Consider the following 72,089-nt stretch of genomic DNA (forward strand, 5'->3'; position numbering starts at 1 on the left):
TCAAGTGATGTTTGTTTCTAATTAGGTGACTTCTTAAAAGTGTATTAACGTTTTTTATACTAAACTTTTATATCTTTTAATTGTCTCCTTTTGTGATTGTGATGATTTAGTTATCTTTAGAAGCCTTTTGTATAACTTGAGCACATAGATTAGTTTTAGTAATCTAAGGGTGTGTGTTTAGCATTCAACTTGCGTGTGTATAAATAGCAGTTCATGTACGATTTTCAGTCTTTTTATGTTGGTAGAATTCAACAAGTTTTGATATTTTTGTGAAGTAGAGAATTATTCCAAAGACTATTGATTTTGAACCAATTGTAGATCTTATGAAGAGGCTTTTCAATTTTCATGGCAATCACTTTTTTATCTGTATTTTTTCATGGAAAACGATGATTCATCTCTTTGTTCATCTGCTAATCAAATCCACTTTTAAATTTTATTTATTTATTAGTGTTTCTAAAATGATTCTTAAAAATTGCTTGAAAATTGAATTCAATCAGAAAAAGATCATTTCTTCTTTTCTTCTTGAACCTTCATTTTAGATTAACATCATTGAGTCTTCCCTTGGGATATAACAAGCTAAGTTGATAACTTCTCTCTTAGAACTTGTTTTGTAATTTCATCACTTGTGATAATAATATTATCTATATTAACCAAAGAATGTTTTACAAAGAGTTTGGTCTATTGGCTGTGCTTGTACTCAAATGATACTGTAGCCCGAGTTAACCTCCTAAAAGGAGACTGTTCCATGCTGTAGAGTTGAAAATAATGTTATTAATATTATTTCAAATAATGAGAGCATGATTGCTAACTTATTTACTTAATTTTGTCGTCAACAAAAAAACTTATTTGCCTATTTAAATAGGCTATGGTTTACCTATAAGGCCTAACTAGCAGGGGCATAATACCATTTGTACAAATAATAAAATCAATAATATCTACAAGACTCTCCTTCAAATTGGTGAATGGATATATATCATTCACATCTTAAATTGAATATCTACTAATATTTAAGAAAGGTAGACGGTAGTTATTAATATATTATTTGTTTGTTTATTTCATCTATTTTGCCCCGTTACGGTGAATAGGTATCGATTTATTGTCACAAATCAACTCAACTTCATATAAATTCACACTTTATCTTCAAACCTTCTAGTACAATATTAATCAATAACAACTCATAAAATGTGTCATAGCTCTAAATTCTACCTAAACACTCAAGCAAGACGTTGCACTTTTCTTCTTGTTTCACCAAGACACAAGGTTTCGTCACACGAAGATGCAACACACTTAAGTGGGCCTTCTATCACTCCCTGAACATCACTCATTGAACCTACATAGTCGGCGTCAATATAAGTCTCTATAGTAAAACTTTCACGTCTTTTGAATAAGAGTTATCTCTCTAGAATAACCTTAAGATATTGCAGTTTGCAGGTGGCTCACCCTTGAATTATGCATGAACTATCTCACAATATTGATTGCATATATTAAATTTGGTCTTGTATGAGCTAAGTAAATAAACTTTTTCCCTAAACTTTGATATCAAACCTTGTGAATCATAGCACTTTCACTTCATAGGTAATCCAACTATTTTGCAAGTTTACATCTAAGTTCGTTTGTTTCCTGCCAAAAGGTCAGACACATACTTTCACTAAAAAACAAAAATGATTTGTTGTGAGCAAGCCACCTCAATTCTAAATAAATATTTTAATCCTTCATGTTCTTTCATCTCAAACTTTACAAATAGTCTCTCCTTGAATAACTGTGTCTCAACCATATCATCACATGTAATAATGATATCGCTAACATAAATAAGAAGAACAATAAGTTTTCTTCCATTTAAATGTTTAAAGAAAACGTATGATCTCACTTACTCAGCTTGTAAGTTTGTTGTCTACGCTCTCTATTGATTTTGTCAATCTTCCGCCCATGCTCAAGGAGACTATTTTGGCCCATATAAGATTTCTTTACTTAGAGCATATGGTTTGTTCCACCTAGGGGTGTGCAAAATATCCGATTTTGATGTCCAAATCCATAACCAAACCTAAACCACTTTTAAATATCCGGATATAATTGAATGGTTATTAACCGGTTTAGTTATTAATGGTTTGGTTATCCATTCATATAATCCGGATATAATTAAATGGTTATTAACCGGTTAAATTATTTTGGATTCGGTTATAATCCGGTTATTATCCAAATCCAAATATTTTAATTCTCAAAATATTAATTTTTTTTTGAAAAAAAATATTTTTGGAAAAAATAATTTTTAAAACTGGATTTTTTTAAAAACCGGTTATATAATCATAACCAAATTTATAACCGGTTTTATAACCAGTTTTGGTTAAAATGTGATTATGGTTATGAATCCAAACCATTTAAATGGTTTTAAAATGGTTATGGTTTGGTTTTTGAAAATAACCAACCATGCACACCCCTAGTTCCACCAATGGCTCCAAATTCTGTAAGAATCTCAACTTATTTCTCCTTTTTTAAGACTATATGTAAGAAATTGATTTTACACCAAACAAGCATAGGTTGCAATCAGGGCGAGCAACAAGAAACATTAAGATCTGGACAGTGTTCTTGTTCACCATTGAAGCAAATGTCTCCTCATAACTAGGGTTGTATTTGGGCCGGTTTACCCGAGATCCACCCGGGAACCGGTCCAATAAAACCGGACCAATGGACCGGTCGAAATGCTACTTCGTCCGAGAATGGATAAATTTTTTGTCTGATATCCAACAATAGAACCGAACCAAGTATCGAATAGAATTGGGAATTGATAATTTACCTCTAAATCTAGTTTCGGTCTAGTTCAGACCAAGTATCCGGTAAATATTCAGAAGTATCGGTCCGGTTTCGGCCCCAAAAAAAGTCCATCATTATATCTGTCCGGTCCAGGTTTACCCGATTACTATTTCGGTCCAGTACTCGGGAGAGCAAATGCCCGGACCGGACCGAAAACAGCTCTACTCTTAACTAATACCATGAGTCTTAGGGTAATTTCTTGCCACCAGTCTAGCCTTGTATTAATCAAGAGAGACGTTTGATTTGTGCTTGACTTTATAGATCTACCTGCATCCAACGAGTTTCTTTCCTTCCAACTCTAGTCTCATATCTTTCAAGTCATACCATTTTATGATTCATAACTTCAAGCTAATTGTCTTTCAGTTGAACATATGATGAGATTCTCACACATTCAACAACTGCAATAAAATTCTCATATAAGATAGAAAAATTATTAAAAGAGACAAATTGAGAAATAAGATATTTGGGACAATACCTTTTTTCTGTTCACAATATAATAAATAACTCATTTGAATTAATATCGTAAGTATCATAAATCTCATAATCGCTAATAGAATGAGTATTTTTTTGTGCATACTTCTTGCTCAAGCAATTGAGGTTGTTTCAAGAATAAGTCTTATTTGCTTTTTCTCTAATACACTTAAAAGTAGTTCAAAAGCTTTGGTCTTTGTTGGTGTTTAGGGTGCTGATTTCTCCATAATAAAAGAGAAACTAGGAACCAAAACTGAAAGAAACTTCTGTTTCCCAAATTGTATTTGTACTTGTTGTAAAAGTGAATGAAAATTAGAGATCTTTTTTATCGTTCTTAATAAAAAAAACAGTCAAATTACTCGAGTAAAGTCATTAATAAAAGAAATAAACTATCTTGAGTCAAAAATATTAGAAATAGGAAAAGTCCACAAACATTAGAATGAATTAAATTAAATTAAATGATTAGTAACATCCTTAGTAAAACTAGAAGGAAAAGAAGTATGATGGTGCTCAGAAAACTGACAAATGTCATACTTAAATAACTCATCTTAAAAACAAAGATGGAGACATAGACCTTATCAAGAAAAAAGAGGAAAACCAAGATGCTAGAGCCGAAGTTGGATTTGTGAGGCAGAAGTGTGATACTATCAGTGGACCAAAGTGCGGAAGATAACACATTCGGACCAATTTGTTCATCAGACAGATGTCACAACCCACTATTGTTACTTAACAATTCCAATTGTTTTCTCCATTGCAAGATCCTGAAAAATAGAATGATAACAAAAAATATACGTCTTCCGGTTTATATAGGTTGGAGTTCAATGTTCTAGAAGAAGTAGTATATGAAGTTAACAGTTCAGAGTGAGACATCAAGTGATCATTGGTTCCAGAATCCAAACATTCTTAGGCACAGCATCGGAGATACTATCGAAACGAGAAAAAGCTCTTTTCGCCCATTTCCATGAGTGACACTAGAAATAATCTCAACGACATTTCCATGAGTGCATGCCTTTTTCTCTATTTTTGTGTGAACAGACAATTTAAAGAGGGCTAAAATTCGAAAGAAATTATAACCCGATAAAAGAACGAAAGGAAGTAAGAAGAGTTTCTCAAACACAACAGACTTCCGATAAAATGCAGCGTTAAAAAAAAGGTTGCTCAAACAAGTTGTTAAAAGCATGCCAGTCTTCTATAACCATAGCATGAGAATTTTTCAGTTTCGGTTCTTTGTAAAAGAAAAACTACATAATACTCAACATTCTTACTCCCTAAATTACAATCAAATAAATATCCATCCTTTATTTTAGATAATACCACATTGGTTGGTATTTTATACTCAACCAACCTTATTCCCTAGATTCACAAAAATTTAAGGCCAACCCAATCTTACTTATTTGCCACCATCAGTTCTTTAACTTGTCTAACAGCATTACTTACAGCATAAAGGCTCATCTTTTTAACCTGTAAAACAGAGAGAGGTACTCAAGGATGTAAATGAGAGATCTTTTTGAAATGTAAAGACTATAAGTAAAAGTGGGAAGCTCAACATGCATGAGAAATTAAACAGACTTGCCTCCAATTTGTCTTCCTTCGCTCTGTGGTACTTTGGGAGTAAACGAAACTCTTCTGTTAGTCGTAAACATTCTTCGACATTTTCCGGCGAAACAAAGTCGAGTGCAACCTTCATACAAGACTGTCCAATGAAAATAAGTTAGGCAACAAAAATATAATAATGTTTACACTTCCTCAAAATCTTTCAACAAGAACATCATGCAATATTAAGTTGCCAGGAAGATAATAAGGTGATGCAAATGAACCCTTTTACAGCTTATTAAGGAATAAGAAACTAGATACGATATTGGATCCCTATATTGACATATTTGGGGAACCGATCGTTTAAAACATGAGCCCTTTTAACCTTCTCCGAATCATCACACATAGGGAAAGCTCATATGCTAAAGAACAAGAGTAAGAGATCATACTATTTCCAGAGATAATTTGAATGCATATGGTATTTAGAATTTGAAAAACACGTTTGTCACCATTACCTGTCTATTTCTCACTTGATGAGGACATCCTGCTGGAATGAAAACAGCCTCGCCAAGGTGTTGCTCAAAAGTCCATGGTTCAACATCTGCACATATAAAAGGATGTTACTATTTTATGGTAGTAGCTTTTATCGAAGTTTAAATCAGGAAAATAAAGTGAGGATCTTACTAAATTCTTTTTTTAGCTGTTTCTTATGCCTCGCATTTAAGAATATAGTCTGATCATGAATGGGATGTATAACCTGAAACCAGCATATTAAAAGAGATTCAGCTCTCCACCTATTGTTAGTAACGTAGTATAGTAAGCAGTGGCTGGCAATGCTACTCACCGAATCAACGAGTTCATTGTTGATATGGCGAAATTCCTTCTCGTGCTTTTTTACGTACTCAATCAACTTTGGAACATCTTCCCGGCGGAAGATATCCCAAACAGCGCCACCAAGGACAGTCTCAGTTTCACTATCAATGTCCAAGGAATCTCTCCCATTGCCTTGTTTTGACTCTATCTTGGGATTACCAGCCTCAGCTTCATGATAAAGTTCTAAACTGTCTTCTTTATCGTATGTCTTCTTCAATTTATTTATGCTTTCTCTCTGCCAGTCCTCTATATTCACCTTGTTTGTGTGTGTCAGCACATTCACCTAAACATCCATCACAAAATTACTAAAATACTGCAAAAATAGGAGGTTGCAAATTTTCAGGAGTGGATATAATTAGAGTTGAACACTAATTGTTCGTAATCAAATTGAACAGAAACACATAAACACACAAAAACAACTCCATACTGTGTACAAAGGCCACTTTATTTAAATTAGAGAACATAAATTCTCTTAGTGGCTAACCTAAAATTAAGTAAACAACAGAGTAATAAAGTCACACATAAAATGGAAGACGTGAAGACATTCCATAACACAATACTGGATGAACAGATGTCTAAACATGATTTTATCGGGGATGATGCATGAATTGACTAAACACATTTTCTGTCTATGCCATGGTTGGCTTTGCGTGGGCTAGACAATTTTTTTTCCAGAAGCTTCTGATACTCGAGCACAACAAAAAGGTGTGATTATTCCCAAAGATTATTAATTGAACTAATCGTAGATCTTATCGAGAGACTTTTTAAATCTCATGGCACTCACTTTTTTATTTATCTTCTTCGTGTCTTATCAAGAGACTTTTCAAATCTCATGAAAGTTGTTTTTTAAGTTGTTTTTTATTCTTGATTAGTCTTTCTAAAATCCACTTTTAAGTTGTTTTTTATTCTTGATTAGTCTTTCTAAAATGATTCTTAAAAACTGCTTGAAAATAATCATATGAATATTATTTCAAAAGTAATGAGAGTATGATTGCTTGCTAGCTTATTTACTTAATTAAATAGGCTATGGACTATGGTATACCTATAAGGCCTTAATTAACAAGGGGGCATAATACCATTTGTACAAGTAACGAAATAAATATTTACAAATCACATCTTACAAGTAAATTGTTTGTCAACTAATATCTAAAAGAAATGTAGAATGCAGTTATTAATCCATTATTTTTATTTTTTTGGGATCAAAAGAAATTTTATTACCAAAAAAGCGTTGAAGTACAAAGCCGATCAACAAGATCCAGGCTACAAAGAGACAAGTAAAAAACCTACATGACAAAGAGGGACAGACAATTAATATCTATTACAAAATTTGTTCAACTTTCTACTACTACTCGATTCATAAGTATAATATCAATCACTTCCATGTTGTGGAAAGAATTAGCACTCTTGTTCTGAAAGATGGTCTTGTTTCGAGTTGTCTAAATAGCATAAGTAATCTCAGCTATAACATGTTTAATGAGACTACTTTTAGCGCTTTTTCCACTAGTCACCTGGATAATCCAATTCAACTCCGAATCCCACCCCAGCAGGGTGTGAGACTGAGAGATGTCCATCCAGTTAAGTATATATGTCCACAATTTCTTAGTAAAAGTACAATTAAAGAAGAGGTGGTTACCACTTTCTTGGAGCCCGCAGAACACACAATTACCCTCAGTAACAACACCAAACCGATGTAGCCGATCTTTGGTGGACAGTCTACCCAGGCTAGATAGCCAAAGGATGAACTCAGCTCGAGGTCTAGCCAAATTTCCATAGAAGAGCTTCCTCCAGAGAACTTTAGGCTTTATCCCACACAATATAAGATATATCCCTCTCGTAACTTATTTACCTGAATTTTGAAATTCTTTCCACTCTTCAGAATGTATGTATGAGGGTATCACGATGTTTGAACATTGCATTGAGAATCCAAGAGCAATGGATAATGGGGGAGAAGCTAGCAAGATTAGAGCCTTTTAAGTAGTATGCGTGGATCCTGGTAATCCACTACCCATCCTTCTTTTCACAAACATTCCACAAGAACTTACCAATTGATGCTTTATTCCTATGTTGTTAATATCGGAATGCGGCGCGGCGCGGTCAACCTCAAAATGGGAGCGGCGCGGAAATCGGGAGCGAAGCGGCCGCTATTTTAATGATGCGGTTACTAAAAATAAATATTTTAATAGCACTTATATATTATATTTTATATATATATATATATATATATATATATATATATATATTTATTACTATTGTTTTGTTTAAAAAAACCTTATTACTATATTTTTATATATTATAAATATTTATTACTATATTTTTATAATGATAGGTGTATACAGCTATTACATTGGAAATAGTGAAATAGTTTTTTCTTTTTCTGACTTTTCAACCCACTTTTTATTTTACTTTTCAACCCACTCTCTACATTTTTTATTAATTAAATAGTTACTATACTCACTTCATCTCTCTCCACTACTTCATCTTCTTTCGGTGAATCACCTCACTTCATCTTTGTTCACTACTTCATCTCTTTCATCTCTTCTTCTTTCCGAGAATCTTCTCCACTACTTCATCTTCTTCTCCACGACTTCATCTCTCCTCCATTTCTTCTTGCGACTTCATCTCTCTTCCATTTTCTAACATTTGAAAATATGGTTTTGTGGATCTGGCCCGAGCTGAACTGAGACTACAGAAAAAGCGGCGCTTTGGGCCGCATCCGACCCGCTCCGCAACCCGCGATCGCGGCCGCTTTGGACCGCTTTGGGCCGCTTCACCCTAACGCGCTGAACCGGTAAGACAGGAAGCGGTAGTCTCGTTTTTTCCGCTTCGCGCCGCGATAGCGGCCGCATCAGCCGCGATTCACAACATAGCTTTATTCCATTCCAAGAGAGAGATCAGGTCTAAACCACCCGTCGCAATAGGATCATTAACCTGATCCCAGGCCACAGGAGCTTTTTGGGTAATACTATCTTTACCAAACCAATGAAACTTTTGCAAATACTGTTAATGTGAAAAATAATCTTTTTAGGAAAAGGAAAAATTTGCATCCAGTAATTAGCAATGGAGAAAATAACATTCTTCAACAGTTGAACTCTGCCAGCATAAGAAAAGAGTCTCGTACTCCAATGTCTTAACCGAGTCAGCATTTTCTCAATTAATGGTTGACATTGAGAGATAGTTGATTTACTACTAGCCAGAGGCACAGCAAGGTACTTGAACGACATTGTCTCGATAGTAAAACCAGTCTCCTATTGAATAAGGTTAGTAGTATTATCATCCACACCCCCAAAATATATTTTACTTTTGGGAATGCTAATCTTCAAACCTGTAGAAGCTGAGAACTCTCTAACTTTATTCATAATCAGCTTAATCGAATCAATGACTCCTCTCACAAATAGAAAAATATCATCAGCAAAACAAAGGTTAATGATTTTCAATTTTTAATACTTCGGATGAAAATTAAAATTGGGGTTTTGATTCAAACCTTGCAGAATCCGATGAAAGTATTCCATGATAAGCACAAACAAGAGGGGGGATATAGGGTCTCCCTGTCTAAGGCCTCACTTAGCCTTCAAGATTTTTTAAGGAACTCCATTAATGGAAAATCCATTATTTGTTTGATTTTCTTATGCATTTTGCCCCGATTAGGGTAAACAGAATTACGAACAATACTGACGATGGATTTATTGTCACAAATCAACTCAATTTCATAGGGACTCACTTTATCTTCAAACCTTTTAGCACAATATTAATCTTCGACAGCTCATTAATTGTTTTTTTTTTCTTGTTTTTTCCAAGACACAAGATTTCCCCCCACAAACGAAGATGCAATACACTTAAGTGGGCCTCTTATCACTTATTAAACCTACATAGTTGGTGTCAATATAACTCCTCATAGTGAAACTTCCGCATCTTTTGAATAGGAGTCGTCTCTCTAGAATACCTTGAGATATTGCAGTTTACATGTGGCTCACTCTTGGATTATGCATGAACTGTCTCACAATGTTGATTGCATATGTTAAGTCTGGCCTTATATGAGCGAAGTAAATAAAAAATTTCACTAACCTTTGATATTGAACCTTGTGAATCTTAGCACTTTCACTTCATAGCTAATCCAAAGATTTTGTCCGATGGAAACACTTGCAGGTTTACATCTTATTTTGTTTGTTTCCTGACAAGAGATCGGGCCCATACTTTCACTAAAATATAAAAATGTCTTGTTGTGAGCAAGTCACCTCAATTATGACGAAATAGTTTAGTCCCCCGAGCTCTTTCATCTCAAATTATGCAGATAGTCTCTCCTTGAATAATTGTCTCTCAACCATATCATCACTTTTAACAATGATATCATCAACATAAACAAGAAGAACAATAAGTTTTCTTCAGTATAAATGTTTGAAGAAAATGTATGATCTCACTTGCTCAGCTTGTAAGCTTGTTGTTTACTTTGTCAATCTTATGACCATGCTCGGGGAGACTATTCTACCCCATATAAGATTTCTTCATTTTGCACATTTGGTTAGTTCTACCCAGATTCAGGGAGAATCTCCATATACACCTCCTTTTTTAAGTCTATATGTAAAAAATTATTTTTTACATCAAACAAGCATATACGGAATCAGGGCAAGCAATAAGAAGCATTAAGATCTAAATAATGCTCATGTTCACCATTGAAGCAAATGTCTCCTCATAATTAATACCATGTGTCTTAAGGTATCTTTTTGCCACCAGTCTAACCTTGTATTAATCAAGAAAGGTGTATGATTTGTGCTTGATTTAATAGATCCACCTGCATCCAACGGATTTCTTTCCTTCCAACTCAAGTCCTCATTTCTTTCAAGTGTTACCATTTTCTCATCCATAACTTCAACCAAATTGTCTTTTAGTTGAACATATGATGAGATTCTCACACGTTCAATAACTACAATAAAACTTTGATGCTGCATAGGGAAATTATTAGAGGAGCAAATTAAGAAATAAAATATTTGGAAAAATACCTTCATTCTCTTCTTAAAATGATAAGTAAATCATCTGGATCAATATCGTAAGTATCATAAATCTAAGAATCACTAATAGAATGATTACTTCCAGTACTTACTTCTGGCTCAAGCGATTGAGGTTGTTTCAAGAATAGGTCGGATTTACTTTTTCTCTAATACACTCAAAGTAGTTCACTAGCTTTGGTCTTTGTTGGTGTTGATTCCTCCGTAATAAAAGAGAAACTAGGAACCGAAACAAAAAGGAACTTGGGTTTCCCAAATTGTATTTGTACTTTGTTGTAAAAATGAAAGAACATTTGAGATACTTCTAATTTATCCTTAATAGAAAAAGTCAAACTACTCGAGTAAAGTCATTAATAAAAGAAACAAACTATCTTGCATCAAAAATATTAGAAATAAGAAAAGTCCCCAAACATTAGAATGAATTAAATTATATGGTTAATAAGACTATGTTTGGATTGACGGACTAGAACAGAGCGGAACATAATGAAACATGATGGAATTGAGTGGAGCGAAGCAGAATGGAACAAAGATTTCATGCCATTATTTGGGTATTTTTTATAATTTGACGGAACAAAACAGCACAAGTTAGTTTATTCCATTGCATACACCCCTAAATTGGCTGGAATGAAATTTAAAGGATTGGATAGAATAGGATGGAATGGAATGGATTTCATCATGTTCCATTCAGCTCCATCTATCATTTACAAATCCAAACAATGGAATATGATTATATACCACACAATTCCATTTCATTCCATTCCATCAATCCTATTGGAAAAAACCCAAGTCCCACAATGGTTAAAGATAGAGTCCACAAAAGGTTTATATAGAGTGACACCCCTCACCTTACAAGTCGGTTTTGTAAGAATGAGTTAGGTTAAACTCTAATTCTATCATGGTACCACAGGCCTATTGATTCTGGTCGCCCACCGTTTATATATGCACCAAGCCCAATAGTGTTAGACGCAAGGGGATATATTGGAAAAAACAAGTCTCACATTTCAATAATTGGGGCAATTCACCGTTTATATCCACGCATCAAGCCCAATAGTGGGTGTGAGGGAGTGTATTGGAAAAACTCAAGTCTCACATTGGTTAAAGATAGAGCCAACAAAGGGTTTATATAGAGTGACACCCCTCACTTTACAAACCAGTTTTGTAAGGATAAGTTACGCCAAACTCTAATCCTATCAAATCCAAACATACTCTTAGTAAAACTAGAAGGAAAACAAGTATGGTGATGCATAGAAAACAGACAAATGTCACTTAAAAGACTCGTTATAAAAACAAAGATGAAAACAAACCTCATCAAGAAAAAAGAGGAAAACCACACACTAGGGCTAAAGCTAGATTGGTGAGATAGAAGTGTGATACTATCACTAGACCGAAGTGCGGAAGATAACACATTCAAACCAATTCAAACAGAAGATAGATAGCACAACCCTCATTGTTCCTTAACAATTCCAATCGTTGGCAAGAACCTGAAAAAGTAGAATGAGAATAAAAAATATTACCACACAATTATGGTCCTTGGTAAGCTCACGAATAGGGATAAAACTATGAAAGTGTGTGGGAACATGTTGACGTCTTCTGGTTTATAACAAGGCTAGAGTTCCATGTTCTAGAAGAAGTATATGAAATAAACAGTTCGGAATGAGTCATCATGTGATCATTGGTTCCACTATCCAAACATTCTTAGGCATAGTATCAGAGACACTTCGGAATGAGTCATCATGTGATCATTGGTTCCATAATCCAAACATTCTTAGGCATAGTATCAGAGACACTGGGATCGAGAGCAAAAGCTTTTATCACCCATTTCCATATGAGTTGCGCTGGAAATAACCTCAACAACATTTGACATTACAAAGGAAGAAAAAAATAGCCAACAAAAATTGTTGTCAAACACCTTTAATGTGCATGTCATATTCTCTCCATCTGTGGCGTCATGTGCACTGCAGCACTGCGATCTCCATATACACTACCTCCAAATATCCATGGAATAAAGCATCTTTGACACCAAGTTGGTGCATTCCTGATGCATCACTCTGAATTTGCATCCTTACTCTTTTTTTGGCATGCAGTTGTAGCTCATTTGGGCTCTGATTTTTTTTTCCAATTTAGTTCATATGATTGATTTTTATGTTGTTTTGAGCATATTTGCGGGGCACCTTGGTTTTCAAAAATGGTGGAAATCATAAGATGATATTATGGATAAAATTTGGAATCAACCCAAATAAACCTGATAAGTTTAGTCTCTAAAAAATCATATCTTTAACAGCCCAGTACTTCAACATTAATATAAGAAATAGTCAATTTGGACACATTTATTATCATAGTGCTAATTCCGATCCCGAAAGGCATTCTTGATGGCATCAAAATGCCTTTACTTGATTTCTTGCAATTTTATTTGTCTTTGTTGGTATTACTTTATTTTTTTGTTGGTATAACCTTCTCTTTGTTGAACCTATTTCTCTCCGTTTAATTAAGTTATAACTAAAGGCCACATACCAGCAACTAGAGTTGTCAGAGATTGGTAAGCACTCCTAACAATAGGTTTCTACATGCAAAAAATATAAAAGGATCTTCAAGAGAAGAAATTACCGCGTCAGACACATCGCAGTGCAGTTTTGTAACAGAATCTCCTCTGCCAAGCTCTTCAGAAAATCCATAAGCAATGTACGTTTTGGGTCCCAAATCTGGTTTCAATGAGCCATCAGGAAGTTTACTGGCAAAATTTAAAAGACCCGATTTTGGATCAGTGTATTCCATATACGGTAGTGCAGCAAGGAATTCAGCACCATGCCTCGGCAAGCGCTCTTCAAAAGAGGTCGATGAAGGCCAATCTTTTAATTTCAACATTTCAGGCCACTTATTTTTATGCATTCGACCCTTTAGGTAGCCTTGGAAAAACTGGTGTATATTTATTTCAACCTGTGAAGCAGAGTCATGTACATAAAAAGAAGTATAACTGAGTAGATAGATTACTTTCAAATAATTTACTTGTATAACTTACCCCGCACCAATCCAAGCAATCAACAGCCTTGACACTTTGTGTTTCCTCTTTGAACTTCACTTTGGAACCTGTTTCTCTGAGGGCCCTCCACATTACCATTGGTTCCCAACTAAGACCAGATGTTTTGGCCAGAACATTTCTCACAACCACAGGTTCTCCCCTCATCCAGTGCCTCTGGAAGTGCTCAATCTCATCATCAGAAATGTCAAGGGCATTTGGACTATATAAGAAGTTATCTTTATTGTCATCCCGGAATGCTGCTCTCCTGACTTCAGGATTGATTTTTCCTTCTAACAAATTTAGCTGGCATAAAGAACACTTTTCAGTAATATCTACATCCAGAGGCGCATAATTTCTAGTGAGATCTTCAGCATTATTTAGCAGCTTTGCCACCCAATTAGCTTTGTAAATGCGTCTCAGTTCAAGCAAAGCAGAACTACAACCTCCACGCTGCTTTGGAGGACATGGAATGTTACCATCACTATTAGCTTTCCATTCTGGGAAGGGAGAGAGCATGTCAGACTGAGAAGGTAACCTAGTAGGTGCAAGTTCGCTTTCCCAGTCATATCTTCTACGATGTGTTTTACTCTGATTTTTTGTTGAACCATGATTGTTAAAAGTCTTTTCAAAATTTTCATGAGATGTTCCAGCCTCCATGCCTCCGGGTTGGTTACCCTCTCTGAGCTCTTGACAACACATGAGACAGAGATCATAAGAGCAACTGGTGTTGGGGCAGCTACGGTAAAATCCATGTATGGATGTACTGCAATTGTCACTGCCATTTATAACAGAGGCATTCAGTTTAGGACCAAATAGAATATCAAAAGATAAAAGCAATCAAGGCCAAGGTGACAAAGCCTTGTTGTGAAATATATATGAGAAGGACCACATTCTTATCGAAGTCCCAGACAAACCAAAGGCAAAGAAGATGGAACAAAATAGTAACAGAAATTATAATGACTGCATTCTAATTTATTATGATAGTATGCTCCGTAAGCGTACCAGTACAAGCGCTCACTTTCACTTAGCTTTGATCTTGTTATGTCAATTTCTTGCAGTTGCTTACCTAACATCATACAATCAGATATAATTAAAAAAACAAAAAAAAACAAAACAAAAATAATTTTCTACGCGCATGTTTGTCATCATGTTACATTGTTACCCCTTATTTTGGTTTCAGTCTCTAGTTCCAAGCTCTGCTCCTTGTGGACATGCCTCAGAACGGGCAGGGCTTTAGAGAGTAAGTACAGCAGTCGCTGTAATTTGACACTGGCATCTACTTTTCGGTCCTGTGAAACAAGGACGAGAATTAAATCAAATTAACAGTTAGCATATAAATTATATTATGTTGTGAAAAATTCTTAATTTTGAAAACAGAAAGGATGTCATCTACCATTTGCGCAGGAAACTCCCGCAAGCAAGCTTTGCAGTTGCAATTGCCCCAACAAAATGGACACGCATTCTCAAATTCCTCATGGGTTTTTCCTGGATACCTGATTAATCTCAATCACAGTGAGCAATCAGCATCGTGAAAATAAGAAAGGCCAAAAGTTAATTGATGTGTATGGAGTGTTATCAGACATGGTGGATATTCATGGCAGTTCTTGGGCTCGCCACAATGGCAAATACCAGTTGATATTGCAGGTTTTTCCGCTATAATGGCACTGCAAAGCAGCCGGTATGGCGGGGTTTTGACTCTCCGCCGTGGACCACAGTCGACGACACTGTGTACACTATGAGAAACCAACTAGCTTCTTCACGACAACATCATCAAAAAAAAAAATGACCTTTCTTACAGAAATTAAATCTTACCAGTTCTTAATGCATTCAAAACAATAGCGTTTCCTGTTGCAAGTAGAGCAAAAGACAACGCCAGTCTTATCATTCCGTTGGCACTGATGGCACATCAAACTTCCACCCTCCTTGGTTTTGGTGGATAAACCCTGAGAGACCAACATTACAGTAAAATTCAAAACTAAGAGAACCTTCACCATCAAACAATATTACAAACTTTATTAATATTTTGATTTTGATTCTATATGACCTACCTTAATTTAGTAACCAACTATATGAGGCGTAATACAGATATTTTTCTGGTATAATGTTTAAAAGATAGGGTTCATAGCACTTCTAGCATTATACAATATGAGACTTTTGAAAAGATTTATAAACCTATCTTCTAACATATAAAAATCTCAATCATCTACATGTTTATATGGTGTGATAATTCTCTACTTACCCGTTGTTTGGTATCTTTATCTTTAACTCCATTGATGGGTTTATTGACCTTATACACATCAATTAGTTTTTTCCCATAATCACCTTCATTCTCCTGCAAATTGAATTGAATTATAACACAATCAGAACATAATAGGTATAATTAAATTAAATCTTCAAAAAATAAAAAATCTAACTTGATCGATCGGTTTCTTCTTCTTTATCGTGGAGTTTCCATTGAGCACCGACTCCGATCCGTTGTTCAGATCGGCGATCTTCCTCCTCCTGCTATAACATCTGAGTTGTTTCGCCTCTTGGATTCCGTTCTGGATTTGTTTCTCTCCGGCGACACCGCCTCGGTTGCCCGGTCGGTCACCGGGAAAAGAGTCCATCTACGATCTACTACCGGAAATCGGTGGAGAGAGAATTATAGGAACGTAATGAGTTATTTAAAATTTGTATATTGGTTGACTTGTGAATTGTGATGTAATTGAAAAGTGTTTTGTGTTTTGGAGTAGAGAAGAGAGAGAGTATTAGGATACGGTGTGGGAATTGTGCAATCGTTATCTATGATGAGTCCCCACCACCGTTGTCTTTCTATCAGAGTTTGGAATCTAGGTTTTCAAAACGTGATCTGCGTGTTATACCTACCCACTTTAACTTCACCATTTATTTTTCTTTTCAAAATAACCAAACCTTTTTTAGTTTTTATAAAACTAGTAGTAGAATAAGAGCATAGAGTTATGTTATTTTCTTAAATTTAAGGAAATTTCTTAACCAACTTTTTCCTTTCTTACGCACCATCGAATTGATCATTTTGTCCTCGTGCTTTCGAGATGTATTTTCGGAAGTATCTTTATTTTGTTTAACGTTGTTCTGTTTCGTAGATGTACCTACGGAAGTCTTCCATAAATGCTTCTACGGAATCAACTCAGACCCAAAAAACCAGAGCATAAGTATTTTTAACCATAAAAGACATTGAATTGATTCATTGATTAATTGATATTACAACAAAATTTCAAACAAAAAATTAAGAAAACTAATATATCTAAGAAATTACAACGGTTAAAACAATGTCATCTAATCCATGCATCATTTGAATGTAATCCATGTCGAATTTCACTTCAACCCACCAACGTTCCGTTTTTCGGTCTCAAACGAGGTCCTTGTTCTAAGCCTTTGGATCCTTTTGATTTCTTCTTCGGGTTTGTACTCCCCCTCTAAAAAAGACATGATAGTCCTCTTGAGTTGGTTGAAGGAATAGATATTCCAAAACTTCACCGGCACGGGGGGTTTGACGGGAGAGAAAATGACATGCTTATCCCTTATGTGGTATTCCGGTTCAGGATCGAGACGCTTCATTGATGTTCAGTGACATCCATCTGGCCTAATGCGAGACATTTTTGTGTTTGTGTTTAGGGTTTGTGCTTGTGTGTAATGCAAACCTAGAAAACCCCAAATTTATAGAAGCCTTTGGAGAATATGGACCACACAATGTCTGTCACAAAAAGTTCCGTAGATATATCCACAGAAGGGTCATAGGTTTCTATGTTTCGTAGATGCATCTATGGTAGAGACCCATAATTTTCAACATAACACCCTTCCGTAGATGCATCTACGGTAAACACCTATAATTTTCATTGTAATACCCTTCCGTAGATGGATATACAGAAGTTTCCCTGCTATTTTTTTAGCAGAACAGAAAGCAGTAGGCAGCAGATTTGGGAGGAAATTTAGGAAACTAGACACAAACACACATAGGAACAAAACGTAAACAATTTGAAACACATAGACACAAACACAAAAAAGGATTATATTGCAATGTTATAGAGTGCATATATTACACTTTGAAACTAGATAAATACAACAAAAGAACTGTCGCTGGCTAAATCTATTGGTGGTTCCAATTTTGACTTTTCCGCATTCGATATTTTATCAACAATATTATGAATTTGGAAAATTTGCATGAAAGCATATATAGAAGAACAAGGAGAAGAAATATAGAATATTGTTGAAAATGGTCCATTTTTCCTACAATGGTTATCAACAATATATGACAAGCAAAGGTGAAAAGCTCTTGGAATGATGATAGTAAGAAGAAAGTTCTATATGACAAAAAGGCTAAGAATATTTTTCAATCAACCCTAGGTATGAATGAATTATTTCATACATCTCATTCTAAAATAACAAAAGATATTTGGGATACTCTAAAAGTAACACATATAGGTAATAAGATAAAAATTAAACACTTTATCACAAGAATATGAAGTTTTAGAATGCAACCCCATGAATCAATTATTGATTTGCAAAAGAGATTCGCTCACTTAAAAAATAACTTGACGACTCTTGGAAAAACCTTTACTAATGATGGATTCATCTTAAGGTCCTTTGATCTTTAACAAATGCAAGACAACTGAAGGTGACAGCAATATTGAAAAAGAAAAGTCTCTTCAAAATGTCTTCGGACACATTGTTCAATAAATTACAAGAACATGAAATAAAACTTGAAAGATTGAAGGAGCATGAAGATCAAGAAAAGAATTCTAAAAATATTTCCTTAAAAGCTAGAGTCGGGGACCATGATAGAAATCAAGAGGATTAATCTCAATCCACTAGTGATGAAGATGATGCTCTAGTTAAAAAATTTGAAAAATTCTCAAAGAAGGAAAGGACAAAAGAAATTAGTCAGGAAGAAGCATTAAGGAGGAATGGTACTTACTTTGAATGTGGAAAAAGATGACATATCAAAAGTGAATGCCCTACACCTCTAAAGAAGAATAAATCCAACAACAAGAAGGACAGAAGGTCAAAGAAATCATATGTGGCATGGGATAACAATGAGATAATTTCATCTTTAAAAATCAAAGGAAGATTCAAATATTGCATTAATGGCATCACACCATTTTAATGATGAAGAAAATGAGTTTATTGATTAAATTAATGATATACCTTCATACAATGAATTACAAAATGTTTTTCATGAACTACATGAGGAATGTTTGAAACTTTCTCGAAATTGTTCAAATCAAAAGAAATTAATTTTTATCTCTAGAAAGTGAGGCTAATGACATGAAAATGGAATTAGACCGAGTCAAAAATTCAGCATGCACTAAATGTCAATCTCTTAAATCTAATATCGTTGAACTAAACAAAGTGATCAAGAAACATGTAAATGGTCAAATTGGTTTGAAAAATGTGCTAAGTAAACAAATATATTCTAATGATAAATATGGACTTGGGTACTCCAAATTTGATAAACCTAGTACAAGTCATACTATCTTTGCTAAGGCGACTTGCAATACGTTCAACAATGTGGAACCAAAGAAAGTACATGGTGCAATTCATCCTAAAAGGTCTTATGGTAGATATAATTGATATGTGATGATTGCAACATTTCTTTATGTTTTATTGCGTATTTTTACCATTTTGTTTCTCTTTTATGTGTTTTTACATAATTTTCAGGTCTTCAGCTAATAAGGAAGTGTCGGGCAATATTTGAATAGAAAAAGAAGGAAAATCGTGTGTTTGCAAGTCATACCATTTCAAAAGACCCATGACCAACACGGCCTGCCGTGTTAGTTTACACGGGTTGTGTCGGTGGTTGAAGGCGCCCCTATAGTAATTTCCTGAGGAGAACACGGTCTGGTCGTGTTGCCTGACACGACTGTGTTTCCTAACACAACATGCTTGTGTCAGGCCCAACTTCTACTGCAAACTTTGGCATTCACTAACGTTTTCCAACTTCTGAACTTCTAAAGTTGCCTTTTTGAAGTTCTTAAAGCTCCCTACAATTATTATCACAAATTTAAGGTGATTTTTGTGAACTTTGGATGCTTAAACCCGACTAAATTCAATAATCAGTGGTCCATTATTGTATTAACATGAATTTAAGGTGACTTTTGTGACCTTTGGAAGCTTAAAACCGACTAAATTCAACGCTTAGTGGTCCATTACTGTATTAACACAAATTTAAGAGAGATTAAATGAAATTTTTGTATAAGTTGAGAGAGAGGAGAGAGAGACAGATATATATATATATATATATATATATATATATATATATATAGAGAGAGAGAGAGAGAGAGAGATGGTGGAGACATTAAAGAGATACCTAAGGGTGACTGTTGAAGCAGGCATAGCGGCAAGCAACAAAAGATTTGGAAATATTACTCCGGGATTTATCGTGTCCACAGAGATGGAGAGATGTCATTCAATAGTTTATATAGTTTCGATTTTGGGTTTGAATGAACGAAAAGTAAAAAAAGATATGGACAGGAAAAAATAAACACATTCTTAGAAGAGAAATAACTTATCAGGTATGCAAATATACTCACCCATCTCAAACTTAAACTTATCGACCATTTATACTCAACCTACGATACTCGTACATGTTATCACGTATCTCTCACATAAGTGTCCATCTCTGGAGCACATACGAGATCAACTCACAACTAAGGTTATATCTAACACAAAGTCACGAGAACATCCATATTCTCGCATCGGCGATCTCTCGAGTGCCGCTCAAACACGAAAGCATTAAGTACAGATACAAACAGTGAATGTTAGCTCTAAATTTATCTCTAAAGTTCAGAAACTAACAGATAATCATCCTAGATAAATATTCAAGCAGTTTATCTCTAAAGCAACCTAAATCCCCAGCACAGAGCAAAAATCCAGGATAACAATCAACACAGATTTGTAAAACAAGTTTTTTATAACACCATGGGTGATAAATATACATAAGATTCGAGTAAATATACAAACAAAACCCAACACAAGAAATAAACAAAGAAAAGAAGAGATAAACCAAACATCTAGCGGGTTGTCATCTCCGATTGATGAGAAATCCACCTTCGATCATCCAAGTGCATGTCTCAGTGTTGTTTTCTAAGCTAATCCTACTCTAAGAATGAAATTGATGGAGTTGGGACCAAAAACATTCCCAAAACCATAACCTAAATTGTGTCAAATGAAAGAATATAAAAGCAATTATGCGCAGGTCCGCTAAGCGGGCTAGGCTCGATAAGCGGACTGCACTTATTACACAAAATATCTACAACAGTAAAGGTGATCTCGCTTAGCGAGATGGCTCCGCTAAGCGGACTCAAAAAGTTGATTCGCCTCTGTTTTGCTCCGCTTCAAGCTGGGTTATTGAAATTTGATAGCATAAGCGCACTGGTGCTCCGCTTAGTGGACTTTCTGCATTATTTTGCCTTATTTATCTCCAAAAATGCGCAATCGAAGTCGTGCCTTCGACTTATTCCTCGAGGCTCCAATATGCATAAATACCTATAAAACAAAGGAAAAACTATAAAACGGTACACAAAACGAATCAAAACTCAATTATGCTAATATTTACATAAAAGTCAAGATTTTATTACAAAAATTATACGAATAGAATTGATAAGTGCCACGATTATATACTCAAAATATCGACATTTTGGCACTTATCAGTGACACTTAGGAGACTATTGGCTTTCCAACTTATTTTAGTTTCAATTTTTCTTCTAACCTTTTATTTGTAAATTCTCTGCTACTTTTGTTGTAATTTCTAGATTTCAATTAAGTTTATTTCTATTATTTCATTTTATTACATTTATTTATTTATTTATTTATTTATTATGCATGCTATGTTTTCACCTTGTTTAGTGGTTCTTGATTTCACCATGAGTGAGTAGTTTTCTAAGGACAAAGGGTTGTGAGATTCTATCTCATGACAATCCCTAAATTGATTTATCCAAACATGAACTATGAGAATTATGAGTATTTTTATTTTAGAACCTTAAATCTTAAATATATTTGTGTCGGTGGCAAAAGAAAAGGCAATCCATATACGGTCATAGTTCGAAATGATATAAATTGATATCGGACCGCGAATTGCTAGACAAATGAATTCGAGGCGCCCTTGATAAGGTGACTTGATCTTAATTGAGAAACAACCAAGTTACAACGTCACGTGATAAAGAGTTTTGCTTCTGGTTGAACCGTTTAGTTATGCTAGAAACACGTCTCGATATGCACGCCACGAAAGTGGGTGTTGTATATATTTATCTACTTTTCTATAAATTAATTAGATATTCAAGTGTTCGAATTTGGATAATTAACATGTCAAGTCTTGATAGATGACCACAACCTTGTGTCATGTTTTTTTATTTTTCCGTTAATTTTATTCTGATTTGCACTGAACCAAAAAAATTGTGACCGTTTTAGCTAAACACCATTAGGATAAAATTTAGTACACAGACACATCTCTCCTGTGGGTTCAATATTATATACTACTTGGCATTGTCGTGCACTTGCGACTGTGGCAACTTCAAGTTTTTGGCCCCGTTTCTAGGGAGATAGCTTTGGTATTTAAATTTTATTCTAGCATTGTATAGACTAATGCATTTATTGACTACAATTAGAATTTTCATACATTCAACAGGATTATAGATTTTGCTAATACTTAAATCCTTAGTTAAATTGTGGTTTAGATAATTTTTAGTTTAATATTGCGATTTCAATTTCAATAGTCCTTCGAGTTATGATGCTCATAAGTTGGTAATTTAACTTGACTTAGGTTGTTACAACTCGGCTTTGTTGCTGACATTGTAGGTAATGCATTCATGCGGCTTAAGACAAGAAAGGTGCAAAAGTGCCATATCTGCAACATTCTTGCTTCTGGACGTGACTTGAATTTTGAAGTGGTTAATTGATTTTAAATATTGTTTCTATCATTCCTGTACAGGTAACTTTGAGCAAATTGGTTGTCTTATAAGATTTTGCATGTAGAGATGCTTAAACCAGTTGTTTGATTTATGCTTCTTATAATTCTGCAGGTGTATACGGCTGAATGATCCGTCCTTTACTGCATCACCTTAATGTAAATTGTGATATATTGCAGTATAAGTCTGTTCCAATTATGAATATTTCTGGTTTAAATATATTGCAGCCACTTAGTCTGTTTGTTCATATTCGTAAGAGTAGAACCAAACAAAGCTTTGGCGCCTATATTTTTGAAGCAAAGATCCATTTTAGATTTTTAGACTAATAGTTCCTCAAAATTATCAATTTGGATCATAGTAGTTCTTACTAAAAATATAATATCCTTATCAATTAAGGGCCCGTTTGTAAAATATATATATAGACACACACGCTTGTAAAATATATATATAGACACACACGCTTGTAAAATAACTATATTTTTTCTAAATTATTTTGTAAAATATTTTAAAATAAATAAATAAATAAAAAATAATATTTTTCAATAATTGAAAAAAACTCATTGATATTATTGAGTAAATAATTTCAAATTTTATATATATATATATATATATATATATATATATATATATATATATATATATATATATATATATATATATACTATTATTGTAAATAATTTCAATTTTGTTTTAAAAAAGATCATGAATTCTCATATAAATAAATAAAATTAAGGGCCCGTTTGTAAAATATATATATAGACACACACACGCTTGTAAAATATATATATAGACACACACACGCTTGTAAAATAACTATATTTTTTCTAAATTATTTTGTAAAATATTTTAAAATAAATTAATTAATTAAAAATAATATTTTTCAATAATAGAAAAAAACTCATTGATATTATTGAGTAAATAATTTCAAATTATATATATATATATATATATATATATATATATATATATATATATATACACTATTATTGTAAATAATTTCAATTTTGTTTTAAAAAAGATCATGAATTCTCATATAAATAAATAAGTGTGTGTGTGTAAAAACATATTAATTTGATAAAAAAATAAAATTAGAATTCATATTTTTTAAATTTTAATAAATTTTTTTTTGTAAATATTTAAATTTTTTATTTTATTAAATCAATTATTAATATTTTTAATTTAATATCAAATTAATTTTTATTTATATTTTGTCATATTTAATTTTTATTTTAAATTACATTTTATAGGGGTAAATTAGCAAATCATTTTCTTATCATATCCTGCGTGCGTGCGTGTGCGCGTGTCTTTTATCCTGCGCACCAAACGGGTTCTAAGGGTTTTGCCATATACTATGAATAATTCTTTAACCGCATGTACTTGTTTTGAGCACATGAATAATTCTTTACTCTTTTTTTTTTTTTTAAATTTTATTTACACAACTCTTAAACTTGTACTATGAATCCATCTTTATGGAACGAGATTCAATCACTTTCTTGATTGATTCACAAGTTTTCATTCATCACTCCACTCGAGCGATTCAACTATACCTTAGTTGCAAGATAATTTTGCCGCACAAAGATTTGATAAGAGGAGATAATTTGAGAGAGAAATAGAGAAAGAAAAATTAGTGTTTGGGAGAAGAGAAGATGATTTTTTTGCAATTTATTAATTTGTTTTATTTAGGAAAATTAAATATAATATAAAAAACCAAAAATATATTTTTGGGACAGTGTATTGGAAAAAGTGTATTGGAAATTGAAATGGATCATTCATTTTGGTACAGTATTTTTTTTCAAATGGGTCACTCATTATGGAACGGAGGTCGGAGGGTATAAACCAATTATGCCATAATCAAGTTAAATTGAAATAACTAAAAGTTTGATCAATGAGCATAACATGGTTCCATGGTCTAGCGGTTAGGACATTGGACTCTGAATCCAGTAACCCGAGTTCAAGTCTCGGTGGAACCTTTCTTTGTTTTATTTTTATTTTTAACAGTAGTAGCAGAATCAGAACAAAACCTTTTAATTTTAATATGATTTCTAAAATAAATACATTTTTAAAACTTTTCCACCTTTCTTTGTTTTTTATTTTTAATAATAGTAACAGAATCAGAATAAAATCTTTTAATTTTAATATGATTTCTGGAATAAATACATTTTTTAAACTTATCCCTTCATGACAAGGAAACGTTAAAGTTTAAGGTTGTTATAACAGTTTGTCATTACATGTTTTCTAGTATAATTTTTTTCTGAATCAAATGATATATTAATTCAAAAAAGCTATTTATACAAGGCGATCTCTCCCTATCCAGCCTCAAAGACCAAACAAATGACAAAGACAGAAAGGAGAAACTAAACCATAAGCATGGCTATATGCTTTCTAACTTTCATATTCTCCCAAATTCTATAACACAATGGCATCTAGTATGTCTTTCACTATATTGTTGCTGTGAATCTCTTTTCCAAAAATCTTGGCATTTATATACTTTCAAGTGTGGTAAATTGTTTCCGTAGCCGCACACTTCAACAAAATACTTCTCCAACCTCTACCTTTACAACTCTTTATCAGCCATTCAAGCTCTTTCAGCCAGTTTGAGGGCTGGTGCATCACCCGGATCCACTTGAGAATTTGATACCAAATATCTCTAGTACCTGGACATTCAAAGAAAAGGTGATGAGTGGTCTCAACAGTATTACAGAAAACACAAAGAGGGCTATCAATCAAGTGAAATCTATGTAATCTCTCCTTCGTCGCTAATCTATCATGGCATGCTAACCGTAGAGTGAACTGGGCACGAGGCCTTGCAAGGTTATTCCACATCAATTTGCACCACGACACAATAGGCTCAACATTCTTAATGGCAAGATATGCATCCTCCGACTTGAATTTGTCAACTTGCAGACCACCTATCACCTGATTATACTCCTCTCTTTGCTTGAGGATTCTTTTCATAATCCATGAGAAACTTGGCCTACTATCCATATTCATCACCTTATCATTCTTAACATAGTATGCATGGATCCATTTAATCCAAAGGTTGTTAGTTTTTCTATGGATGTTCCATAGCATCTTCATCAATTGGATCCTGTTCCAGACAGATAAATCGATCAAGTTCATACCACCATTCTTCTTGGGATTGCACACTTTATGCTAAGCAACATGAGATTTTCTACTGATTGTGCTACTCCCAGACCAAATAAAGCTTCTACAGATAGCATCAATCCTTTGAATGACAACCTTGGGCAGGGGAAGGCACTGCATCCAGAAGTTCACCGTGGCAAAAATCACACTCTGGACCAGTTGGAGTCTGCCAGCATATGTGATGAGCTTGGCACTCCAATGAGTAACTCTATGCACAATTCTCTTAATCAAGGGCAGGTAGTGTTTGATAGCTAGATTTTTTATCAATTATAGGGATGCCAAGGTATCTAAAGGGAATAATACCCTCCTTGAAGCCAGTCTGCTGCAGGATCTCAGCTTTGACCTTCTCCTCAACTTCCCCAAAATAAATGGAGCATTTATGGACATTCACCCTCAAGCCTGTGGAATTGGAAAACTTGCTGAAACACTCAAGCATGAGCTCCACTGATTTACTGTCACCACGGGTAAACATAAGGAGGTCATTAGCAAAACTGAGACTAGTAATCTTCAATCTCTCACACTTGGAATGGAAGTTAAAATCAGGAACTGCCTCTAGAGTATTCAAATATCTTGTTAAGTACTCCATCATCAACACAAAGAGAAGGGGAGAGATGTGGTCCCCTTGTCTAATCCCTCTTTTTGCCTCCATTGTGGGAGTGCACACACCATTAACATTGAACTTGTATGTTACATTCCTAACCACAGTCATAATCCAGTCAATAAATTTATTAGGAAAGCTGAATTCCTTCATAATGTTCTCTAATGCATCCCATTCCACCATATCATATGCCTTCTGCATATCAAGTTGTAACATACATTTAAGAGTGTTTCCCTTCCTTCCATAATTTCTCATAAGCTCAAAAGCAAGAAGGACATGATCATGAAGGTGGTGCCCAGGAATGAAAGCTGTTTGATTTTTGTTGACAATGCTCCCAATCACTTTACCAAGTCTGCTAGTTAGAACTTTTGAGATCACCTTGTAGATAGTACGGCATCAAGAGATAGGTTTGTAGTCCTTAAGAGTTCTTGCTCCTTCAATCTTTGGGATGAGAGTCACAAGGGTACAATTTAGATCTCTGTAGATTCTGCTGTAGAGGAAGAATTCCTTGACAGCATCACACCCATCCTTGTTGACTATAGGCCAGGCAAATTTAAAGAACTTAGCACCATAACCATCTATGCCAGGGTTTTAGTATAATTTTTATTTTTTAAAAGTATTTTGGTTTTTTGTTCGTTTATGATTTTGTAGATTTTAGTAAATATTTTGAAGAAATGTGGAAAAGATCGATCCTTGCCAAAATCATCTTTAAAAGATAAACTTTATGGTATTTCACTATGAAAGTTATGATGACAAAGGAATGAGGTAACTTGCATACAAAATTTAGAAGAAACACAAAGGACTTGCGAGATTAAGCAAAAGTGTATTTGTGTAAGACATGCAACGCGACACAATATTAAACATTAAAATAATAATTCAACATTGTAAATATGGTGGCGTGCCAAGCAAGAAAAGCAACATGTTTTTATGATAACGTGTCTGATATGTCACCAACATCGCAAAACTACGGTTCATCGCTAAGGCAGTGCCACACGATTTTGAAAAAGTAAATGACAATGACATTTATAAATTTGGTTTCTCATTTGATATACTCACTTTAATTAATAATAGTATTAACTAAATAAAACTCATAAAAGTGTATTAATTTAGAGATAAATAACTGTCATTTTTGTAGTTGAGTTAAGAAATATTTACTAGACAAATTTTTTAATTTAGAGATATATTTTGTAATTTTTTTTGATTTGTTGATAATATTTATTTTTCATTTTTATTTCAGTTTTTGAATTTTCTTTATTATTTATTAATTTTTTAAAAATTATTTTAAGATAAATCAGTAATTATAAGAAAAAGAAAGTGTAATGTACGTAAAGAAAGTGTAAATTCTTTTTGTAGTTAATACTAGTATCAGAATCATAACAAAACCTTTTCATTTCTTGAATAACTACATTTTTTTGCTTTCCCTCCAAAATAAATTCTTCTTTGATTCTTCCATCAACAATGGACGCTGAAACTTCACGTAAACCTTTGATTCCATCAACAATGAACGCTAAAACTCGACGTAAAATTGAGGAAATGGTGATGGATTTACTCACAAAAGCCGAACTTGAAAAAGCCACTGAGTTCACCATCCGACTCGCCGCTTCCGAACGACTCGGTATCGACCTTTCCGACTCACACAGCAGAAAATTCGTCAGAAACATCGTCGACTCTTACCTTATCTCCATCGCCAAAAACAAGAAACTACCGCAAGTTTCCACCGAAGCAGTCAATGAACCGCCGGTGGCGGGAGTGACACGCAAGAACGACGACTCTGAACTCGTTATTTGTGAGGTGAATCAATCACTCTTCCCCTATCGTTATTAACCTAATTCAATGCAGTTATTATTAGTATTTGTGAGCTGAATGTTTATTGATTGCAATGTTTAGGGTTTAATTCTTTAAGTCACTGATGTTGCTTTCTTGATTTGTAGCTATCATCCAAGAGGAAGGTGACTGTGGGAGATTACGAAGGGAGGACCATGGTGTCAATTAGGGAGTACTATGTCAAAGATGGAAAACAGCTTCCCACTACTAAAGGTCATTCAATATTGTTATTCATTTATAAGCTTAACTTTCTAATCAAATTTTCTTTCTTTCTTTCTTTGTTGATGACTTGATTAAAATTCCGAAACTAAACACGTTCTTTTTCCTTGTTTGTTGATTTCAGGGATGAGTTTATCTTCTCAACAATGGTCAACCTTCAAGAATAGTGTTCCTGCCATAGAGGAAGCTATCACAGAGCTGGAAGGAAGGTTAAGGAGAAGGTCAGTATTCAATGTTGACTGCTGAGCTACGAAAAATACAAGAATCGTGATATGCAGAATAACTGCCTGATATTATCTATTTTAGTACTCTTTTGAATATTTACTACTCACTTTTTTGCTTACAAGAATAGTATGTTGCTAATCATTTGATTCTACACGTATTCATACACTGCATGTACTCAAAACAATGCAGATCAGGGCATAGTGGCTGGAAAAATGTTCCTGTTCAGCCTGTCCCTATTGAGCCTGCCTCTATTGAGCCTGTGCCCATTGAGATTGTCCCTATCGAGATCGTCCGTTTTGATGGGAAGAATTACCAAGTTTGGGCTGAACAGGTAGAATTACTCTTGAAACAGTTGAAGATTGATTATGTGCTCACTGAACCATGCCCAAATGCTACATTAGGGGAAAATGATGCTAGTGCTGGAGAAATATCTAAAGCCAAAGGGATGGGTAAACGATGATTTAATGTGTCGTCGCAACATCTTGGGCCATTTATCTGATAGTCTATTCAAGAAGTATGCAATTAGAAAAATGAGTACTAAGGAGTTATGGGAAGAGTTGAGATATGTTTATCTGATCGAGGAATATGGAACCAAGAGATCTCAGGTGAAAAAGTATATTGAATTTCAAATGGTTGATGAAAAAGCAGTTGCTGATCAAATTCAAGAACTTAATTGCATTAGAGCCGCTATTGCTGCTGCTGGAATGCATATAGATGAGAACTTTCATGTCAGTGTCATCATTGCAAAGCTTCCATTATCATGGAAAGACTTTTGTATCAAGTTAATGCGCGAGGAGCATCTACCTTTGAGGATGTTAATGGAATGTGTAACAAAAGAGGAAGAGTCTCGCAATGGAGTCAAACAAGTCGGTGAACCTCCTTCTGATAATGTACTATTGCACCATGCCAATAAAGGAGGAATCAAGGGGGCTGACATTAAGTCACCACCAGGTTTTCCTAGGAAGTTTCAACCTAATGTCAAGAACATAACCTGTAATAGTTGTGGTCAAAAAGGGCATGTTTCTAAAAACTGTTGTAAATTGCCAAGGAAATGATGAATGCCACCCAACCAGTTTCCAATATCTGAATACTCCCCTTTTCATCCCGCATCTTTATTTATTTCTCTAGTCTAAATCCTCTGTAACATTTACAGGGTAGTTAATGCACATATTACAGTTACTAATAATTAACAAACAACCTATAACATACTTAAACAATATGTGTTTCTGTAAGTACAAGTCAAGCGACAAGAATATTTGATATGCTAATACATGAGTTTAACCAAAGGAATTAGATTCATAAATGTTGCTAACTTATCATCTAGTATGACACGATAAAACCAAATTAGGGAAGTCTTCTCCACAATGGGCATGTACAGATAAAAGTCAAAATACTGCAGAAATTCCCAACTGTCACGCCCAAGGGAATTAACTTTCTTTCTTTCGGAAAAGGTTCTGTTTGCAGCTTTAAAAGTTCTATCCAATCCACTGCACAAAATTTACCGCAAACTGCACTATTCTCACATATTGAAATTTCAGACAAATATCAATCCATAGTAGAACGGATGATATCAAACTCTGTGAGGGATCACAGCCATTGTAAATCGGTTCAAGAGGTAAAAAAGGCGTCCGACAATTCTCTGACTTCAAATGTAACCTCAGCCACACTTCTTACCCTTCCTTTTGTTTCCCACCAGTCATCAGGAGGCCTAGTATCTGGATATCATAAACAAGCATCAAACTTAGGCCAAAGGGTACTCTTATCAACTTTAGCTTTTGCAGCAGAACATGAATCAGATATTAAGATGAAATGCTTGTATGATCAGGAAAATAAGTAAAACAATCACAGCTAAGAGTTTGAGAAGAGTTTGCAGCAGAACATGAATCAGATATTAAGATGAAAGGCACTTCCCAGCTTATTGGATGATAGATCATAATGGGGGTTGTTTAGTTTGATTGCAGGTATAATAGCACTTACTATTAATGTACCAAACGAACAAAAAGGGGCGTAACACTAAATGGATTTTTTTTTTTAATCTTTTCTTTCGTTTCTTATTTTTACTTGTTATTTATTTATTTATCATTATTCATTATTTAGAAATTAGGGCTTAATCTATTTGGGTCTTTGGATTCATCCCCTCTTAGTGCACCTACTCCTCACTATTAGCACCCATTTAGATTTTAATTAAACTTTAGTTTATGTAATTTGTTTTGTTTAGGAAAATCAAATATTATATATAAAACCAAAAATATATTTTATTGCATGTAATTATCAAAAGATATATAAAAAAAGGTTTTATTTAGTTTATTTTGGTTATTAAAAATATAAAATATAAAAATATGTCTTTATCACTTTTAAGTGAAAATTAATTGACTTGCACATATTTTTAAGTCTCCCAATTAATGTGACTTCTTCGCACCTATAAATAAACGTACCATCTTAAACTTACTCATTCGTGTATATAACTAGTAAATAATTCTAGTACGTAGGTTGCAACTAATTAAATTAAAAAAAAATCAAAAATAAATTTCTTTTCATTAAAATTAAAATTCATCCGATCTCATCAAACATCATACCACATACCCTTTCTTTCAAATCTAAACTTTCCACTCGTATTTTCCTAACAATACAATATTAAACACTCTAAAATTTGTAATCCTTGACCCTTTTTCAATCGGCTTACATATTTTCTCTCATTTCACCCAACTAATTTTGTTTGTTTCTTCCTAATATTTCAATGGTACAAATTTGTAATGCTCTCTTTGATGTAAATACACACAAAAGACAGTCATCTCTCCTATCCGTTAAGAGATAAGTAACTAATATTTTTTTGGTTGAGTTAACAAATATATACTATTTCTTTCACATTCATGTATATCAAACAATAACAAAAAAATCAGTTGCTAGTTATTTTCCTCCAACAATTATTTCTAAGATTCAAACAAAACATTTGTGTAGTTATTATAAACCAATTCTGCCATAATCAAGTTTAAGTGAAATAAATAAAAGTTTGATCATTGAGTATAACATGGTTCCATGGTCTAGTGGTTAGGACATTGGACTCTGAATCCAGTAACCCGAGTTCAAGTCTCGGTGGAACCTAAATTACTTTTAATAGTAGTAGCAGAATCAAAACAAAACCTTTTGATATTTTATTTTTTAAAAGTATTTTGGTTTTTTATTTTCTTTTAAGATTTTGTAGATTTCAGTAAATACTTCGAAGAAATGTGAAAAAGATGGATCCTTACCAAAATCATCTTTAAAAGATAAACTTTATGGTAATTTACTATTAAAGTTATGGTGATGAAGGAATGAGATAACTTGCATACAAGAATTAGAAGAAACACAAAGGACTTGCAAGATTGTGCAAAAGTGTGTTATGCAAGACATGCAACGCGACACAATATTGAATATTAAAATGATAATTCAACATTATAAATATGGTGGCGCGCCAAGCAAGAAAAGAAACATGTTTTTATGATAATGTGTCTGACATGTCTCCCACATCGCAACATTACGTTGCATCGTTAAGGCAGTGTCACATGATTTTGAAAAAAAAACATTTTTTCTATGAATTGTCAAACACGTTTAGTTGTTAGAGTTTTTATTTTCATTAGATAAGACACACATTTAAAAGCAATGGAGAAGGGGAAAGGCAAAGAGTCATAAAGATTGCATCTATCATCGTTTGTAAGGTGTAATTCCTCCACTGTTATTGAATTTTTCATGATTCCCTTAAAGATGAGTGACTTGTTCCCTTAAATGAATTTGCTCATAATAGTGTGAACAATGTGATCCGTTTAGATATCCTCTTTGTAATGATAAATTTCTTATAGATATGTAATAATATTCTAGGTTTATGTGTTTTTCCATTAAGAAATTTAGAGGAATGAATTTAGGTAGTGTTTGAGAATTTACCATAGGTAACACGATTGAAATTAAATATTATTGGGGGGTTATTTATAATCACTAAACATATGATATATAGAGTCATGTCATAGATATTTTACAGTCAACCAAACTTTTATCGGGTGCGAATTTATCCAAAATATTGTGAAAATATAATCAAACAAACATGACAAGACAAAATATTGGTGTTAAGTACAATATAAAATACATTGTGTACCATAATGAGGTGCTATAATGAGACGTATATAAGGACCTTTTTGGTGTGATAAGTGAATGAGTGTTCCAAGTCCAACTACAAAGATTACATATTTATACAACTTCTCTAAACCATCATAAAAAGTTGGGTAGTACAACTTCAACCAATTACAAGATATCATTTAATTTTAACATATTTAGTTATTAAATAATACAATTATTTATTGTTTCTAATATATTTTACACTGAATATAATTTTATCCAACTTTTTGAGTGGGGTAAATAATAATTCACCTATTTACAAATATGGTTTCTCATCTGATATGCTCACCTCTAATTAATAATAATACTAACTAAATAAAACTCATAAAAATGTATTAATTTAGAGTTAAAAAAACTGCCATTTATTTGTAGTTGAGTTAACCAAATTGAGTTAACCAAAATTTACTAGGCCAAAATTTTAATTTAGAGAATTATTTTGTAAACTTTTATTTTTTTTATTTGTTGACACTATTTATTGTATAACTTTATTTTTTATTTTATTTATCATTTATGAGTTTTTTTTTTTTAAATTGTTTTAAGATAAATCAATAATTATAAGAAAAAGAAAGTGACTAGTACTACTAGTATTTATTAGTTAGTGCCAGTATCAGAATCATAACAAAACCTCTTCATTTCTTGAATAACTACATTTTTTTTCTTTCCCTCCAAAATAATTTTTCTTTGATTCTTCCATCAACAATGGACGCTGAAACTTCACGTAAACCTTCGATTCCATCAACAATGGACGCTGAAACTCAACGCAAAGTTGAGGAAATGGTGATGGATTTACTCACAAAAGCCGAATTTGAACAAGCCACTGAGTTCACCATCCGACTTGCCGCTTCCCAACGACTCGGTATCGACCTTTCCGACTCATACAGCAAACAATTCGTCAGAAACGTCATCGCCACCAACAAGAAACCGCCGCAAGTTTCCACCGAGGCAGTCAAAGAACCGCCGCAAGAGTTGAACGACGACTCTGATAAACTCATTTGTGAGGTGAATCATTATTAACCTAACTTAAGCTTTGATTTTATTGACTGCAATGTTTAGGGTTTGATTCTTTAAATTTCTAGTCACTGATGTTGCTTTCTTGATTTGTAGCTATCAAGCAACAAGAAGGTGACTGTGGGAGATTACAAAGGGAGGACCTTGGTGTCAATTAGGGAGTACTTTCTGAAAGATGGAAAACAGCTTCCCACTCCTAAAGGTTATTCATTGGTGTCAATTAGGGAGTACTTTCTTTCTTTCTTTCTTTGTTGATGACTTGATTAAATTTCCAAAACTAAACACCTTCTTTTTCTTTGTTTGTTGATTTCAGGGATGAGTTTATCTTCTCAACAATGGTTAACCTTCAAGAATAGTGTTCCTGCCATAGAGGAAGCTATCAAAGAGCAGGAAGGAAGGTTAAGGAGAAGGTCAGTATTCAATGTTGACTGCTGAGCTACGAGAAATACAAGAATCGTGAATTTTTCTGAATTCAGATATGCAGAATAACTGTCTGATATTATCTATTTTAGTACTCTTTTGAATATTTACTACTCACTTTTTTGCTTTGCTTACAAGAATAGTATGTTGCTAATCATTTAATTCTACTCAAAACAATGCAGATCAGGACATAGTGGCTGGAAAAATGTTCCTGTTCAGCCTGTCCCTATTGAGCCTGTGCCCATTGAGATTGTCCCTATTGAGATCGTCCGTTTTGATGGGAAGAATTACCAAGTTTGGGCTGAACAGGTAGAATTACTCTTGAAACAGTTGAAGATTGATTATGTGCTCACTGAACCATGCCCAAATGCTACATTAGGGGAAAATGATGCTAGTGCTGGAGAAATATCTAAAGCCAAAGCTGCTGAAAAGGGATGGGTAAATGATGATTTAGTGTGTCGTCGCAACATCTTGAGCCATTTATCTGATAGTCTATTCAACAAGTATGCAATTAGAAAAATGAGTGCTAAGGAGTTATGGGAAGAGTTGAGATATGTTTATCTGATCGGGGAATATGGAACCAAGATATCTCAGGTGAAAAAGTATATTGAGTTTCAAATGGTTGATGAAAAAGCAGTTGCTGATCAAATTCAAGAACTTAATTGCATTAGAGCTGCTATTGCTGCTGCTGGAATGCATATAGATGAGAACTTTCATGTCAGTGTCATCATTTCAAAGCTTCCACTATCATGGAAAGATTTTTGTATCAAGTTAATGCGCGAGGAGCATCTACCTTTGAGGATGTTAATGGAATGTGTAACAAAAGAGGAAGAATCTCTCAATGGAGTCAAACAAGTTGGTGCACCTCCTTCTGATAATGTACTATCGCACCATGCCAATAAAGAAGGAATCAAGGGGGCTGACATTAAGCCACCACCAGGTTTTCCTAGGAAGTTTCAACCTAATGTCAAGAACATAACCTGTAATAGTTGTGGTCAAAAAGGGCATGTTTCTAAAAACTGTTGTAAATTGCCAAGGAAATGATGAATGCCACCCAACCAGTTTCCAATATCTGAATACTCCCCTTTTCATTCAGCATCTTTATTTATTTCTCTAGTCTAAATCCTCTATAACAGTTACAGGGTAGTCAATGCACATAACAATTACTAATAATTAACAAACAACCTATAACATATTAAACAATCTGTTTCTCTGTAAGTACAACTCTAGTGACAAGAATATTTGATATGCTAATACATGAGTTTAACCATGCAATTAAGCACTTCTCAACATCCACTTGGTAAAAAAAAAAATGCAATTAAGCACTTCTCAACATCCACTTGGTAAAAAAACAAGGAAAAAAACGCTAGAAGGAGGGGTTGAACCTCCGACCTTGTGGTTAACAGCCACACGCTCTAACCAACTGAGCTATTCCAGCTTGGTTTCTTAATTTGATTATCTTTTATATGTTTTGAAAATAATGGATGAAAGATGATGTTCTTGAATAACCTTAAAGTTGAATCAATGGAACAAGAAGTCCAGAACATTTTGCTAGAAGAATTGAATTAAAACTTCTCTTTATTGTTCATTACACCCCATGAGCCCAAGTCTTAATCACACCCTGGCGAAATTTAAAAAATATTCATAGAATTTAGATTTTAAAATTTGGACGCACCAAATACACAATAAGTTCTCTTTGAAACACACTAAAATAAATGTTAATAAATATGGATTTTAGAATTCAGATTAATAACTTACAAAGTTTGAACTCTGGACACACCTCAACATACCACGGCTATACTCAATCTCAAAACCACGCAAAAACACATGAGATTAAAATTTTGATGCTTAAGTATTCATGTCAGACATTTTCCTCTCCGTTCCCTTTTTCATTTACAAAACAAAGCTCGTGAACTTACTCCTATTCTAGCATTTTTCAAGTTTTTTCACAACTTCTACTCCATTGTATTCAAACTTAGCACATCTCTCAAGTTTTATTCCACTATATTCAATCCAAGATCATCCATCTCCCATATTTGGTAAGTTTCTCATTTTCTTACTTTTTTTTTAATTTTTTGATGCATATGTTACTTAAATAGGATATAATTAAGATGATGCCAAATGTTAATAACTCTCAAATGCTTTTAGGGGTTACTCTAGAGACGCATCTACGAAATCACCGATAAACAATTAGAAAGATGCATATATTCCTTTTTTTTTGTTGACAAATTTAGAGTAGATAGTTCACTTGTGAAACACAATGTTCTCGAAGGATAATTCAGAGATGTATACCTGTAAATTTTTATGGGAAATTTTATAGATGCATCTCTAAATAATTTTTTTTGACAAATGTAGGATGAATGACTCACTTATAAAACGTTGTGTGCATTTTAAATGCATATGAGGACAAATTTGGATTTTCATTTTATTCACCTGCACACCCCATGGAATGGATGAAGTAAATTTCTTTTAGGGAGATGAATCAAAACTAGAGATGCATGAATATGCCTTTGTTAATGTTTTTTTTCATTTGGACCTTGTAGCTCATAAAACTGCTCTCCTGCTTGCTAGGGGAATGTAGTTTTCTATCTTTTGGGTGTTCTTCGCTAAAAAATATCCAAGTTTTTTATTTCGATAAGAACAAGCTAAACAAAATATCCAAGTTTCTTTTGAGCTAAATAGATGAACTATAGCTACATGTCTTGGAAATATTATTTTACATCTTTATGATTTCTTATGGACATGTCTCTCATGAGCCATGCCTACAAAATAAACTACTAACACACATAATTTGATGTAAAAAACATCCAAAATGAACTACTAACACATAACTTAATAGTTAATACCATGTCTTTGTAACCAAATCTCTGCTAACAACATTTTAGTCTTGGCTTGTGGAGTTGCTCTTTCTAAAGTCCAGCAGCTGCTGCTCTCTTTGTATATCAGCAGCAAGTTTAGAGCTTTCCCATTTCAGCTTCCTCACCATTTCTTCAGCTGCAGTATAATCTGGAGGCACATCAGATTCTCCGCCTATTAAAGGGAACTTTACTTCTACATCATTTCTGCAGCCAGAGAAGTTTTATTAATGACAAGTCGAAAAAGAAACATAAGTTAACTCTCTGATCAAGACTGCCTTTGAGGGTGCAAAGTGGACAACAACACAAGGCACGGTTAAATTGTGGCTAAATAGAGTCTCGTAATAGATTTGTTATGGTCAAACCATGACTAAATAGAACCTCCAGTTGTTTTGTCACAGTTGAACTGTAACTAATCAACATAGGGTTTCCAAAAAACTTAAGACAACTTTGTCTCTGATTATAGTAACAAAAAGAGAAACAATGAAAAAGATAAGATTAATTTGATACTGACCTGCTACCACAAGCAAAGATACCAGATTTCCTGATCATTCCACCATCTAATGACAAAGCTCCATCAGTAATGCATGGAAGAGCAAGCATCATTTCATTCCGGGTTTTATATACTTGTAAGCGAGAAAAAAGGCTATAAAACAGCGTCTCTCTAAGACCGTGCCCAGTTGCAGTAATATACGACAATCTATTTGATTCCAGATGAATCATGTTCACTGCATAATCAAGAAACCCAGGAGGGCACTCCCCATTTGGCAATTTCGGCTTCGGAATAGCCAACTTCTTTTGTGGATCTTCGTCAACAAAACCTCCAACAAATGGTCTGAAATAAAACAAGTATACAGATAGTGATATACATCAAGACTGTGCACAGGGCTGCATAAATTAGTCGCATATAAGGTTTCGGTGAATATTTCTTTCTACATGAATCAATTGTGTGAAAAACATGCATACGAACGCGAGCATAACATAAGTTTAACTTTCTGGGAAAAACATGCATACGAACAAGCGCATAAGTATAACTCACCTTAAATCTTCAAGACATATGACAACAAATCGGCCATTTATTATTTTTCCAGTTGAAGATCCAATTCCATGCAAACCACCGTTACAGTTTATTGTGCCTTCTGGATCATACTTCTCCAGTGCTTTAACACCTTCATTAGTACTGCAGACAATTGCAAGCATTGTCTCCAAACCCACATACTCAGAAAGGATCCTGTTTTAGACAAATTTGCAATTTTTCAGAAAAAGTAATCATAAAAAGTAGCTTATTTTTACATTACTTTGTTAGCAAAGAAATAAACTAGAAAAAAAAACTGGAGTGTGAGACAAGCTTAAAGAATCACACTATCCATAATGTGTTTAGAAGCTTCACTAATTATGCTACATGAACGGTTTGCATGTATTTTAATCTATGTAGTCTATCGCGGATAGCGGATAACCCCCAAAACACTATAGCATATACAGGGCAGTAGTATTACTGCTACATCGAAGTTTAGGGAAACTATTCAAGAAATCTATACCATAGTCAGGGCTATCTTACGTTTCAAAGGCCCTATGTAGGTTAATCACGGTTTAAGTGTGACAAATCAAATAGAGGCCTTATTGTGTCGCCCTATTGTGTCATAGTTTAAGCGTGACAAATACCTTATGAGACCCTTTTTGGTCACAGATTAAACGTGTCAAATTTTGGACCCTATGCAGTAGACCGTCTTGCACACCCTCAAAGACGGCCCTACATAGTGCTATATGCTTACACATGCACAAAAATTGAAGAATACAATACACGAAACTAAACACATTCATAACTAATAATTAGTTTGTAGCGCAGCTAAGGGACCGGTGCACTCGTATTGACCATATCAGATATTTCCCGGTACAAGAAAAAGAATGATATTTACCTGCTGAGATCATCATTCTCAACCCTGGCAAGGGTAGCCACAACACCAAGAGCATCCTTTACAAAAGCCAAATTTGATGTCTGACTATTAGCTTTTATCCAAGAAAATATACTCGCAGCAGTGTTCTCTTTCTTCAATATCTGTTCAACTGTTTCTTCTTCAGTGCGAAATGCACCATTCCCATTATCTGATGTAACCACATTACCAGAATGATACCTTCCAAGACTCACTAAAACAAAGCAAACTTCATCAGCCAAGAAAATCCTTCCAGATAAAAATAATTCATAAAAAAATTCATACACAAATCCATATATAAGTGTGCTAAATTAGGGTTTATCACTTCACCTTAAATTCTAATCATACTCTGATAAATCCACAGAGAACAAACAAAACAAGCGCAACGATGAATCAATTTGAGAGCAAACCTTGTAAGTCAAGAACAGAGTCAGATAAGTGATTCGATTGGGAATTAAGGAACTCAATATTTTCTTCATGCTGTTTGATCTGATTTGTGAAGTTCTCAACATTAGCATCATTTAGATTCAACTGAAAAAACAACAAGTTCCAAGGTTAATAAAAAGGACAAAATCAATGACGTGGAACAAAAGTACAGATACGTATGTTACAATAACTTAGTTCCATCGTAAATTGAAAGCATGAACAAAGTAACACCATGCAATCAGTTATTCAAGGTTCTGAAAAAAAGTACAAACCCTTACAATAGCTTCAAAAAATTTAAACCTAGAATGAGTTACAGAAATTGGTGCGTGCATAACCCTTTATTTGCGGAAAATAAAAAGGCGACAGTTAAATGTTGTGAAGAGAGGGAAGTAGGAACCTGGATGTTGATGTTGGTGTCAGAGTCGGAGGTGGGTTGACACATGAATGTGAAACTTGTTGTCAAGTGAAGCAGAAAGAGAGAGAAAGAGGTGATTTAGTATCAAACTTGTTTGTGTCTGCTTTGAAACGCAAAAGATTTGGCAGATTCGGAATCTCTTATACTGCTAAAAAATCTCTTGGATTCGCTCATTCACGCAAAATAAACGTCTCTTTACCGTTTTAAGCTTTTAAATTATTTAATTTCACTCAAATGTATAAAACTGGAAACTCAAATTATTTATTTTTAAAATATTGATACGATAGGATATGATAAATTAATAGTTTTTTAATAGAGGATCGTGTAATGTTAAATAACAAAAAATAATGATATAATACTAAATAATAAATGATATAATAATAAAATAGTAACTAAATTTTATTATATTTATATTTTGAGACAATTTTAAATGTACAAAAGAATTTATAATTTGAGATAGAGGTAATGTAATTTATTTTATTTAAAATAAAAATATTTATATTAATTAAACAATAAAAATTTACAAACCTCTATACTTTATGATAAAATAATATTAAACATTAATATATTATTCCTATAAATTTTATAATTATCTTTTTCATTGGATTTTATATTTCCTTATTTATCTATTTTTTTTAACAATTGAATAAATTTTACAATTTATGTTACTCTTTTCTTTATTAAAATAAAAAATATGACATATATATATATATATATATATATATATATATATATATATATATATATATATATATATATATATATATATATATATATATATATATTCTTAGGTATTAATGATAAGTAATTAAGTACGTATACCTTTTGTGTATATTAGTTTATAATTTGAATTTATTTTAAAATAAAATAATTATAAAATGTGATGTGTCAATGAATAATAGCATTTGATTGGACAAGAGTATTAGTATCCAATTAAGTTTAAGGGCACGAGAGTGTTTACCTATATTTAATTTAAGAGTGAAAACCCATTTTGGTCCTTCACAAATATTACACAAATTAAATTAGTCCTTCACAATAAAATAGACTCAATTGAATCCCTTATAAAATTTAACAGGATTATATAAGTCCTTCTGTTAATATTTTTTTCAAACCGATTTTTTCCTAGTTTTAAACCGTGACTGGACTGTCACGTTGAATTTTATTTATTTTTCATTTTTTAAATACTAAATTGATTTTTATTTTTAAACTCATTTTTAAACAATTATAAATTAATAATATAAAAAAGCAAAAATTGTTTCTTATAAGGAGTTGAACTCAGACCCATGTGGTTAATCTTAAACAATTCTAAATTTAAAATATAAAATATAAAATTTGTATCAATATGGTCTCGAACCTAAGTCTCTTCAGATTAAATGACAGTCAATTTAATAAAATAGAAATTAATTTGTCTATTTGTAAATGATAGTCACTTTACTAACAATAGAAATTGATTTGTCTAGTTGCTATTGATAGTCATTTTACTAACCTTAGAAATTGATTTGTCTAGTTGTAAATGATAATCACTTTATTTACAATAGAAATTGATTTATCTAGTTGTAAATGATAGTCACTTTACTGACAATAGAAATTGATTTGTCTTGTTGTAAATAATAGTCACTTTACTAACAATAGAAATTGATTTTTCTAGTTGTAAATGATAGTCACTTTATTAACGATAAAAATTGATTTGTCTAGTTGTAAAGTGAAAATCATTTAACTTGAAGGGACTTGAATTTGAGACCTCGTAGGTAAAAATGTAAGTATAGAATTTTCTAATATTAGAAGAAATCATGAAAATTACTTGTTTAAAAAATACTTTATAAGAAATAATTTTGGCTTTTTTGATAATTCATTGATAACTGTTTAAAAATGAAATTAAAAATAAAAAATAAAAAAATCCAATGTGTCAGTTCAGTTACGGTTTAAAAGTATGAAAAGAACCGATTTAGAAGTAGGAAAAAACCGATTTGAGAAAAATATTAGCAAAAGGATTAATATGATTCGGTTAAATTTTGTAAGGGATTAAGTTGGGTCAATTTTTTTTGTGAGAGACTAATTTGACTCATGTAATATTTGTGACCAAAATGGGTCTTCACTCATTTTATTATATTCATAATTAGATTTTAAAATTTTGTTGTAATAATTGTTCTTTTAATTAATTATAATTTCTTCTACATTTTAATGAATCTTGTTATTACATTTGAATTGGTTTATTTTTATAGGTAAAATAGAAAGCAAGATGTCGCGAAATTTGTTGAGTACATTTTAATTTATTTGATTTTGTGTTTGATTTCAAAGGTTATTACAAGTGTTAGTTTAGGTTTGTTCAGCCCGAGAGTCTGTTGAAGTCGCTTTGTAAGAAAGACTTGATTGTAAGCAACTTATTAAGCATGTTGTATGATATCTTAGTGCGCGTGTTACACGAATTGGGTTCTAATTCACTTTAGGTTTTATTCAAGATTTGTTCAATTTTAATTCTTTCAAAAGTCAGGTGAAGTTGTGTTTATCAAGAAACAGTTTAATTCAAATAGTTTGGAAAAATATTTTATTAAATCATATATTTATTTGGAGAAGATTTTAATTGAATATGACTTAAACAAAAAATTTGGATTTACACTTATTAAAAGATTTGGAGTTGATTTTTTTTCAAAAGGAGATTTGTTTCCTTTTCTATATAATCAAATATTTGATTGATTAGTGTTTTGTTTAAAGGAAATGAGATTTAATTTGATTTAATCAAGAGATTTATTTTAAATTCTTTATTTGAGAAGTTAGAATTATGAGTTAAGTAAAGATTTTATTTGATTCGATAAAGATTCAAAATTATTTTACGTGGAAAGGTGGAAAGATGTCAAGTCAAATGTTCCACAATTTGTGAGACATCTTGTCTCAAATTGGTTGCTTTAGGAGCAAGATAAATTGAAGTATATCTTGTAACACCCTATAATTTCATAAATTAATTTAATTGGAATTTAAATTAATTATTTTGAATTAATTAATTAAATTGGATTATTAGAAGATTGTGAAAGAATGTTAATGGGCCAAGTGTCGTGCTTAGTAAAAAGGGGGTGCTATATGTTGGTCTCTATTTTTCATAAAACAAGGAATTTTGAGAAATAGAATCAAAAGAGCAATTGGGAGAAGCTGAACACGTAAAGAGCAGAAGAGAAGAAGAGGAAGAGAGCTTTCAAGAACTCCGATCAAATGTAAGGGAGGACTCTTTCGGTTAATCTTTCTTATGTGTTCAAGGGTAGTAAGATTGATTAGGTTACCGTTTGATTCGATTGATATATATTGGGTTTCGGGGATTGTTAGGTTTTGAGTAAATTCATAACTTTTGTGTGATTTTGATGAAATTGGAGTATGATGAATATGTATGTTGTTAATTGATGTTAAAACATGTTAGAAGTATGTTAAAATGTGTAATTGAGTACTGTTCTGAGGTAGTAATCGTTTTGGTGTGATTGGATTCGTATTGGTACGATTTGGAGACATTTAGAATGGGCTGAGTTGCTGTCAAACTCGTTTTCTGCTACAGAGGGGGTGTAATCGGTTACGGTAACCGATTACACTGAGTGTTATTTTCAAAAATCTGTATTTTTCGAGCTCGTAATCGGTTACGGTAACCGGTTACGCTGTACGTGAATTTCTAAAAATTGTGTTTTGGGACTGGTAACCCGTTACGGTAACCGGTTACGCTGTAGCTTTTTGGAAAAATATTTTATTTTCTAAAATTCATATCCTTTGATCTGTGTGTTCGATTTATGTGCCGTTTTGGGCATTGCGAAGCTAGTTAAGTGCCTTATGTGATAATCTGGTGGGATAGGAAGTAGTCCAATTTTATTTTAAATCTCGATTTAATTAAGTGGATGAAATGTAATATTGTATGCATATATTCTTGAATGTGACAATGTGTTGATGCGGTGATGGAATTGTTGTGATTATTATCATGATTGGACGATATGTTTGATATAAATGTGTGTGATATGATTTGAATAATTCTAAGACATGTGCATACTTTATCGGTGATGATAATGGTGAATTTTGTTGAGACGATGTGGTGCATCGAATCAGTGATGTTATAAGTATGTTATATGTGTGCATTCATTGATAAATCATTTTGGTGATGTATCCCAGTGATGTTTGGATCAATGGTGGGCATAATTCTCATTGTGTGGAATTTGTGCCAGTAGGGCTGTATCTCAGTGATGTTTAGATCATTCAGATGGGTTAATCCCATGTTGTTTGGTACCACATGCATAGAGTCAGTACATATATATGCATATTGATATAACATGATTGAATGACTTTCAGTGTTATATTTAGTGATATATCTGTTGGTATGGTTGTTGAATGATTGTATGAAATATGAATATATTACAATTGGGTGAATGATATGCCTATGATGTTTTATTGCTTATGAATGCATAATATTTATTAATTATGAATTAGACTCACCCTTACATGTTGATAATTTTCCGATTGAGGAGTAGTGGCTTTATTGCTTTGGTGAGGATAGCTCTTAGAGTCTATCCATTTATTTTGGGTCGTGTCGGTCATGCTCTGGTCTTGTAACACTGGGAACGATAATTTTAGAGTTTAATCATTATACTCTATTTATAGGTTTTTGGATTGTGCTTCCATTGGTTTGTTTTGGTGATGTTACACTATTCCGATGTGATAAACATGAGATTGTTATTTGATGAATCGTTCTTAATAAAACATGATAGATGAATTATACTTGGTTTTAATTTTTTAATTGTGTCACCCTTGTTTTTATGTTTTACTCTGAATATTTTAATGATTGTCGCAGGGTTTTAGAAGGGTGTTACATATCTCGTCCTTTTAAGATTTGTTTCCTTTTTCTGTCATATCAGAGATATAAGTGTGTATGAATTTAGAAAAGATCAGTTTTTATCAAGATTGCATTTGGTGTGCTTACTTGTTCAAGATCAATCAAGGATCTCAATCATCGTAATTAATATTTGATTGATTAAGTGCATTGTTTGAAAGATTTGATCTTAATCTAATGTCGCAAAACTGAATGGATGATTCGAATCCTGCATCCTCACCTGTCGAATCGAACTTGAAGTTGGAGAAGAATGGAGAGGAGGACAAAGTCCATCTAACTTTGCTCAAGCAAATTGTCGGATCTCTGAGATATGTATGCAATAATCGATCCGATATAGGTTTCGTAGTCAGATTAGTGAGAAGATACATTAGTGAACCAAGAGTGTCACACATGAAGGCTTCAAGAAGAACTCTAAGATACTTAAAAGGATCAATAGACCATGAAATTCTATTTCGACGGGACTCTGAAGGAAAAGAAGCAACAATTGCTTGTTTTTTAAATGTTGATTGGTGCGGGGATAAGGAAGATCGAAGAAGTACAACTGGCTATTTCTTTCAAGTATTTGTTGTCCAAATCTCATGGTGCTCTAAAAAGCAATATATGGTGGCATTATCATCATGTGAAGCTGAATATATAACATAATCCTATGTTGCATGCCAAGGAATTTGGATCAGGTCAGTACTTGAAGAAATGGAGGTCGAAGTAAATAAACCTCTTGTGTTGCAAAAAGACAACAAGTCAGCCATAAATATGGCAAAAAATCCAGTTCTGCATGGAAGGACTAAGCATATTGAAGCTAGATTTCACTTCTTGAGGGAAAAGGTAAATCAAGGTGAACTTGAAGTTAGACATTGCTCAAGTAAAGCACAGTAGACCGACAATTTTACTAAAAGATTGAAGATTGACAGATTCTTAAATTTGAGAAAGAAATTAGGAATATTTCAGATTGACTATTTTTATAGTATGTTCGACAACTTAGATTATACGAGGTATGTTAAGACATTATTGAAATTGATAACTCACTTGATGCCCCAAATTAGGGTTTTGACCTAATTCCAATGGAGGGTTGACTTTTAATCAGGACATAGCTCAAAAACTCAAACCATGATTCAAAGGCATCCAAATCAACATTATAATCCATTCACATCATTCATTTGAAGAGGAGAGCTTGATTCACGTGGAATCCACAAAACTGCAGTTCATTTGGAAAAGTCAACTATGTGGGTCAACCTTTGACTTTTGCGAAAATGGTCAATCATGAACTTTTGAGGATTAAAATCATCAACATATGATTATTGAAGACATTTGAGCAAGAGAAATCAAGAAAATTCATCAAGAATAAAAAAGTCAACAAAAGTCAAAATTAGGGGTTTTAAGTGATTTTGACCTCATTTTGGAAACTCCAAATTTCACCTACAAACTTAAAAATATCCCAACATGAAAGTTGTAGATCTTGATCAAATAAACAACTTTGTCACTTATCTCATTTCAACAAAAAATGATTATTTTGGGAGATATGGAATTAAGAAGATTATGTTCAAAAAATTTATAATTTTTTAAAGTGTTTTCACTTGAATTTTTCCTAACTTTGTGGCCATTTTTCTCCATGATCCCAAAATAGTTTGAGAAAACTTTTAACAAGTGGATTGAAGTATATAGCAAGGACTTTCCAAAGAGACCATTAGCATGAAATTCTATTGCGTGAGCTATGAGATATGATTTTGTGAAGAAGGCTCCATAACACTTGAAAAACTCCATGAACATGAAGAAGTTATGAACCAAAACCACTTCAAATGCAAAGATTCCTTTCTTGCAACCCATGTAACTTGTTCTAAGCACCATAATTAGAAGATTTCACTTGCATTTGAGCTATAATCCAAATGCTTAAGCCATTAACCATTGAATCATTCCATTAATGGCATAAAGATCACACTTCCATTTTGAAAAAGAAGCTTTAATCCTAACCACTCTTCTCTTGAGCCACTACAATGTTTATTCTGCAGCAAAAGCAAGTTAAACTCAGTAAGCAAACCTCCAATGTTCAGAACAAAGTCACACAAGCATGCTTGAAGCCTTGTACCTTCCATTGAAACCATAACTTTCACATAACTTCATGGATAAGCAATGTGGTACAACTCTCACATGGGAGCTCCAAATTCTGAGATTCCTTCATCCACAAATCCTAATTCATGCCTATAAATAGAGGGCCTCACTCCCTTTATCAAACACAAAAAATCCCAAAGTCATCCTATCACTCTAAAGTTTATTTTTGTGTCATTTTGCATTTTGATAGCAATTTTAAGTTAGAGAAGTTCTGAGTGCAAACCAACCTTTCTAACACCTTCCATACACCATTTGTGAGCTGTTGATCACCTCCATACACTTTCCAAACACCTCAAACTCAGAATCACCCTCAAACCTCCATTAAAGCTTCATGAAGAGCCTTAACCTTCCAAACTTCTTTCCATAAGCTCACTAGCCAAATTTATCATTCAAACATCTTCTATACATCATATAGAAGCTGTTCAGATCATTAACTAACATCTAGAATAGTTGGAATCGTTTGTTGCACTTTAAAATTTTCACTTTGAAGGTACCATCGGGTTTGGAGCTGCAGAGGCTCTCAAAGTATTCTAAGCATTCAAACACCATCCCTGGAGGTCACTGAAGCTTTACAGATCACTACAACACTTCTGTAACACCTACAAGCAAGGTCACGACCTCCATTTTCAGAGGTAAAAAGCTTGAACTTGAGCTTACTCATTTAGGTATCATTCTGAACAAAAATTTCTATCAATATACTCAGCAAGATGTAGGGAGTAAAAACCCTAATGTTTTAGGGATCAATTGTCCATATTAAGCATTTAATTTGATTTTGAAAAATTAGGGTTCTTAGTTATTTTCCAGAAATTCGTGAGTTTCAGTTTGAATTAACTTTTGATAGTTACATGGCTGGATTCGTGTTTCAACGTTGAGCATTTTGCACTTTTGTTTTGTTAAATTTGATTGAGATTTGAACAAGTTTGAAAATCCAGCCATTGAAGTTGTTGTTCTTGCTTCACGAAGAAGATGAAGTTGCTGGGTAGTTTAAATTTGAATTTTGGCGCGCGCTTTATAATATATTGTTTGGTTTGCGTTTTTAAACGAACTACATCGTATGGTACAATTGGCAAGCACGTATGTGTTAAGGCTTTAGTGTGTTAGGGCGTGGGTTCGAGCCACCCCTTTTACACTTTTGATCATTTTATTTTCATTTTACCATTCCTCATTTGTTTTGATATATTATCAATTGCATGGGCCTTATGATCAATTGCAAGAAGCTGGCCCAGTGGCTAAGCTTTTGGCTTGCAATCTTGAGGGTCTGAGTTCAAACCTCACCAAGGCCAAAACATTTCTTTTTTAATACTAGTTTATTTCAATTTTAACCAAACTTTAAAAAATCATTAAAAATAGGAAAATCAATCTTTTTGACTTGTTCTTTTTTGTGTGGTTTATTTATATTGCCTATTTTCATATTATGTTTAAAAAAAATCAAAAAAATTTATTATTTTATCATTTAAAAATTAAATAAAAAACATGTCTTTTATGTGTTAAAAAATCAACAAAAATCATTTTCTTTTGAATGTTTTCCTAAAACCAATCTCGTATATTTTTGTAAATATATTTTTAGGGTTAGGATAACATGTCCTTGACTTTAATATGTACCCTTAGACCAATTCTCTTTTAGAATTTGGTATTTAATCATTAAAAATAAATTAGGTTTAGGTGTTGATTTCAAAACCCTAATTTCAAAACCCTAATCCAAAAAAATATGTTGATCTTTGTTTATCCATGTTAAGTGAACTTGTTTATCTTGATCATTGTCTTTTGTACTTGTACATATACTTGTTGATTTCCATCCTTGTGTTTTTGTACTTGTATCCATTATGTTATCTTTGTATATATCTTGTTTATCTAACCATATGCATGAGATTCATATCCATCATTAATTATTCATACATGAAATTAATCCAAAGGTATAATATCCTTACTCATTATCATTGATGATTATCATACTTACTTGTTTGAATTTTGTGACACATATTATCACACACAACTTGAGGTGTCCATTTATTGATTGCTTAAGTTGTTTGTTGAAAATCCAAAGGAATGAGAATGATATTGACTAAAATTGTCAAGGTACTCAAACTCTTTTACAAATCTCTTTTATCTTGTGTTAAAGTATTGTTAAAGCTTTTCACTTGTTTTTTTAAATGGTTATGTATTTTTAAAGCTTAACCAACCCTTTGTTTTAAAACCTTGGTACCAAGAGGAGAATTATTTCCGGTGAAACTACTCTTAGTCCATTGAACTTGTATTGTTAAAGCTTGGTCCCTTTTTGTTTAGAAATTGATTTTGTATTGTTAAAGTTTAACCACCCATTTGTATTAGAACTTTGGTACTAAGAGAATAATTATTCCCGGTGAAACTACTCTTAGTCCATTGATTTTGTATTGTTAAAGCTAGGTCCTTTTTCATTTAAAACTTGTTAAGTATTGTTAAAGCTTAACCCACTTTAAAAAATTTGTTGAGTATTGTTAAAGCTCAACACCCAAAAAGATTTTGGCCACTTTGACCCCCCTTTTCATTTTCCTTTTAAGAGGAACTACAAAAGCTTTGACTTTCCTTTTCTTAAAAGGGGTATGTAGGCCTAAGATGCGATGTCTTATCGATCTCACTTTCAAAAATTTCTTTTCCCATCCTCACTCTCTATTTAAACATATTCACATATGCTTTTTCAAAACAAATGTACACAAAAACAATGATATTTTCAAAGAGGTTCCTATGGGATACCATATATATAAGTGGTGCTTAAAACATTCCCCTTGTATAATAAACCATCCGTACCAAAATCTCTGATAAGTTTATTAGTTTTGATTTAAAAAACTTCTGTGGGTTTTATTTGCTCTTTCTCTCATTCCTTTTGGAAACAATAAAGCGCGGTGTCGACTCTGTTTTAAACAAATGAGCTAAAATTTTCCCATGACTTTAGTCTCACCAATTTCACCGCTACAAATATAAAATATAATCTAATATAATAATATCTCACCAATAAATTTTTGAATAATTTAATTTATGCACAAATTTAAATACTAATATTTTTAAATTATTTTTAATATTCAGAGTACAAATTTTTTTTTTGTTGGTAACAAGGAGGGCCTAAGCCCGAAAGGAAACAAAACTAAGCAACCAAGTTCCTATAAGAGAACATATTCTCTTGATCTTTCACTAAATTTTAAGTGATCAAATTTTCATAGGGCAAGTAGCTCTTTTTGCCATTATTCATGCGACACATTATTCCATATGTCCGATTGATTGAATAAGCTTGAGTAGTTGAGTTAGCATCCACTAAATCACAATATCTTTCTTTATGAGTTCTGTGGATTCTATAAAATAAAACTTCTACAGTGTTATCGGGACACAAGATTTCTCCCAATATCTCTCATTTTCTTATTTCAATAAGCATAAGCTAAACAAATATAAGTTTCTTTTGGGCTAAATAGATGAATTATAGCTACATGCTTTCGCAATACTAATTTACATCTTTATAATATTTTATGGGCATGTCTCTCATGAGCCATGCCTATAAAATAAACTACTAACACACCTAATTTGATGTAAAAACATCCAAAATGAACCACTAATACATATCTTAATAGTTAATACCAAGGTTGTTAAAATTGAGTTTTTACCTTAACTTGTTTTACTTAGGTAAAATCGAAACGTAAAATTGAAACATAAAATTATAGAGTTTACCTCATATTAAAATTATATTAAATTTATATATACGACATATATATACTATAATATTCTAAATGCATTAATTATTTAAAACTTTAACTTAATTATAAAACAAAAATATATTATATCATCATAATAAAGTGTAAAATTCACAAAATGTATCAAACTACATAAATTGTCCACCAAATCATAAAATATAACATTCAAAAGTTTATAAAAAACAATAGTTTCATAAAATTTTCAAGTTAAAAAAAAATATTTTCATCTTCTTCTTCAACTTAATCAAAAGTTCAATCCTTCTACAACATCATCTTCATTAATTAGAACATTCATATTTGACTTGATTAAATCCATCTCCAAATGTTAAATTTTTTTAGTATTATAACCAAGATATGAATGTGAATAAAACTAAAAATCCATAGAGAAAATTTATGGGCCAAAATATAACATGTGATTTTTAACTTTGACAAAAAAAAAAGTAAACTCAGGTCAAAGAGTAAAATCCAACGATTTTACATGATTTTACACGATTTCACCGATTTTAGAAAGATTTAAATCACGTAAAATCGTTCAAGAATACGATTTTACATAAAAAGGTTTTTACCTGCGATTTAACACGAAATGCTGACCTAAAAACGTGAAATCTATAGAGTTTAGGTTTTAAATCGAGATTTTAACAACCTTGGTTAATACCATTGTAACCAAATTTCTACTAGCAACATTTTAGTCTTGACTTGTGAAGTTGTTATTTCAAAAGTCTAGTAACTTATGTTCTCTTTGTATTCAACATCAAGTTCAGATAGAGGTTTACAATTTCAGCATCCTCACCATATCTTCAACTTCAGTATAATTTGGAGTTACATCAGACTCTCCTCCTATTAGAGGAAACTTTACTTCTACATCATTTCTGCAATCACAGAAGTTTTATTGATTACAAATAAACATAATTTAATTTTCTAATGAATACCGTCTTTGAAGGTGTGTAAAATGAGCTACAACACAAGATCTCAATTTTTTTACATTAAATTATGACTAAATATGGTCTCATAATAGATTTTTCACGGTTAAATCATAACTAAATAAAATCTCTAGATGTTTTGTCATGGTTGAACTGTAGCTAATCATAATCAAAACAGGATCTTCAAAAACTATCTCTATCTCTAATTATAGTATGAGAGTGAGAAATAATAATAAAAAATAAGATTAATTTGAAACTGACCTGCTACCACAAGCAAAGATACCACATTTCCTGATCATTCCACCATCTAATGACAATGCGCCATCAGTAATGCATGGAAGAGCAAGCAACATTTCTTTCCGGGTGTTATATATTTGTAAACGAGAAAAAAGGCTATAAAACAACGTCTCTCTAAGACCGTGCCCAGTTGCAGTAAGAAAAGATAATCTATTTGAATCCAAATGCATCATGTTCACTGCAAAATCTAGAAACCCAGGAGGGCATTCCCCATTTGGCAATTTTGGCATTGGAATAGCCAACTTCTTTTGTGGATCTTCGTCAACAAAACCTCCAGCAAATGGTCTGAAATAAAACAAGTATACTTATAAAGCTGAGTTTTCCACGTCTTATAAAGATTGTGATATACAACAATATCGTACACAGAGTTGCATGAATTAGTCCTAAATATGGTCTCGGTGAATATCTCTTTCTACATGAATCAATTGTGTGAAAAACATGAATACGAACGAGCGTATAAATATAACTTACCTTAAATTTTCAAGACATATGACAGCATATCGGCCATTTATTATTTTTCTAGCTGAAGATTCAAATCCATGCAAACCACGATTATAGTTTATTGTCCCTTCTGGGTCATACTTCTCTATTGCTTTAACTCCTTCATTAGTATTACAGACAGTTGCAAGCATCATCTCCAAACCCACATACTCAGAAAGAATCCTATTTTACACAAAATTGTATTTTTTCAAAAAACTAAGTAATTATAAAAAGTATCTTATTTATACATTACTTTTGCTAGCTGCATTTGGATGCTACTTGAAACTGTCATGCAAAGTGTGTAGCGCTGCTAAGGAACCGATGCACTCGTATTGACCACAACAGATATTTTCTGGTGAAAGAAAAAGAATGATATTTACCTGCTAAGATCATCATTCTCAACCTTTGCAAGGGTGGCCACAACACCAAGAGCATCCTTTACAGAAGTATAGATGTGTTACAATGACTTAGTTCCATTGGAAATTGAAATCATGAACAAAGTAATAACATGCAATAATAATAAATGAAAATAGTTGTGAAGTGAAGAAGAAGACAGAACAGAGGTAACTACAAACCTGAATGTTGCTATCGGAATCAGTATTGGATTGAGACATTGTTACGAAGTGAAGCAGGAAGAGTTGTGAAGTGAAGTGTCGGTATCGATGTATTAAACTTGTCTTTGCTTTCAAACTGAATAAATTTTCTTTTCTTATACTACAAATCTTTTTTGGAAAATTAACGTCTCTTATCCGTTTTAATGTTTTAAATTAATATATAAATGTTCATTTTAACGAAATTTTATAAAAATGGTATTTGTTTAAAAGTTATTACTCCATTCTAAATCAATTCTAAATCAATTATATAGTATGATATGTTAATAATTTCAAAACGTTCAATGAATATGACTAATTTTATATAAAAAATTATAAATATAATTGTAGGTAATGACAATATAAAGAAAATATCAAATAATTGAAAAAAAGACATAACATAAAATAAAAATTAATTATATAAATTTACATTTTAACGATAAAATTTTCAAAAATGGTATTTGATTAAAAGACATTAAAAGGTTATTCTTTATATATTCTCCGGTAAATCAATTATATAATATTTTAATAATTTCAAAACGTTCAATGAATATAGCTAATTTTGTATAAAAAATTATAAAGTTAGTTTTGGTAATAAAAATATAAGGAAAGTTTTAAATAATTGAAAAATGATAGAATAATAAATAAAAATTAATTATGTAAATTTTCATTTTAAAGATAAATTTTATGAAAATGGTATTTATTTAAAAGTTATTAAAAAGGTTATTCTTTATATTTCCTACATTCTAAACAATTATATATTATTTTAATAATTTCAAAATGTTCAAAGAATATGACTAATTTTGTGTAAAGATTTATAAATATTTTTTTTGGTAATAAAAATCTAAGGAAAAATTGAAATGATAAAATATTAAATAAAAATTAATTATGTGAAGGAAATCATGAAAGTTAGAGATTAGGTGAAGGACACTTAGACCATCTCCAACGGTAAACAATTACTATTTCATACGCCAGCCGTAACAAAGTTTGGAAATTAAAGTTCGCCACGCATGCGCATCGTAAGACTGCAAAGCAACGATACTGTTGATTAAAATAATAATATAATTTAAAAGCTGTTGTTCGACGACTCATGGGATGAATTTTTCTCATCATGAACCCGAAACGCCAAATGGGTTTATGTCTGAACGCCAAGTTCCACAATTTTCAACTCAAGTTGGTATTGAAAATATTACAATTGAAAAAGAACAAAGACGTTATGTTAAAAAAAAACCTCGAGAGGTGTTCACAAGGGAGGGAGATACACTTCTTATGCAATCATGGCTCAATAGTTCAAAGGATCCAATTGTGGGAGTTGATCAAAAAGTCGATAGCTTTTGGTTAAGAATCACCGATAATTATAACCAAAATCGTGGGCAGTCACGAGAAAAGCTACAAGGCCAATTAAAATCTCGATGGCATCGAATAAATGGCCTTGTTCAAAAATTTATTGGGTGTTACAAATAAGTTGTTCATGAAAATAAAAAGTGGGGCATCAGAGAAATATATCTTAATCAATGCACATGCTTTTTTTGAACAAGATGGAGGTGCACCATTCAATCTTGAGTATGCATGACGGCTTTTAAAAGATGAACCTAAATGGATGGTAGCATCCACCGAAAATTCTTCAAAGAGAACAAAGAATTCTGCTAGCGGTGCATACACGGTATCACCAGACTCAAAGACACCTTCAAGTTATGAGTTTAATTCATCATCTCCAATGGAGCGTCCAATGGGACAAAAGGAGGCAAAACGAAAAGGTAAGGCAAAGGAAAATGCAAATGCAACATAACCTCCTAGTAGGGGTGCTCGCGGTGCGGTTTTGACGAAAAAAATCATCCGAACCGCAAGAGAAAAAATAGTGCGGTTTGGTTTGGTTCGGTTGACTTTTAAAAAAAATCCGAACCAAACCAAACCAAACTAATGCGGTTTGGTTCGGTTCGGTTGGTTCGGTTTTTTACAAATATTTTATTGAGCCATACATACACATATATATGACAACATAATTTTATATTTAGACATTCATACACTAACAAATAACAACAAAACTCGTCATATTTTGACAACAATTTTCCATGTAATATGTAAAAATTAAATTAGACAAAAGTGGAATATTAAACATAAAATAATAACATAAAACAATATAAAATTATTATAATGAAACAAAAAAATAGAAGAGACGAAAGATTAGTGAAGGTGAAAAAGAAAAAGAAAAAGTGTTGAGAGATTAGAGAAGAAAATGTGCGATTAAAATGAAACTGAAATACAGAACATTTACATAAAAATGAGAAGGTGAAAAAGAAAGAATATAGGAGAGTAAATATTATAGAAGAAGAGGGAAGATGTATGTGGCAAAGAAGGTAAAATAATGTTATTAGAGATTTGAGAAGATCGAGACTGAAATTATATGTGTAAGGATGAGAAAATTGTTCGTATTCATAAGGCTAATGTATAATAGGTTTAATTTTGGGTTGGATGTGAGTTAAGTAAAATTTAGGTTGTAACATAATGCGGTTTGATTCGGTTTACAAAATACAAACCGCAAACCGAACCGAACCGTGCGGTTTTGTTAAAAAATGACCCAAACTAATCCGAACAAAATGCGGTTTTTTGCGGTTTCGGTTTGGTTTGGTTTGGTTTGCGGTTTTCTATTGGGTTGGTTTAGTTTTGAGCACCCCTACCTCCTAGTGTTATTTCTGATACAAAGAATAAAAGAATGGAAGTAATGGAAAACATAATAATTTTTTCGTTTAATTGATTATAATTTTCTTCTACATTTTAATGAATTCATTTATAATACTTTTAACTTGTTATATTTTTTATTTAAAATTTATAAAAAAAATGGTTGTCTTTGTTAATTTTTCAATTATTCCCTTAAAGTGTTGTAGATTAATGATGATTTAGTATAGGAGTTCCTCGGGTTTATTGTCGTTTTATTTGGAGTTGATTCCTTAGTGATCGTCTTGTCTTGTTTATGTGGTTTTTTGAATTAATCAAAATATTATATTGATTAAAAAAATTAATTGTTAATATAATATCAACTTAATTGTTTGATCTCTGATTTTCACTTGTTCACAAAATTGATTGTTCCATTTTTTTTTATAGTTTTAACTTCATCAATTTTTCAATGTTGTTAATTTATTTTAAATGATAAGACTTACCACCGGATGATATAGATTTCTTTAAAATTATATTGTTTCAATTTTATAAATTATTTATTTTTATTCAAGGTATCACCTAATGATATAGATTCCTTTCCTCATAAGGTAAATTTATGTCTATGATTCGAATTATATATTGCGATGTTAGTGTTTATCAACTAACCATAGGAATATATGTTACAAGTATTATCAAGATGAAGAAGAGAAAACTTGAAACTTCTCCTAAGAAATTCAAAATTTTCATTGAAACTTCTCTTAAAAAATAAGTTGAAGATAATCCCCCTTCTTCAGACTCAACTTTAAGGGATAGTGATACTAGTTCTCATGCCACGATCCTCTTTGTAATAAGGATCAAGAGATGTAAAAGGAGCAGGAAGCAGGATATGAAAGATGAGGTTTCTTCAAAGGAATCTACTTATTTTTAAACAACCTTTCCATTCCCTCAAACATGATATATGGTTCTTCAAGCCTTGGGGTGGACGTTGTTGCCTTCTAATGAAACACGTACAACATGCTTTTAATTCAAAAGACTATTTTATATTAGGTTTTTTTTGTGTGTGTGTGAGTGAAGTCTACAAATCCATTAAAGTAAAGACTAAGAGTTTCTTTCAAGATATTCAAGAGATAGATTTCAAATGAGACTTGTCGTGAAACTCTTTCATATGTCATGTCCTTTGAAATGCTAATGACTTTCATTTTTTATTATTATCTCATGCATTATTGGAATAGGTATTTCAAAGATTGTCTATTTATAGACAAGGTTCAATTATTCGTTATATATCCTTAATAAAATATAAAATTCTTTTTCAATGATAAACAACCCTTACCAAATGAGGGATCACTTTCCATTCTTATGAGTTTTAATACTAATTGACAGGAGTTTTCCAACACCATCTCCATTTATCCCTTCTCCATTTTATCTATTATCAAAGTTTTGAAAATATAAATGTAATAACGTGACATTTGATAAATCCATTTAATTTTTATATACTACAAATAACTCAAAAAATATAGTAATTGAGAGGATTTTGACTCGAGTTTTCCATACTTGGCCCTTTGTTTTTCTTGTTTAGTAGCTTGCATCAAAATGTATATATATTATATAACTATTATTTATTTTTCAAATTGATTTTATATGACAATTATTCAACCATATTTCATATACTCATTTTAATTTTTAAAATTAATTTATTATTTAAACTGAAATATATTACTAAAAATATATTTAATATAATATTTTAATATATATATTTTAAAACATAAAATATTGTATTTTAATATAGAATGTAAATATATTGTCTTAATATTAAACGTAAATATAATATTTTAGTATATAATTTCAGTTTATTAAATAATATAATATTTTAATAAACTATTATTTAATAAAATATTGAACGTAAATATATTTTTAATAAACTGAAATATTAAAATATTTAATATATATAATATTTGAATATTATAATATATAAATATTAAATATAATAAAATGAAAGCAAATAAAATATATTTAATAAGTTGAAAGTAAATAAAGTAAATATTTAAATATTTGATTTTTTAATAATAATATGAACGTAAATAAAACTAATATTAATAAACTGAAAAATAAATTAAACATAAATGTATTTTTTAATAATGTTTGTTTAATAATTGTTTAATAAACGTAAATATTATGTTTGATTAATAATTATGAAGATTTTTTTATTAACCAGGTTTTAATAAAAATACCAAATAAACCAACATTTCAAAAAAAATATTCAAATAACCATGTTTGGATATTTTTTGCACGTAGACGCCATGTGGGATGGCGCCTCCTATTCTTTTAGATTTTTTTTCACCTACCTGCGAATTTATCTGCAGATTTGGTGTTACCTGCGGATTTACCTGCTAATTTATCTACGGATTTATCTGCAGACCAAACATTAAATACTTCCGCAGGTAACACCAAATCCGCAGGTAGCACGAAATTTTAAAAAAAAGGAGGCGCCATCTCACATGGTGCATACGTGGAAAAAATACTCAAACATGGTTAGTTGGATAATTTTTTTAAAATGTTGGTTTATTTAGTCTTTTCTTTTTAAAACTTGGTTATTAAATTTTATTTTCCAATAATTGTTTAATTTTTAATTTCAATTTAATTATAATATACTATGTAAAATAATTTTTTAAATTTTAGAATATATACTATCTAATATTAACGTATTCATTTTGAAATAAATAGGCAAAATACTCTTTTTGGTCCCGTAACTATACCCCAAGGTCCATTCCGGTCCCTTATTTTTAAAAAGTGTCAAAGTGGTCCTTTAATTGTTTAAAAAGGACCACGTTAGTCCTTTCCATCCAATTTTTACTAACGGCGTCAACTTTTCCATGTTGGCATCTGATGTGGCGCTGAGTCATAGGCGTCAATTATTATTATTATTATTATTATTATTATTATTATTATTATTATTATTATTATTATTATTATTATTATTTCTATACAACCAATCATAGATCTGAGGAAAATTCAAAAGAAGAAAATAACTATTCATGACAGAATTTTCTGATTCACTCTAATAATCTTTTCCTTTTATTTCAGTAGAACCATACTCCATTTTCCAGAAAATATCCATAAACCTTCATAGCTTCAGCATCAATAAAGCTCTGCAGACATAAAATCTTTTCAACCTTTAACTTTTATTGCAATATTTCTGCATTGCATCAATAACCCTTCATCTACTCACACAACACAAATCTGCAGAAATTGCAATGAACATCAACACTTGCAACGATTGTTCCAGATCTACGAAAACAGAACTACAAAAAGATTCTCCCTTTTGTTGATATCGATTGTTCCGGATCTATGAAAACATAATAAACTCCAAAAAAAACTCCAACTACATTCAACACTAAGTAAAACAAAATCTTTAGTCATAAGAGAAGAAACAACAAAATCAACAAAATGTATCATAGAACAAACAACAATAGAAAAACAATATCAACCAAAATCTACTTGATCTTCTTCTTTGGCCTCAATTGATTGTTGTGTCCACACTTCTTCTTGCGGCAGTTAACAACCCTAATATGTAGACGGGCATAGCATTTGCGGCAAATGGTTTGGTCTTTGTTATACTTCCTAGCCAAAGTCATCAAAGAAGGTTCAATGATTCACCACAAAACCTGAGAACAAGATGAAGAAAGATTAGATTTTATTGGGGCTTCTTCAATTTTGCGGCTTCTTCAATTCTCTCTAAACGAAATATTGGAAACAAGCCATTTAATTAGGTTTTATTTGTTTAATTAGGATTTTAACTATGGGAGTTAGTTTTATTTATCTTAATTGGGGGATGTTAATTATGGGAGTTATTATAATTTTAATTTTAATTATTATTATTATAATTATAATTATTTTTATTATTATTATTATTATTATTATTATTTATTACTATTATTATGATTATTATTATTGTTTATTATTATTATTATTACAATTATTATTATTTATTATTATAATTATTATTATTATTGTTATTATTATTAATTATTATTATTATTATTTATTATTATTATTATTATTAACTACTATTATTATTTTTTAAAGGTGGGACAATAATGATGAAGACAAGCCACGCGTACAACATCCCACCACGTCAGATTCCACCCAAGCACGTCAGATGCCACATAAGAAAAAGTTGACGCCGTTAGCAAAAATTGGACGGAAAGGACTAACGTGGTCCTTTTTGAACAATTAAAGGACCACTTTGACACTTTTTAAAGATAAGGGACCAGAATGGACCTTGGGGTATAGTTACGGGACCAAAAAGGATATTTTGCCAAATAAATAGTACACATGTAACATAATACTCATGTAATAAATAATAAATAGTACTCATGTATAATAATTCTCATGTATCTTATTTTTTTTATTTTTTTATTTTTGACCAAAGCAAACTTAACTTCTTTCATTCAATAAAATTGTTGCAATACAATGAGGTAAATAATTAATAAAACTACGTCGAGACCAAGAATTGGCCGCCTTTGTTAAACAATGGGCAACCATATTCGCTTGACGCTTAACAAACTCTACCTCGAAGTTTGGAGAATCGAGTAACAATTGCTTAATAGAACGAATAATAAAACTAAAATCCGAGCCTTCAATCATGTTGGAATGGATTGCTTGCACAACTTGTTGTGAGTCACTCTCGAACACAATTCGATCAAGATGAAGAGCTAAGGCTCCTTGGATGGCTTCTTTCAACGCCAAAGCCTCCGCTTCAAGAATGGAGAAAGAACCAACATCCCAAGCCACACCCGCATTAACAAAATTTCCAAAACTATCCCGGATACACCAACCTCTATTAGTAGTTCCTTGATTGCGGTTAAAACCCGCGTCGACATTGCACTTGAACCAACCAGAAGAAGGCGGAATCCAATGATGATTGATAGGGGGCAGCCTCGTTAACTTGAGAATTTTGAGCCAAAAACCATTCTTGCCACTTATGAAAGGCTAACCACCCAAGCCTAGGCTCCTCCTCCTTCTCATTGTTCCAAACGAAGTCATTCCTATTCTTCCATAACATCTCAAGCATACACGCAAACCGCCCGGCCACCTTCCTATCCTTCTTACTACACACATACAAAATAAGGGATTTAATATCATTATGTCGGCGAAGGAGAGGAGCAACAAAATCAAACAAACCTGCAGCCATCCAACAAGAGTTAGTTTCCGAACACCCGAAAAATATATGCCAATCATCCACCTCCGTTAAGCCACAAAAGTGACAATTTGTAGGACAAGGAACTTGGCGATGACTTAGACGGGCCCGGGAAGGCAAACAACCCTTACAAATCCGCCAAAGAAGATGTTTTACTCGAGGGGGAGCGAGAATAGACCATAAAACATTCCAATCTTCCACACCATTCTCTAGGTTATAAGACTTCTTACTATTCTTCCAAACACGGTAACCTGAACGAACGCTATATTGACCATTAGTTTCTTCCTTCCACACCAATCTATCTTCAATAACATCCTCCACCAACGAAACATGAATTATATCTTCCGCTCCTACACAATCAAACAAATCACGGATCAACCTCATATTCCATTGTTTAGTGTTAGGTAACAACAAATCTTTAACAATCATATTATAGGCACCTTGTTGTTGCGGCCCTTTCATACAACCTTCGCCTCTTCCCCGAATCCAAGGTTCATTCATCACTTTTATCTTGCTACCATCGCCTATGGTCCACCTACAGCCAACCGTTAGAACCTCTTTGGCTTTCCAAATGCTCCTCCATACATAACTAGGATTATAACCAAGGTTAGCTTCAAAGAAAGAAGTTCGAGGGAAATACCTTGCTTTAAATATTCTGGACACCAAGGCTTGATGTTGATTCATGATGAACCATCCTTGCTTTGCAACCATAGCCATATTAAAGGCTCGAAAATCTCTGAAACCAAGACCCCCCTCCGACTTAGGGCAAGCTAACCTGTCCCAAGCCAACCAACGAATACCCTTACCATTAGACCCTCCACACCACCAGAAGGCATTCACCATCTTCTCAATATCATTAATCACGGCTTCAGGTAAGATAAAGATACTCATCACATATGCCGGAATTGCTTGAAGGACCGACTTAATCATAACTTCTTTCCCAGCTTTAGACAAAGACCGACCTTTCCAAGAATTTATCCTTTGCCATATACGATCTTTTATGCACGCGAAAGTAGCCTTTTTACTCCTCCCAATCATGGAAGGCAAACCTAAGTACTTTCCGGTCCCTAATGCATGATGAACTCCCATGATCTTTGCTAGATCCTCTTGGGCTGGAAAACTCAGATTTCGACTAAAGAAAACCTCGGATTTATTTAAATTGATCTCCTGACCAGATGCTTTAGCATAAGTATCCAGAATCTCCATAAGATGTGAGACTTCCTCCACATTAGCCCTGCAAAACAAAAAACAATCGTCAGCAAAAAGCAGATGCGACACGCTAGGTGCCCCTCTACAGACTTGGATACCGTGGATATCCCCATTAGCCACATACCCCTTGATAAGGGCCGATAGTCCTTCAAATATGAGAATGAAAAGATAAGGCGACAGTGGGTCGCCTTGTCTAAGTCCTCTTCCTGGTACAATAGGTCCAACATTGTCCGAATTTACAAGCACAAAATAGTTGACCGAAGTAACACACATCATAATCCAATGAGTCCACCTCTCAGAAAAACCCATCTTTAACAACATAGCTCTCAGAAATCCCCAATCCACCCTATCATAAGCTTTACTAATGTCAATCTTGAGAGCTAAATGCGCTCTCCTCCCTTTCGTCTTTCTCTTAAGAGTATGGATGATCTCAGTAGCTATCATAGCGTTATGCAAAATTGATCGACCCTCGACAAAAGCAGATTGTTCCTCCGAAATACACTTATTAAGTAACGGCTTCTGTCTGTTAGCCAAAGCTTTAGCCACTACCTTATAAATGACGTTATGTATCTTATTTATTCAACATATTTAGTCATTTTTTTTATGATCCACCCTATTTCAAAATGATAAATTTGATACATTTTGAGAAGTAATATATACCACCACTAATATATACACGACCTTTCAATTGAGTTGGGTGAATTTGCCATATCAAGCCATATCAAGTCTAGAGCTCATCCTCGAAATGAATAAGATTTTATGATACATGTTGTATAGTAGCATGTATTTTCAAACTCTTTACACCCTTGGAAAATTTGAAGCAATATTTAGTCAAAGTAGGCCACAAAATTGTCATTTAAAAACATATGTCATTTTATTTATTTTGCTTGTGTGCTCAACTTATCCCTTCATATATTTTAGCTAAGGCTATATAAGCCTCATTTTCATCCAAGTACCTGGTTAAAGTTTTTTTGAAATAAAAAAACTTTATAGAAACGCTGGAATTTTGAAAATTGCAATAGATGAAACAATCTATGAGCTACGGAGTTATAGAAACGCTGTCATCTTTGGAAACAGCACTGACAATCGGATTCAAGCTAAGAACATCATTGATGTTATAGTTTATAGAGGATGGGCGCACCATAAGTATAGGAAAAGCATAGCCATGCTATTGATGTAATAGTAGTGTTAGCGGGACTTCGGTCGCTTAGTTTGTAATTGACAATTTAAAATAAATATATATAATCTTTTATTTCAAAAAAAGTACCTGGTTAAAGTTCCATAAACAATTTTTTATAGAGTTCATCACCAACTATTGTGTAATATTATGTTTTATATTCAAACATCTAATAATGCTTTATATTCAAACTTTTTATCAAATTTCAATTTAGGGTTTCTTAAATACGATCCACAGTACTTTTGACATAAAAAAATGAACTACTAATACATGAGACAAGCCTACAAAATAAATTACTAATAGACATAATTTGATGTCAAAGACATCTAAAATGAACTACTAATACATATCTTAATAGTTTATACCATGTATTAGTAACCACATTTCTACTATGGCTTGTGGAGTTGTTATTTTAAAGTGCAGCAACCGCTTCTCTCTTTGTATATCAGCAGCAAGTTTAGAGGTTTCCCATTGCAGCTTCCTCATCATATCTTCAGCTTCCTCATCATATCTTCAGCTTCAGTATAATTTGGAGGTGCATCAAATTCTCCTCCTATTAGAGGAAACTTTACTTCTACATCATTTCTGTAGTCAGAGAAATTTCATTGATTACAACTTTACAAGTCGAAAAAGAAACATAAGTTAGCTCTCTAATCAAGACCGTTTTTGAGGGTATGCAAAGTGGACTACAACAAAGAGTTTCAAATATTTCACGATTAAATTGTGGCTAAATAGGGTCTCATAATAGATTTTCATGGTTTAATCATAACTAAATAATGCCTCTAGATGTTTGGTCATGGTTGAACTGTAGTGAATCATAATTAATACAGAGCCTCCAAAAACTTAAGATGACTCAGTCTTTGTCTCTAATTATAGCAAGAGAAGGAGAAACATTATAAAAAGATAAGATTAATTTGAAACTGACCTGCTACCACAAGCAAAGATACCACATTTCCTGATCATTCCACCATCTAATGACAATGCTCCATCTGTAATGCATGGAAGAGCAAGCAACATTTCTTTCCGAGTTTCATATATTTGTAGGCTAGAAAAGAGGCTATAAAACAGCGTCTCTCTAAGACCGTGCCCAGTTGCAGTAAGAAAAGACAATCTATTTGAATCCAAATGGACCATGTTCACGGCAAAATCAAGAAACCCAGGAGGGCATTCCCCATTTGGCAATTTCGGCTTCGGAATAGCCAACTTCTTTTGTGGATCTTCGTCAACAAAACCTCCTACAAATGGTCTGAAAAAAAAAAGTATACTTATAAACCAAGTTTTTCACGCTTATAAAGATATATAGTGATATATAGCAAGACCGTACACATGGCTGTTGAATTAGTCCTAAGTATGGTCTCGATGAATGTCGAATCAATTGGGTGAAAAACATGCATACGAACGAGTGCATAAATATAACTTACGTTAAATCTTCAAAACATATGACAACAAATCGGCCATTTATTGTTTTTCCTGTTGAAGATTCAATTCCATGCAAACCACGATTACAGTTTATTGTACCATCTGGATCATACTTCTCTAGTGCTTTAACTCCTTCATTTGTACTGCAAACAATTGCAAGCATCATCTTCATGATAAAATTATTTAACAGTATAGCCTCAATAATAGATATAATTATACGACATATTATAATAAGAATATTGCAATAAACATGTACCTGTCATGGTTGAATCCATTTGAACGAACACATAAACGATAAACTGAGAATACTACTGCCCTCTATCTGATAGTACGACGGCTTGATATCTGACCTAATGGGATAGCCAGATTATATAACCACCAGATGAGGGAAGGGACCTCTCAGTAGGCTAACCAAAAGAATGGCCCAACCCATCACGGGTCATTCAACAATTAAGCCCAATATATTATTCATTTTGTCTAATAAAATAATAATTGATATTATAATTATATTTTATTTAATAATTAATTAAAGTAAATCCATAAAATTTAACATTCTCCCACTTGGATGACTTTAATTAATTACTAAAATATAATAATTATCATAAACAAATATATCAATTATTTATCATCAAAACAGTGTGAGAAAACACAATTCAACAATACAGAAATTGTATCCGATAGGGAAAACAAATCATGCATGTCAAATACTCACATCCAACATAACAATAATGAATATGGATTAACATAATATAATTAAGTTTGTAATCCAATAATGGTCCAAGCATCTGAAATGCTATAAGAGATATGATTATTAAATTGACGTCATCTTATACATATCTCATTACAATAATTTAAATATAACAATTAGACTCCCACTAATCCAAAATATCAAATGACTTAACTACACCCATGTTGGTTGCATGCCTTTGAAAAACTCCAACAGTTAAGCCTTTAGTCAGTGGATCTGCCAGCATGTTCTCTGTGGCAAGATGCTCAATCCGAGTCTGAAATTCAAGAATTTTCTCTCTGACAAATAGATACTTAATATCAAAATGCTTTGAGCGAGAAGAACTCTTAGTGTTCTGAGAGAAATGTACAGCAGCAGAATTGTCACAATATATCACAAGTGGCCTAGATATGCTTTCAACAACTTTGAAGCGAGAGATTAAGTTCTTCAGCCACATAGCTTGACAAGTAGCTTCATAGCAAGCTACATATTCTGCCTCCATGGTTGAGGTAGCTGTAAGAGTCTGTTTAACACTCTTCCACGAAATAGCTCCTCCTGCCATCATAAAAATCCAGCCGGAAGTAGACTTTCGGTCGTCAGGGCAACCCGCAAAATCAGAATCAGAATAACCAATGACCTGAAGTTGATCAGACTTCTTATAGGTCAACATGTAATCTTTGGTTCCCTGCAAATATCGCATGACCTTTTTAACGGCTTTCCAATGACCCAAACCTGGGTTACTCAAGTATCTCCCTAAAACATTAACTGCATATGCAATATCGGGACGAGTACAAACTTGAGCATACATCAAACTGCCAACAGCGGAAGCATATGGGACCCTTTCCATTTCGGAAGTTTCTTTATCATTTTGAGGACATTCAGATTTAGAGAGCTTATCACCCTTTTGGACAGGAACAGTGCACGGGGAGCAAGATTGCATATTAAATCGCTTAAGGATCCTTTCAATATATCCTTTTTGAGACAAACCAAGAATACCACGTGACCTATCGCGAAAAATTTGGATGCCTAAAACAACAGAAGCATCACCTAGGTCCTTCATATCAAAGTGGTTACTTAACATCATTCTTGTCTCATTCAAAATACTAACACTACTGCTAGCAAGAAGGATATCATCGACATACAAGACTAAGATTATAAAATCTCTCCCACTAATCTTTAAATAAATGCACTGATCTGAAGCATTTTCATTGAAACCAAAAGAAGTGACAACTTGATCAAACTTTAAATACCATTGTCTAGATGCTTGTTTTAATCCATAGATAGATTTCTTAAGTTTACACACTAACTTCTCTTTTCCTTCTTCAATAAAACCTTCAGGCTGAATCATGTAAACATCTTCAACAAGCTCTCCATTCAGAAAAGCTATCTTCACATCCATCTGGTGAAGTTCCAAATTAAAATGTGCAACCAAAGCCATAACAACTCGAAAGGCATCTTTGGTAGAGACAGGTGAGAAAGTCTCTTTATAATCAATCCCTTCTCTTTGACTATAACCCTTTGCCACCAGTCTGGCTTTGTATCTATCAATCTTACCATCTGGATTACGTTTAGTTTTGAAAACCCATTTGCATCCAATAGCCTTGGAACCAGCTGGCAACTCTGTGAGATCCCAAACACCATTATGAGACATAGAATTTAATTCATCATGCATAGCATTCAGCCAATCAGAAGCATGAGAACAAGATATTGCTTCATTAAAAGTGGTAGGATCATCGTCATCATGAATATCAAACTCATGCTCTTGGAGATACACAACAAAGTCATTTGATATTGAAGGCTTGCGAGCTCTTTGAGATCGTCTCAATTGAACTACTTCAGCGTTGTTATTTGGTTCAACAACAACTATAGGCTCTGGAATATCAGCTTGTTCATGATCATCTGCATGTGGTGTCACAACTTGATCATTATTTTGAATAGCCGGAATCACAATTTCATTAGGAAAAGTAACAGTTGGTATAGGGAGAAAAGTACAATCTTCTTCAAGGGTAACTGGTCGTGGCGTAGAGACTCCACTATCCAAATCATCCTCAAAGAAAATCGCTCTATCAGATTCAATGACTCGCGTAGAATGAGAAGGACAATAAAATCTGCAACCTCTAGACCCAATAGTGTATCCGATGAAGAAACCACTAATAGTTTTCATATCAAGTTTCTTCTGTTGAGGGTTATAATGTTTGACTTCAGCCTTACAACCCCAAACATGAAAATGTCTCAAACTTGGCTTTCTACCTGTTAATAATTCATAAGGAGTCTTCAACACTGATTTACTAGGCACCTGATTAAGAATGTAGACAGCAGTCTTCAAAGCATCACCCCAAAGAAAATCAGGCAATGAAGAATGGCTCATCATGCATCTCACCATGTCCATAAGTGTTCGATTACGCCTCTCTGCAACTCCGTTCTGCTGAGGAGTTCCTGGCATAGTGTATTGAGCCTCAATCCCACATTCATCTAGGAATCTAGCAAACGGTCCAGGATTTCTTCCAGTCTCATCATATCTACCATAATATTCTCCTCCTCTATCAGATCTCACACATTTAACCTTCTTTCCTGATTTCAATTCAATGGCAGCCTTAAAAGATTTGAAGGCATTTAAAGAACTAGACTTGTCTTGGAGAAGTTCTATCCATCCAAATCTGGAGAAGTCGTCTATGAAAGTGATAAAGTACTTATATCCACCCATAGCATTGGGTGTAATAGGTCCACACATGTCTGTGTGAATCAATTGCAACACATCTTCACATCTATTCGCTTTTGTATTCCTCGTTTTGGCAGTGAACTTTCCTTTGAGACAATCAACGCAAGTGTCAAAATCAGCGAAGTCAAGATTAGGAAGAATACCCTGCTTAATTAATCTTTCAATACGAGGCCTAGAAATGTGCCCTAACCGTCTATGCCATAACATCGAAGAACACTCATCCTTCCTACTACGCTTAGTCCCAACAACAGAATTAACAGACATCTCATTCACATTTAGCATATACAAACCATCACGCAAATTCCCAGAACCAACAACAGCGGAATTAAAACAAACATCAAGTTTTCCATTACCAAAAACAAAAGAGTAGCCACATTTATCCAAAGCTGAAATAGAAATCAAATTCCTTCTCATTGAAGGTACATAAACTGCATCATTTAAAATCAAAATGTGTCCTGAAGGTAAAAACAAAGAAACAACTCCTATCTCCATCACCGGTACTTTAGCTCCGTCTCCCACAATGACCTTCGCCTCAACATCACTTGGTTTCCTCAGGCTTTTGAACCCCTGCAAAGAATTCACGACATGAATAGTGGCACCTGAGTCCAACCACCAAGTATTGGAAGGAACATCTACTATATTTGACTCAAAACAGGCTAGAGCTAGGAGTGTACCTTGTTTTTCAAGTTTCTTCTTCAAGATAAAACAATCATCAGCCTTATGTCCATACTTCTTGCAGTACTTACACTCTCCCTTAAAGAATTTCCTCTTAAAAGACTTATCTCTAGGCTCCAAATGTTGTGTTGTCCTTTTTCCTTTCTTATCATCAAAGTGATGTTTTCCCTTGCGGAAATTTTTCTTGAAATCCTTTGTTCCTGAGGTAGAAGCGACAAACTGAACACTTTGAGCTTTTGCATTTTTCATAGAATCTTCCTCTTGAGTTACAATGGCTATCATCTCATCCACTGTCCACTCAACTTTCTGAGTATTATATGAGGTCCTCATAACATCAAATTGGGGAGGTAGAGACTCAAGAACCCTCCAGATTAGAGTACTTTCACCAATTTCAACTTTGAGAGTTTTCAGCTTATTATAATAGTGGACCAACTTCATAATATGCTCACGCACACCACTAACACCATCATACTTAGTTTTGTCAAACAAAGAGAGATACTCACACTTCTTAGCCTTATCAAAACGAGTGAACTTCTCACCAACAGACTTTAAGTAATCTTTTGCACTCTCACTTTCTGGTATGCTTTGTCTTATAGATTTTTCCATAGTGTAAGATATCACCTTAAGGCACACTCTATTAGAGTGCTCCCATTTTTCATAAAAAGTTCTCTGAGCTTCAGTAGACTCATCAGTAATAGCGCCAGGTTTTTCAGTTCTTAGAGCCAAGTCAAGGTTGGCTATAGCAAGATAAAGGTCGAGAGACTCTTTCCAGTCCTCATAATTGGTCCCATTCAGAGTTTTGACAGAGTTAGGAAAGGAGGCTGTCACGGTCAAATAAGGAATCATTAAGTGAACAATTATGTAATATAGAAAATGATTCCACATATACAAGCCAAATATTTCCTTAATAAAACTCTAGCTCATTATGATCTTATATCAGAAATACAATAATAAACAAAACTTATATTATCAAAATTTTAATATCGATAGGATATCTAAACATGATAAAATAAGCATAAATTGTTAACAATATTTTGTACCATAACAAAATTACACTAATAATAATATACCGATAGGATATAATTATTATTAATATAATACAGATCATAATTACTAATAAATTTTATTTACTTTAAATTAATATTAATAATATATCGATAGGATATAATAATTATTATTAATATAAATAATTATTGTTGTCACTAAATTAATTATTATGTAATCAACACGTAAAGTTCATATAATCATACTCACGACGATGGGCAAGATTATAATTATATGAATCAACAATATTTTGTTTAAGAGACTATGACAAATTTTCACTATGCATAATAATTATTAATTATATAGAATGATATTACATGTCTCAAAATAAAACAATATAATTTTCTGAAATATTGCTACGTAATAGAAATTATCTCCAGCATATGAAAATTAGTTATAACAATAATTATGTGTGCATATTGAATAAGAAGAGAAGCATAAACGGTACTAATAAAACAAATGGCTGAAATAAAGTTAATTGAGTTGAAGTGCTTCTTCTTCACCCGATTTACAGTAAAACGGGTCATACTACCCGGTTTTAGATCCGATTCATTTTCGATCAATTCTTAACGCAAGACAACAAAATTTATATCTATTTTAATCGGTTTTCAAAGTTACAGTGATCCCACATATTAGTTACACGAATCGCCGACCGAAAATTGCAAATCGATAGTTTAAAGTTCTTAAAAAAAAAAAAAAGGATTGCTCAACGAAATCTGAACGAAAATCTTTCGTCTTTTATTATGTTGTTCACACAGTCGTAGTGATTCCAATCATTCAAAAACAATTCTAAAATCGTTTCTATAATAATCGATCTGATTTTATGGGTTTTACAAAAAAAAACTTATTTGTGATTGTATTTATCATTACAATCGATCAACCGTAATTGATTTTATGGGAAAAATAAAATTCCTTTCATTTTAATGTGAACACAATCATAATCATGACAATTGATTAACAGAAACACAACAGGGCATATAAAATTTCAATTTTCATAATCATAAATAATAATAGCCGAATAACATATCTAACAGGCTCTGATACCAATTGATAAAATTATTTAACAGTATAGCCTCAATAATAGATATAATTATACGACATATTATAATAAGAATATTGCAATAAACATGTACCTGTCATGGTTGAATCCATTTGAACGAACACAGAAACGATAAACTGAGAATACTACTGCCCTCTATCTGATAGTACGACGGTTTGATATCTGACCTAATGGGATAGCCAGATTATATAACCACCAGATGAGGGAAGGGACCTCTCAGTAGGCTAACCAAAAGAATGGCCCAACCCATCACGGGTCATTCAACAATTAAGCCCAATATATTATTCATTTTGTCTAATAAAATAATAATTGATATTATAATTATATTTTATTTAATAATTAATTAAAGTAAATCCATAAAATTTAACACTTCAAACCCACATACTCAGAAAGGATCCTGTTTTACACAAAATTGCAATTTTTCAGAAAAAATAAGTAATTGTAGCGCTGCATTTGGCTGCTACTTGAAACTGCGATGCAAGAGCGTGTAGCACTGCTAAGGGACCGATGCACTCGTATTGACCATAACGGATATTTTCTACTGCAAGAAAAAGAATGATATTTACCTGCTGAGATCATCATTTTCAACACTGGCAAGGGTAGCCACAACACCAAGAGCATCCTTTACAAAAGCCAAATTTGATGTTCGAGTATTCGCTTTTATCCAATAAAATAGACTTGCAACAGAGTTCTCTTCAGTACTAGAATAATACCTTTCAAGACTCACTAAAACAAAATTTCATCAGCCAAAAAATCCTTGTGGATAAAATTAATTCATATATCAAATTCTTCGTAAAAATATTCTACCTACCAAAAACAATTTATATAAGTGAACTTAAGGGTTTATTACATCAACTTAAATTCTAATAAAACTGTCATAAATTCACAGTGAACAAACCTTGTAAGTCAAGTACAGATTCAGTCGAGCGATTCATTGGAGAATTAAGGAACTCAATATTTTGTTCATGCTGTTTCATTTGATTTATGAAATTCTCAACATTTGCATCATTTTGATTCAACTGAAAAAATAACAAACAATAACAAGTTCCAAGGTTAATAAAAAGGATAAAAATGATGACGTGAAACAAAAATACATATATGTTACAATAACTTAGTTCCATCATAACCATGAACAAAGTAACAACATGAAAACAAGTACAAACCCTTACAATAGCTCCAAAATTATGCAAAAACTAATGAAGGAAAATTTGTGTAGGCAACTACCTGGATGTGGGTATCAGTGTCGGTGTTCGGTTGAGACATGAATGTGAAGTGAAGCAGAAAGAAAGAGAAAGAGGCGATATATCAAACTTAGTCTTTTTTTTCTTCTATTATACTGCTAACAAATCTTGGTCTTTTTGTTCTATTATACTGCTAACTTATAAGGTTTTAAAATATTTGTATAAAATTAGA

At 32.7% G+C, this 72,089-nt stretch overlaps 5 protein-coding genes and 3 non-coding genes across 8 annotated transcripts; 3 read left to right on the plus strand and 5 right to left on the minus strand.

Annotated features, from left to right (window-relative positions):
- Positions 1-4,446: 4,446 nt before the first annotated feature.
- On the minus strand, positions 4,447-16,540 carry LOC131610752 (lysine-specific demethylase JMJ27-like). Its single transcript, XM_058882790.1, has 13 exons — positions 16,116-16,540; positions 15,941-16,033; positions 15,514-15,644; positions 15,095-15,194; positions 14,864-14,990; positions 14,704-14,767; positions 13,702-14,476; positions 13,290-13,619; positions 5,657-5,968; positions 5,497-5,569; positions 5,328-5,413; positions 4,853-4,972; positions 4,447-4,740 (listed from the first exon to the last, which is right to left on the minus strand). The coding sequence occupies exons 1-13, from the start codon at positions 16,308-16,310 to the stop codon at positions 4,666-4,668; spliced, it is 2,481 nt and encodes an 826-aa protein (XP_058738773.1). The 5' UTR covers positions 16,311-16,540; the 3' UTR covers positions 4,447-4,665.
- A 7,983-nt stretch (positions 16,541-24,523) lies between these two features.
- On the plus strand, positions 24,524-24,595 carry TRNAQ-CUG (transfer RNA glutamine (anticodon CUG)). The gene has a single exon. It is a non-coding gene; the product is annotated as a tRNA-Gln (tRNA).
- A 3,230-nt stretch (positions 24,596-27,825) lies between these two features.
- Positions 27,826-29,095, plus strand: LOC131615109 (RNA polymerase II transcriptional coactivator KELP-like). Its single transcript, XM_058886612.1, has 4 exons — positions 27,826-28,158; positions 28,299-28,404; positions 28,535-28,631; positions 28,825-29,095. The coding sequence occupies exons 1-4, from the start codon at positions 27,826-27,828 to the stop codon at positions 29,093-29,095; spliced, it is 807 nt and encodes a 268-aa protein (XP_058742595.1).
- Positions 29,096-31,665: 2,570 nt separating this feature from the next.
- Positions 31,666-31,737, plus strand: TRNAQ-CUG (transfer RNA glutamine (anticodon CUG)). The gene has a single exon. It is a non-coding gene; the product is annotated as a tRNA-Gln (tRNA).
- A 3,836-nt stretch (positions 31,738-35,573) lies between these two features.
- TRNAN-GUU (transfer RNA asparagine (anticodon GUU)) lies at positions 35,574-35,647 on the minus strand. The gene has a single exon. It is a non-coding gene; the product is annotated as a tRNA-Asn (tRNA).
- Positions 35,648-36,816: 1,169 nt separating this feature from the next.
- On the minus strand, positions 36,817-39,992 carry LOC131612931 (protein DEFECTIVE IN MERISTEM SILENCING 3-like). Its single transcript, XM_058884672.1, has 6 exons — positions 39,819-39,992; positions 39,406-39,526; positions 38,981-39,209; positions 38,104-38,295; positions 37,579-37,899; positions 36,817-37,271 (listed from the first exon to the last, which is right to left on the minus strand). Exons 1-6 carry the CDS (start codon positions 39,861-39,863, stop codon positions 37,091-37,093), a joined length of 1,089 nt encoding a protein of 362 aa, XP_058740655.1. The 5' UTR covers positions 39,864-39,992; the 3' UTR covers positions 36,817-37,090.
- An 11,251-nt stretch (positions 39,993-51,243) lies between these two features.
- Positions 51,244-52,374, minus strand: LOC131612932 (protein DEFECTIVE IN MERISTEM SILENCING 3-like). Its single transcript, XM_058884673.1, has 3 exons — positions 52,196-52,374; positions 51,689-52,009; positions 51,244-51,376 (listed from the first exon to the last, which is right to left on the minus strand). Exons 1-3 carry the CDS (start codon positions 52,357-52,359, stop codon positions 51,277-51,279), a joined length of 585 nt encoding a protein of 194 aa, XP_058740656.1. The 5' UTR covers positions 52,360-52,374; the 3' UTR covers positions 51,244-51,276.
- Positions 52,375-71,061: 18,687 nt separating this feature from the next.
- LOC131612933 (protein DEFECTIVE IN MERISTEM SILENCING 3-like) lies at positions 71,062-72,001 on the minus strand. The gene is made up of 3 exons (XM_058884674.1): positions 71,901-72,001; positions 71,575-71,695; positions 71,062-71,402 (listed from the first exon to the last, which is right to left on the minus strand). The coding sequence occupies exons 1-3, from the start codon at positions 71,937-71,939 to the stop codon at positions 71,239-71,241; spliced, it is 324 nt and encodes a 107-aa protein (XP_058740657.1). The 5' UTR covers positions 71,940-72,001; the 3' UTR covers positions 71,062-71,238.
- Positions 72,002-72,089: the final 88 nt, after the last annotated feature.

This window comes from Vicia villosa, linkage group LG6 (assembly GCF_029867415.1).
Source record: "Vicia villosa cultivar HV-30 ecotype Madison, WI linkage group LG6, Vvil1.0, whole genome shotgun sequence".
In the NCBI taxonomy this organism is placed as follows: Eukaryota; Viridiplantae; Streptophyta; class Magnoliopsida; order Fabales; family Fabaceae; genus Vicia; species Vicia villosa.

What these genes read in the sequence shown, in the direction of transcription:
- LOC131610752 (XM_058882790.1), bottom strand. Translation starts at nt 16,310, where the DNA reads ATGGACTCTTTTCCCGGTGACCGACCGGGCAACCGAGGCGGTGTCGCC. An exon ending in TTTGAATGCATTAAGAACTG is followed by an intron (nt 15,195 to 15,513) that starts GTAAGATTTAAT and finishes GAGATTAATCAG; the next exon opens with GTATCCAGGAAAAACCCATG. An exon ending in ATCAAGTGAGAAATAGACAG is followed by an intron (nt 4,973 to 5,327) that starts GTAATGGTGACA and finishes TTCATTGGACAG; the next exon opens with TCTTGTATGAAGGTTGCACT.
- LOC131615109 (XM_058886612.1), top strand. Translation starts at nt 27,826, where the DNA reads ATGGACGCTGAAACTTCACGTAAACCTTTGATTCCATCAACAATGAAC. An exon ending in CTGAACTCGTTATTTGTGAG is followed by an intron (nt 28,159 to 28,298) that starts GTGAATCAATCA and finishes CTTGATTTGTAG; the next exon opens with CTATCATCCAAGAGGAAGGT. An exon ending in ACAGCTTCCCACTACTAAAG is followed by an intron (nt 28,405 to 28,534) that starts GTCATTCAATAT and finishes TGTTGATTTCAG; the next exon opens with GGATGAGTTTATCTTCTCAA.
- LOC131612931 (XM_058884672.1), bottom strand. Translation starts at nt 39,863, where the DNA reads ATGTGTCAACCCACCTCCGACTCTGACACCAACATCAACATCCAG. An exon ending in CTCTGTTCTTGACTTACAAG is followed by an intron (nt 39,210 to 39,405) that starts GTTTGCTCTCAA and finishes GCTTTGTTTTAG; the next exon opens with TGAGTCTTGGAAGGTATCAT. An exon ending in GAGAATGATGATCTCAGCAG is followed by an intron (nt 38,296 to 38,980) that starts GTAAATATCATT and finishes TGTCTAAAACAG; the next exon opens with GATCCTTTCTGAGTATGTGG.
- LOC131612932 (XM_058884673.1), bottom strand. Translation starts at nt 52,359, where the DNA reads ATGATGCTTGCAACTGTCTGTAATACTAATGAAGGAGTTAAAGCAATA. An exon ending in ATATGTCTTGAAAATTTAAG is followed by an intron (nt 52,010 to 52,195) that starts GTAAGTTATATT and finishes GTTTTATTTCAG; the next exon opens with ACCATTTGCTGGAGGTTTTG. An exon ending in ATCTTTGCTTGTGGTAGCAG is followed by an intron (nt 51,377 to 51,688) that starts GTCAGTTTCAAA and finishes CTGTGATTGCAG; the next exon opens with AAATGATGTAGAAGTAAAGT.
- LOC131612933 (XM_058884674.1), bottom strand. Translation starts at nt 71,939, where the DNA reads ATGTCTCAACCGAACACCGACACTGATACCCACATCCAG. An exon ending in ACACTGATACCCACATCCAG is followed by an intron (nt 71,696 to 71,900) that starts GTAGTTGCCTAC and finishes TTATTTTTTCAG; the next exon opens with TTGAATCAAAATGATGCAAA. An exon ending in ATCTGTACTTGACTTACAAG is followed by an intron (nt 71,403 to 71,574) that starts GTTTGTTCACTG and finishes ATTTTGTTTTAG; the next exon opens with TGAGTCTTGAAAGGTATTAT.